The 72,089-nt window shown below is 32.8% G+C and overlaps 1 non-coding gene across 1 annotated transcript; it reads left to right on the forward strand.

The window, feature by feature from the left end:
• The first annotated feature begins 32,052 nt into the window (after positions 1 to 32,052).
• On the forward strand, positions 32,053 to 32,158 carry LOC121218028 (small nucleolar RNA R71). Its single transcript, XR_005914300.1, has one exon. It is a non-coding gene; the product is annotated as a small nucleolar RNA R71 (small nucleolar RNA).
• The last annotated feature ends 39,931 nt before the right edge of the window (positions 32,159 to 72,089 follow it).

A 72,089-nucleotide genomic window follows, 5' to 3' on the forward strand; every position in this document is an offset into this window, starting at 1 on the left:
ACTGTGCACCACCACAACACCCTACGATTACCCCTCCCGCAAGTACATATTACAGAGCACCTCCGTCCTTAGCATTCTACCCCCCATTATGACATTGGTGCTGACGTAAACACCGAGCCGGATGCCTACGCATGTATTGTCATTGATGGTGACACCGATGCTAATATCGATGCCCGGGTCAATACCTACATATTTGAGTTTCACAAAATCATACGATTATTCACTAATAGTGTTATAGACATTCGCTGTGTCATTATTTTATCGAGGTGGGTCATCAACGCAACCACCTTATCATGGAGTGGAGGACACACGATGGGAGGCTAAGACGGTATCGCACTCAAGCACGGAGGACAGCGATAGAGACGAAGACGAAGCCGAGGTAGAGATGAAGATAAGGACGATGATGGAGATGAACATGAGTACAAGGGTAAAGGTGACAACAAAGAAGATAACCACAATCAACAACCAGAGCCAGTACCACTAGTTTTGTGTAAAAATCCTACGCGCACCCATCATCCACCGCCCTGTGGCACACATTCGGCCCAACGACACCGATGATGTATTTTTTATTTACTTACTGTGATGTAACTATAAATGACATCAATAGAAAAGTGATCATTTTTTATATTTCTATTACAACTCATATTTGTCTTTATTAAATTTTAATGTAAATTATACGTAAATTTTCATATATAATATTTTACTTGAAATAGTGCTTAAAGTAGCAATTTTTACACAATGTAAATGTTAGTAGACTGTAACACATAGAATTGAAATGTAAGTAAAAAGATAGAACAAATTTTGTAAACAAAAAGGAATCATTGTAATCAATTTTATATCTCTAGAAAAAATTGAATGCTAGCAAAGTTGCGGACCCAATGTACCCCTAAATACAGAACATGTTGCTTTCATATGCCCTGGGTTTTTACAGTACACGCTGTTGGTTTTCCCTCTCTCAAAAATCCATATTGGTACATATTCGAGTGAAATTTGGGCGACCTTTCGGGATGTGACGCAAGTTGATGTTCAGGGCCAACTTGAACAGCGAGCTGGACACTGGCGGCCACATACTATCATCTAGAATAGGTGAGAATTCAGGTCTCCATACATTTTGCATGCATTTCAGTCTATACAGACTGTTGATATAAGGCGTGTACTCAATTCGTACATTCGAACATGCGGCAACTATGTATGTGCATGGGAATAAAAGTGCCTGGAATCTCCCACAATCACAAGTCCCTTCTGGTAGGTTGACATGATATGATTCCCCTGACATGTCTTGGTTAGGCCAAGTGTGCTTCATGACCTGGAATTGTAGGTTTCTATGCGAGTGACACACTATATACATAGTGTTTATTGTCACTGTATGTCGTTTAATTTCTTTCATGACATCCTTGCACCAAACGGGTCCACTCGTAATCTTCCCCGCATATATAGTCTCTTGCTTTAGGAATAAGACAACCAGGTGGACGTATGTTTCTTTGACAATCGAGGTTATCGACAAATGATACGTCCTCTTCGGTACAAAATTGATGCATTTAGCTAAGTTCGTTGTCATGTGCCCGTACTATAGACAACATCATACGATTGCATCCACTATTCGAAGGGTATGTTGGCATGGTACGCTGCACCAAGTTTTTAACGATACGCAAGTTATCCAACATTTCATGGAAACAATATTGGAAGAGCTTTTACCATGTCGAGAAAAGTATACCCATGAATGTAATGAGCCCTTAAATGGTATAGCTTGATTGTGGAAATAGTGGCAACTACATACCCATGTCAATGACTTGATCTCGCTCACTTTCCAAACGCCATACTGAGTGGTAGTTGGAGCTAACATGTCGTATACAACAACTATGGTGAGTGCAATCCCAAAGGCTACCTTGTTATTTAATAGTGGCCAAGATTCCCGGTCCCCTGTCAGAGGTGACATATATATCGGGCTAGGAGAAAATATGATGACACAATCGGCTAAGGTATAAATCCCAATCATCTACCTTTTGTCTTGGAGTTAATGCAAATGCTATTGGTAGAATCTTTCGATTACCTTCTTAGGTAACGACCATCAATAACCGATGCTTATACCTCCCATACAACCAGGTGCCATAATTTTGCACCAAAGGCTTGCAATTCTAGAAAGCTTCTTTACATTAATCGAAGGACCAAAAGAGTCGGTGGAATACTATTTTCCCAAGGACTAGACGATCATCGCAGTACGCCAGGTACATTTTTAGATCGGTTACGAAACTTGGAATGTACCATCCAGTACCTGACACCATTGCCATAAATCATTGTATGACTTGTCCCAGCTATGATGCAACTTATCCATAGCATTTTATTTTGCGACCCATGCTTTGTAGTACAATGGTGTGTAATCGTGCTGGCTACAGATGTTGGCAATCAACACTGGGATGGGAATCCTAGGACTCGCCTTCACCATAGGTAGAATAATGTCAGATATCATGTCAGAGTTTAGCCTCAGATGATCTTGACTTACACCTGTAAATTACGGCTTAAAGTTACGTTTTTGGTAAAAATAAAGATCTCAATCAGGACATATTTTGCAAGAAAATTGGGTGATCGTATTGGGCACCTGCTGCAACACAAGTATGTGGACTGGAATACTTTTTTATCATCCACAAGCTCATCTTCTTTTGATAAGATGCCATGATTTTCCATTTGTACCTCCCATCTCGAATGATGCACTTTTTCTCAAATTTCTCCGAATGAGATTTTGTGACGTGATAATTCATGCCATTGATAAAGCTGTATTGCTTCAATGCAACAAGAAAAACATGTTTGTTGGGTTTTTCCATGCCAACTTTTAATACCCTAACATTTGACGATGAGCTTGCATGACCATGTTTTCTGTACGGTAACCACTGGAACTCTAAACCACCCTTAGTAGAGAGGTCAATGCTGGTCATGTGGGGCGGAGGTTTATATGCTCTTAATCCTAAATCTAGACCTAGAGCATTGTCCGAATCATCATCGTTAGAACCACAAAGTTTTGGATCTATTAGAACATGCTTTGGTTCAGAAAAAGTGATTCTTTCGAACCTTTTGGACCAGACTACCGGATTGGATCGTGTTCTGACTCCATCCGTCAGCTACATCCGCTACCCCTTCTTCCTCAGCTGCATATTCTTCTAAATTTGCGCCTTCATTATTATGTTTCACCAAAGGGTTCAATGTATCCTTACCAGACCTGATCGTAGGGAGTAAGTCATCAGTTCTTCTGTACCCTAATTACCTGAAAAAATTTGCATTATATTATGAACTAGCGTAGGATGATGGTCCCCTAATATAAGTGCTTTCGCCCCAGGACATCGATCCACCGGAATTGAAATCGGAAGCATTGATTAAATGTCGTACCCAAGTTTCAAGGTTTGGGTTATACTTATACCCCAATTGATAGTTGCCGCCAAAGTTTAATTCAGTGCCAGAAATCGAAGAATTTCTACCCATAGATGTTTCGGGGACATCATAATAGGAGCTTTGTAACAAACTAGTGAACCCATCGCACAACCGTGTGTAGTAGAACTTTTTGTTTTAGCTTCAGTTCTAACATTAGTCGCAACAGTGGTTGAAGATGGACCAGCTCCATCAGCCTCAACAAACTCAACATATAACTCCATTATCGTATTTCCATTTAAGTAGTGGGATGATATGATTGTCTCCAGCTCGATCTCGCCTTTTACATCAAATAACTCATACTTAAAGGGGTCAATCGATGCCAAATATCAACATTGCAAGCTCGTAATTCTTCCCCAGCTTAAACCCCTAACTTTTCTCCTAATTCTAGTCTAGCTCACGCAATTGAATTGTAAGATTGAAAGCTAATTTCATGGATTGGGCTCCTATAAATACGACCCCGACTTTTGATTACAAATTTGACCGTCATAGTAAATGACTGATTTCACTCGTTGGCTCATTTCAATTTAAAATGACTTGAATATTTAAAATAAAAAAATCTTTCGTATCACAGATTAGCCCAAAGAAATCCAGAAAACTCTCGCAACTCAACTCTTTAATGGTTGATATGATTTTGTTCCATGCCTAGGTTCTAAACATTTTGATACTTTAATAGCAAAATAGAATCGATGGTTGAAAATGCATTTTGTAGATCACTAATTAAAATCAGACGCGTGCTTCAGAAGGCATTCAATGCTCAAATCTACTTTTGATTTTACTCGAGATTCTAGGGGTTTCAAGCTTTTTGAAAATGTTTGAGCAAACTCGTCCAGCTGAGCAAGCTTCTCTATTGACATGGTAGGAAATCACGGCTAACTAGACGAGTTTCTTTAACATTTTCAAAAAGCCCAAATAAAAGTACTTGACCCTAGTAATGTTTTTACAGATTTTCAGCACGTATAAGTGATATTCGATGAAAACGCTAGTCCTATAACGAGTTTTCAAATGCCATATTTTTTCATTTGCAATATGATCTTTCCCCTGCACCTATAAAAGGGGCTTCCCTCTCCATACTTCATCATCCCTAAGACATCATCTCTCCTTGCCTCTACCCCTCCACTTTACAATATTTCTCTGTCTTTGTTTTCTTTCCTGCTTCATTTTTAAAAATTTTTGTCGCTAATATAATTTTCGGTTTAAGGTATTCTTAAGTAACTAGTGATGCAATTGCTCCATGAATGGACACATTTCATATATCCTACAGAGATGGGACCATTACCTCTGAAACCTATCCCGTAGATGTTGGGATCCATGGTTATTTTACTTTGTATGGTCCAGGGTGGAAGTCTACGTAGAGGTCTTAATCGACGACTGTTATGCTATCATGGATTAGAGTATAACGGGGGAGCCAGTTGACGGTCATTACGTGACCATGTCCTCAAAAATTTCGGATACCCAAAAATGTTGCATTAAAAATACCATATAAAATTTTGAGGGCATAATCATAGGAAAAAACTACGGGGCTTCCCATGATAATTAGCATAATTTTTTTCTCTATTTCCATGTAGCCGATATCTGTAACCTTTCTTTTTATTCGAAAGCCGACACCGCCGTGGACATAAGAGGACTCTCAGACGGACAGTGGTTGCTGCGGTGCGCCTTTCGGGGTGACAATGGTTGCCATTATTAAACAACCCGTTAATAATTGCAACTGCTACTATGTTGACCCAAGTTTGACCTCTACTATGTCAGAAGATCCGCTCTCTGCCTAAGGGCCCTCTTGTGTCCACCTCGGTGTCAGGCTTCGGATAAAAATGAAAGGTTAAAGATACTAGCTACGTAGAAATAGAGAAAAAAATTACATTGATTGGCATGAAAAAAAAGTTGTATTTTATATTTAAAAATCTTTTAATTCATTTAACTTATGCTTATTTGATTTTAAATTTTAACAAGCAAATTGTATCATATCAGTGTGCTTATTTAGACCCCAAATTATCTAAAACCTTAATAGTTCAAAATTTAAATAACTCAAGATTAAGATGATCTAAATAGAAATTGATTCAAATTAAGGGTGTGTTTGATAAATCATTAAAAAATTTCATTTAATTGAAAATGAAACATGTAATTTTTTAATTGTGTTTGATAATTGTATTGACTTCTTACTTAATATAAAATTTTCAATAAAAAAATGTTGAATATGATAAGTAGATAGCTATTATCATTTACTGTGGAAAATATTAAGCTGATTTTGTTTTTCAAAATTTTATTTTTAAAATAAATTTCTTCTTAATTTCATTATAATATTATAATATTATTTTAACTTTTATCCAAAACTATTCAAAATAAAATAAATAATATAATACCAATAAGATTAAAGTTATGAAATAATAAATTTTGAAAATCAAAATTTAGTATTATCAAACACAATAATTATATCCGGTGCTTAATTTTGAGTAATATATCAAAAAAATTATAATATAAAATCAGTGCTGTAATAACCCTTTTTAGTAGTGTCAAAATAGTAGTTTTGAGACCACAATTTCGATGAGTGAATTATTATTTTATTATTTATTTAATGTCTACAAGATTATATTAAGGTTGTATTAAAGTTTCGTTAAGAAATTTTGAAGTTTAATTTGTTAATTAGGTAAAAAGTGCTAAATTGTAAAAGGTGAAAATTTGAGTTCCATTAGTTAAAGGGGTCAAATGGCTATGAAATTTTAAATGAATGGACTAAGATAGTAATTATACCATTTAAAGAGTTAGTGGATGTATATGGACAAGGTTTTATTGAAATATTTTATTATTAATAAGGGTAAAATGGTAATTTATTAAATAAACCTAAAATAAACTAAGTAAAAGTTATCATCATCTTCCATTTTCACTTGCTATTACCCAAAAATCACCATTTTTAGGTTGAGAACATTCATCCAAGCTTCCTTTGGTGCATGATCTGTGTTTTTCAACCCGTTTTTAGTGATTTTTATGTTTTTGAATTTATTTTAGCTTAATCTAACTAGTACGAGGGTTAATTTGCAAAATTGTGAAAGGTTGAGGGACTTGCCATAGATGTTTTTGAATAGTTTTGGAAGTTATATGATAGATTATTCATCTTGGTTGTGAAATAAACATGTTTTGTTAAGTGATTTTTGATGAAATTGCATTTAGGGATTTATTTGTGAAAATAGTAAAATTTCATGTTAAAATTATGAAATGTTGGTTTAAGTGAGTTGGTATAAGTCCCTATGAAATTTAGCTAGCTAGTATGGAGGATTAAAATGGTTAAATTTCAAGTTATGAGCTTAAGGACTAAATTGTGAAAAGTTAAAATGTCAGGGCAAATTTCATTATTTTGCATAAATATGAATTATGTATTAAATTGAATCCTAGAATTAATTAATTGAATGAAATTATTTATTTAGATCAAGATAAATCAGAATTGAACTTAAATCGAGGAAAAACTAAAGCTTCAGATTAGTTCGATTATATTACTATGACCTTAGTTATTAAGGTAAGTTCATATGAACTATAATCGCTTTAATGTTAGCTAAATAGACTATTTGCTATGTTGTTTTAATATCAATGAATTTGAATATAAGTGTATCAATGCTATGATGAATTGACGGATATCGAGTCCCGTTTGAACCTTAAGAATTCTTAGGATACAAATGACATGTCGTTAGGGATTTCATGTTTCGGGTGCTGGACTTGAATGTACTACTGATGGCTGAGATCCTGCATTTGTTGTGGATTCTCCACAACTCGTGTGAGCAGCATTGTGTAGCTTACATTCCGACCCACAACTTGTGTTTGCAGGCCAATTTCACAGCTTGTGTGAGCATTGATGTAAATGAAAGGTTACAGTTATATGGAAAGGCACACTATGTGTGAACATTCCTAAGTATCCGATGTAATTCTAGATGGTTCAATGGGTAAGAAAAGGCAATGAAATGGTAAGTATGCAAATGGAAAGAATCATGATCATATGAAAAGATTGATGAGTTAAATGATGTACTTATATATAGAAATTTACTTATTTTATGGTTGAACTCATTTGTATAATGGACAAGTGTACTAACTTGGAATTCATTTAGCAACCGATTTTTTTCTTCCATTTGAATTCATTTGAATAATTATTTTAGTTGCTTTGATAGGTGCAATTGTTGTGGCTTGTCAATAATAAATATTTCTAACTAGGAATAGCAAGCAATCAAAATTAAACCTTTTTCTGTTTTTTCTGCCTTATCACATCCATTTTCTTTGAATTCTATTTGAATATTGCTTGTGTATAAAATAGAAATTCTTTTATTCGATATATTTCCAATAGATTTTTTTATACTATAGTTAATCAAATCTGTTGAATTATTGTTCATATTAATAATGAATCGAAATTGATAAGGACTTGGTCAATGATTCTCAAACATATACTTGTTTTGAGTGCCTATTTATTTTCTATTGATATTTATGGATTGATCGTGAGTTTGATGATGATGTATAGGCTTATACTAAGCTTATGGAATTTGTAATGATTTATGCTTAATATATGAATTGTACAAATGAAATGGTAAGTTTTGTTTAAGTTTATATGATCTTACTAAGCACTCGTTGCTTACGTAGTTACTTTCCTTTGTTATATAGATAATTAGAATCTCGATTGATTGGAAGCTTGTAGGAGACCCATCACACTATCTAGCAACCATTTCGATAGTTTTAAGTACTTTGGCCAAGGCTAATAATGGCATGTATAAGATCTTTTGTAATGGTATTTTATGAATGTGTTAATGGTGATTTGGTATGTAAATACTTTGAAGTTATGTTTGGTTTGATGAACTTTAATACCTTGCCAAGTTATGTCATTTTGATCACTATTATGTGCTTGTGTATAAGTTCCTTGTTGGTATGTTTGTGGTGATCTGCAAATAGTCATATGGGATGTTATTTGGTAGTTATGGAACTAGTTTGGCATGCTTGGAATATGGCAATATTGACTTGTTTTGGTAAATGATGTTTTGATACAATTGTGGTGACCTTGAATATAATATTGGTTAGATTAATTAGAGTGTTTGAAATGGAATGATATGTGTGTTTGAATGATGTTTAAATCCCTTGAAAGTGTGCCCAAATGATATAAATGGTTAGGTATGAATTGGACTTGAAATGGCATCAATTTAAGGTCAAATTACGAATCACACAGGCTGTCACACGGTCGTGTGACAGACATGGCCTAGTGTCATTTTAAAATTTCTTAGTGTTTCAAGTCAGTGAGTTACATGGCCTAGCACATGAATGTGTGTGGAAACTTAGAGAGTTACACGACCTGCAACACGGCCATGTGAGACTACTCAGTGAGTTACACGAGTGAAGACTCAGGCTGGGACACGATTGTGTGTCCCTTTGTTCGAATGTTATAGAGATCGGGTTGTGTCACACAGCCTAGCCACACTATAATTTTTTTAACTTTTTATATATGCACTCCAAGCCATTTGTTTCTTATTTTTTGTTTTGCTCAACGACGGTGCCAGCCTTCGGGCTGGCTATCGCTCATCTTTTTCCTCTCCCATAAACCATTTCTTTCTTTCTTCTTCTCATTCACTATACATGTTTTCTCTCTTTTAGTTTACAAATATGTTTTATGGGTATCTTTGTTGTCTTCACAAGTTGTGATGGACAGATGATGGTGCTTGTCATTCTCTAAAACTCCACCGACCACCTGTAGTTTTTCTTGGAAAGTGGGTAGCTCTTCATCAACTTCTTAATTTGTTTCTTTTTTGAGAATATTTCAGAATAATAAATGATTTCACATGTCAATTTGGACCCATGTTGTCTTAATTTTTATTTATTTTTCTATTTGTTTTTCCATTGTTTAAAAAGGTTTCAGTTTTAGAAATTTTTATCTGCTATTGTAGCACATTTTTTATTCTTGCTTTTGCATGTAATATTAGTTTTACAAGTGATTTTAGGGATGATATTGTTGTCGTACTCTCTAGTTTGGTAAGTTCTCGATTCTTTTGTCAATTTTTGCTTGTCGCTTTGGACCATTTAGGGCTGATTTCCTTATCGTATTAAGTGCTTGCAATCACTCCAGATATTTCGTGTTTGAGTTGTGACAAAGCTAATTATTTAGAAACAATTCAGTGCTAATTTGAAAGAAATCAAATATTGTATGAAAAAGTTGTAAAAATATGATAACAGGGGTCACACGGCCGTGTAACAATCGAACAAGGGACACATAGTCGTGTCCTATCTCGTGTCCTTGCCCTTGTAATTCACTGAGTAGGGTCACACGGCTGTGTCGTAGGCCGTGCAACTCTATGCTAGGCTGTGTAACTCATTGACTTAAAACACTAAGAATTCACAAATAACACACAGCCGTGTTGCCAGGCCGTGTGTGTCACACAGTCGTGTGACAGCCTGTGTCCCAGGTCGTGTGCACCAAATTTGACCCAAAAATCATGCCATTTAAAGATCAAACCATACCTATTTCCTAAAATTCAATTATAACTAGCTTTTTCCATCTTTTTTGATTGAGTCATTTTTCTCAAATTAACTAAGTAAACATTAAAATTTCTTTAGCAAAATTTAATACGACCTAATGACTCTATAAATATTCTATAAATAACCTTTACGAGTTGACACGATAGAAATTTGTGGTCATGAAACCACAATTTCGTCACCACTGAAAAATGAGTTGTTACACACCCCACCTTAAAAAGAAGCAATGTCTTCATTGTGTAAGCAAAGTAATGAATGAGAACTGAACACCAGGTAGGATTGCAAGAAAAGATAGGTGAGCCATGAATACTGCTTAAGTACCAAGTCTTTCTTAACAATCCCATCCTAGACATGTTTATTCACATTACCACACTACTTTTCTTTTTCTTAGAGAAGAGGTATTGAGCTTAATTTATTCATGTTTGCAATTTCCTACTTATTATGCGAAAGTAAAATACTACCTAAAAATATAAATGCCTAAAAATAAATACTAAAGAAAATTAATTTCTCCCTTTTAATTCGTGTCCTCATCTATGTCTTTCTTCTTGCCCTTCCTGGTCACACTTGATCCCACAATCACTTCTTGCTAGGTCTCAAAGATATGATCTAGAAACTCAAGAACAAAACAATTAGAGATATTCTTAAAAGTATTTTGTATAGTATCATCTTTAACTTTTGCATGTCTTTAGTAAGCTTGTTGTTGGTTATGCATGAATTTCCACATATCAGTTCATGGATTCCATGAATGTTGATCTAAATATGGCTAAAATACCAAATTCATCAAGTCCATGAATATCGTAGAAGCATTAGTCAAACCAAATGGCATCACCAGAAATTCATGGTGACCATATCTAGTTCCAAATGCAGTTTTCGGTACATCTTTCTCTTTAACTCACAGCTGACATTATCCGGATTGTAAGTCGATCTTCAAAAACATTGTAGCTCCTTTTAATTGATCAAAAAAATAATCAATATGAGGTAACGGATATTTATTCTTAATGGTGGCTCTATTCAGCTGTTGATAATCTATACATAGTCTCATTGACCTATCTTTCTTTGTAACGAAAAAAACTGGAGCACCCCAAGGTGACACACTTGGTCGAATAAATTCGCGATCTAAAAACTCTTACAACTTTAATTTTAACTCTTTCAATTCTGTAGGGGCCATCCTATATGGTGTTATCAAAATTGGAGCTGTTCCTGGCACAAGTTCAATCACAAATTCTACTTCTCGAGTCACTAGCAACCCAGACAGTTCTTTAGGAAAAAAATCAACATATTCTTTGACTATCGGCACTTGCTCAATTTTTGATTCAGCCACTTTCGAATCAAGAACGTAGGCTAAATAAGTTTCACATCCCTTTTTATTCAATTTTTGAGCTGACAGTGCTAAAACTACATTTGTAGTACAATTGGCTTTCATCTGCCCTAACACAAATAAATTCACCATTTGAACACTTTAAACTAACTTGTTTCCTTCAGGAACTCACTATTGCATCATGCTTAGACAATCCATTCCCAAAATGAGATCAAAATTATCAAAAGGTAACAACATCAAACTAGCGAGAAAGTCACAACCCCTAACTTTCAATGGGCACATTTTATAGATCTGATTAACTAAACCACACTGACCTAGTGGATTTGTTACTTTGACAGTATATTTAGTGGACTTAACATGCAATTTCTTTTTGTCTGTTAATGCAGCGCATATATATGAGTGAGTTGATCCAGCATCAATCAGTACCGACAATAACATCTGGGGCAGTAGCTTTCTCACGAGCTCTGATTGCATAAGCTCTAGATGGTGTTCTCGCTTCAGATCGTTCATTCATATCACTATTCTTCTCTTGACCAGAAGTAGTATTCCTACCATTTTCAAATCGTTTACCTCTCTGTAAGGTTCCATCAGGCTTATTTGTTTGATTGCCAAAATCATTTTGCCTTTTTGGACACAAGCTCCCAACTTTGATCGACACTCACCAAATTGCCTTTTGTTACAATAATCACAAACAGGAAAAATTTTCTCAACATTTCTTACACTTTCGACACTAGCCGCTGGAGAATTAACAAACTTAAAATTGCTTTGCCTCAGTTTATCTCTGCCAATGAACTCTGAAGGGGCAATCGATCGACTTGTGTCATTTCTAAATTCTTCAATAGAGATGAATTGTGGACTTAAAAGACCTTATTTTGTTAAAATCTTAAAATTTCAAATCTGACTATCGTTTACTCTTGCAAATTTCTTCAATTTTCTGGGCTCGTTCAAAAAATTCTACAAATTCCGTAACTTTAATGGTGCCACAAACATATGGATATCATCATTCAACTCGTCCTCAAATCTAATACACATTCCTTCTTCATTTGATACTATATTATTAGAATACTTACTTAACTATACAAATTCCCGTTCATACTCAGCTACAGACCAATTCCCTTGTTTTAATTCAAGAATTTCTTTCTTTTTTTGTCAATAAACAATCGACTAACATACTTCTTCTTGAATTCAATCTGAAAGAAATCCCAATTAATGCGATCATTTGATGTCATCAAGCTTAAAGTGTCCCACGATAAGTACGCTTAATCTTTTAACGACATAACACATCTCAAACAAATTTCAAGAGTGCACATCAATTCCGAGAAGACTCTCTTCGTATTCATTAACTAGTATTCAACTTTGCAGGATCATCATCAACATTGCTTCTAAATTCTTCTCCACATTTCTGAATTTTATCTACAAATACTCGAGTAACTGTCACAGGTATAGGATTTTGAGGACTTAGCGGTGCCGGAGAAGGCACTGTAGGGGGTGGAGGTGGCAGATTTGTAGGATTTATTTGCTTAAATTCATTGAACCACTGGTTCATCATCCTGAGAAACACATTTTTCATTTCTTCACCAAAGGACTGTGGAATCAATGCACTATTACTTGCTTCAGGATTCAAACTGTGAACATTACTTTCAGCTTTGTTAACTATAGCCCGGTTCGACTTAGCTGACAACTTGAATCAATAAGAAAATATAATATTAGAGCGGATCAAAAGCATCACACTATCACAGGGTATAAGTGGCATGTGTATACTAAACTCTACTTGGCTATGTTAGTCCTAGAATTGACTAAACTGTAGCTCTGATACCACTAAATGTAACACCACTAACCCATCTCTGTCATCGAATTAGGGTTTCAGAGTATTTCCAAGAAATTATGAACAATTTATATCAAAATATGTCATTAATGTCATTTAATAATAAGTATCGAAAAATCATTAAGAACATACCAAAAATATGCAATTTGGGCCTTAAATCGGGCATTCGAAGCCTTAAAAATATTTTAGAAATAATTCGGGACTAATTTGAAATAAATAAGAGATTTTAGGAAAAAGTTGCAAAAATATGAAAACAGGGGTTACACGGCCGTGTAACAATCGAACAAGGGACACAAGGTCGTGTCCTAGCTCGTGTAACTCACTGAGTAGGGTCACACGGCCCTGTCGCAGGCTATGTGCCAGGCCGTGTAACTCTCTGACTTGCCACACAAGACCGTGTGCCAAGCCGTGTAACTCACTAACTTAAAACACTAGGAATTCACAAATAACACAAGGTCGTGTCGCCAACCCGTGTGACAACTAGTGTCCCAGGCCGTATGTACCAAAGTTGACCCAAAAATCATGCCATTTTAAGATCAAACCATTCCTATTTCCTATAATTCAATGATAACTAACTTTTTCATCTTTTACGATTTATTCTTTTTCTCAAATTAACTAAGTAAACATTAAAATTTCTTCACCAAATTTTAATACGACCCTAATGACTCCGTAAATATTCTATAAATAACTTTTACGAGTCGACATGATAGAAATTTGTGCTCCCAAAACTAGTATTCCATCACCACTAAAAAACGGGCTATTACATACCCCCACATTAAAAAGAAGCAATGTATTCATTGTGTAAGAAAAATAATGAATGAGAACTGAACACCAGGTAGGATTGTAGGGAAAGATAGGTGAGTCATGAATACTGCTTAAGTACCAAGTCCTTCTTAACAATCCAATCCTAGACATGCTCATTCACATTACCACACTACTTTTCTTTTTCTTAGAGAAGAAACATTGAGCTTAATTTATTCATGTTTATGATTTCCTACTTATTGTGCGAAAGTAAAACTAAAAATATAAATGCCTAAAAATAAATACTAAAGAAACTAAATTTCCCCATTTTAATTCATGTCCTCATCTATGTCTTTCTCCTTGCCTTTCTTGGATGCACTTGATCTCACATTCACTTCTTACCATGTCTCAAAGATATGATCTAGAAACTCAAGAACAAAACAGTTAGAGATATTCTTAAAAGTATTTCGTATAGTATCATCTCAAACTTTTGCATATCTTTAGTAAGCTTGCTGTTGGTTATGCATGAATTTCCACATATCTATCTATGAAAATTGAACGTCAATAATGACAATGAATCGCAAAGAAAGAGAGAAAATAGAACACACAAATTTTAATGTGGAAACCCTTTCGAGAAAAAACCACGGGTAGAGGAGAAGAAAATTGACTATGTGAAATTCGAATGATACAAAAGGAGTATAGGCTATGTCTATTTATAGGTTTGTAAAATCAGATTCTAATCAAAGTCTAATAAAAGTAATGTAGTATGGTTAAAACACCTTATTCTAATCAAATATCGAATGGAGGAAGTAAACTTCTAATCAAACACCTCGGCCTTCGCCCTCGCAGATCCCTCTATCTTGCCACCTGTATTTTATTTTAACAGGAATTTGGGTCACATAACTCTAACAATCTCCACCTTAACAGGAATTCTGAATGAACAAGTTCTTCATCATGAACTCTCAACGAATAAGTTCTCCACCTCTTCCATGAAACCCCTTTAGAGTTTATCTTCAATAATGAACACCAACCAAGTCTAAGCAATGCTCAAACTTGGTTATAAAATGTGACTTAGTCATCATATCTGCAAGATTATCATGAGTACTAATTTTTCTAACTACAATATCACCACGAGCAATAATATCACGAACAAAATGATACCGAACACCATTGTGCTTTGTTCTCTCATGAAATATTTGATACTTCATAAGAAAGATGTAACATCCCGATTTTGGGCCTAGTCAGAACTGTGGTTTCGGGACCACAAATCCTATGAGGAAAAATTTATTTTACTATATTTTTATGGCGTACAATTTCACGGAATGATTTCGTGAAAATTTCGTTCAAAAATTTCGACGTTTGGGCATTCAATTTAGTCAAAAGGACTAAATTATAAAAAGTGCAAAAGTTGAGTTCTACATCTTAGAGGTGTCCAATTGTTATGAAATTTTAAATTGGAGTTCTTTATATGGTAATTAAACCATTGGTTAAGTTATGGACAAAAATGGACATGAGATAAGTGAAATAGGAATTTTTAAGTTAGGGGCATTTTGGTAATTTGGTAATAAAATGAATTAAAAGGGAAAAAGATGGCAAATTGTGGTCATCTTCTTCATTTGGTCAAAATTAGCAAGGGGGAAGCCATAGTTAGGGTTTTCAAGCTTCAAAGCTACATAGTAAGTGATTCCAAGCCCCGTTTTTAATGATCTTTACGTTTTTGAAGCCCCGATAACTTGATTTAGCTTATTCTAGCATTAATGTAACCTAGGGTTCATATTTGGAAAAATACCCATATGTGAAATGTGTTTATTTTGATGTTTTATGGTAGAATATGAAGCTTGGAATTATGTTAAACAACTTTTGCTAAGTGAAAATGAGTAAAACGACATAACCGGTAAAAATACCTAATGTTCATAAGTAAGTGTTAGAGTGGGAATTTGATGTTTCCGTAGAAGGGAAAAATTTTCAGCATGTCATAAATCATAAGAATAAGGGATGAAGTTTAATTTCTGAGCTTTAGGGAAAAAGTGTAATTATGCAAAAGTTTAGGGGCAAAATCATAATTTTTCCAAAGTTTGAGTCAAGGATTGTTTTGATGAATGTGAGTATTAAATAAGATAAATTTTCTATCATAGATCAAGAAGAACGAAATTTAGAGTTAGACCGAGGAAAGAAAAAGGTTGAAGACTAAGTTGATAGATTTGACCATATTTTGTACCAAGGTAAGTTTTACGGTAAATAAATACAATATTTTGATAATATTATTAATGCTGTTATTTTTCAGCAATTATGTATTTATTTCATGAAAATATCTAATGTTGACTTAAGTAAGAGATGATAGAGAATCAATGATAAAAGCCCCGTTGAAACATTGGGAATGTATCGGATACAAATGTCATGACATTAAGGGAATGAGATCCTATGTAAGACCATGTCTAGGAAATTGCGTTGCCACCAAGATGAGAGGTCTCCCATAAGACCATGTCTGGGACATGGCGTTGGCACCGAGATGAGAGGTCCCATGTAAGACCCTGTCTGGGACATGGCGTTGGCACCGAGATGAGAGGTCCCCCATAAGACCATGTCTGGGACATTGCATGGGCACCGATATGAGAACTCCCATGTAAGACCATATCTGGGATATGACATTCGCAGTACAGAAAACATCCCATGTAAGACTATGTCTGGGACATAGCTTTGGCATGTATTATAAGACAAGAGGCCCGAGTATCCTTAGTATTCCAAGTGATTCAACGGGCTAATAAATAGACCATGTTACATGAAAGTTTAGATAAAAGCATAATAATAAATTCAAGTGAGTTATAAGGATTGAGAATATCTCAGTTATCAGTTGAGAGAGAAATTTCAGCAAGGGAGGGGTAAGTTATAATCATGAGTTATTTAAGTAAGCAAGCAAGTAAACAAGTAAGTGAGTAAGTAAAGAAGCGAGTAAAGATTCTAATGTTTGATGAAATTTATGAGTATGATTATTTATGATAATTGTTGTTATTTATTTACTTGTAAACTTACTAAGATTTATGCTTACTTTCTTTATTTTCCTTATTTTTATAGTATCGCCAAGTCAGATCGAGGATCATAAGGACGTCGGAGTTTGTCTCACACTATCTACAGACATATTGGTATTATGTGATTTCGAAACGTGTAAAGTTATGGCATGTAGAGAGACTTAGTCATTTTAAGTGTGTTTATATGATATGGCTAATGGTAGCTATTGAAATGGCTAATTAAGAACATGTGTGGTGTTATGAATGCCTAGGTGATAGTTTATACCTAGAAAATATGAAAGAGTAAAAATTTGCAATGAAACAGTTTTGGGACACCAGCAGTGATGTGACTTTGAAAAATCACCAAGGATAGTATAAAATGAATTAGAGTGTGAATGATATATATAATTAAAGCTTATCGAGTCTATTTTCATAGAAAAATAACGGTGTGGGTAAAGGAATTTTATATTCTGAGATATTTGAATTTTGGTTAGACAGGGTCAGAATGATTTTTGGAGTCCCCTGTTCTGAAATTAGAAAATCATTAAAAATTGTAAAAAAATAATTATGAGTTATAATTTATATGTCTAGATTCCTTAGTGAGTCTATTTTCTGTAGAAATAAGTGAGAAATCATACGATGAGAAAATTGATTTTCAGTGAATAAAGGTCAGAATCGTCAGGCAGTGAAACAGGGGAGAATTTAATGAATAAATTGTACTAATTGGCTAAACTAAAAATTCTTAAAATTTTATGGTAAGATAATATATGAGTCTAGTTTCAGGAAAAATTTACGTATCTAAATTTGGAGTTTTGTAACTTGAGTTATAGTTAAGTTAGTGACTGCTGCGCAGGTGCTCAGCATTATGGTGAACAGTGAAATAAATTTTTATGCCCCGAACTAATAAGTTAAGTTAGGTAACGCCCCATGCTCAACTCCGGCAATGGTCTCGGGTAAGGGGTGTTACAAAAGATGACACTTTGACTGTCAGAAAATATTGTACCAATTTAAACGTCTTCATTGTGTTCACTAAAGAGCCCCTTTAACCAAAAAACTTCTGTACAAGCCTTAGTAATCTCCATATACTGAGCTTCAATAGTAGAAAAAATGACAGTAGTTTGCAAAGTTTCTTTCCAACTGACTGCACAACCCCTAATTGTAAAGACATAACCTGTGAGAGATCTTCTTTTATCAAGGTCTCCAGTAAAATCAGCATTAACATACACAATAACTCTATCTCTATTTCTTCTAAACCGTAAGCAAACATCAATAGTATCTCGTAAGTATCTCAAAATCCATTGAACTATTTTCTAGTGTTCTTTACCGAGATTCGCCATGTATCTACTAACTGTATATGATAAAGCTGGACGTGAACAAACCATAGCATACATGAGAGATCCCACTACACTAGAATATGGAACATGTGACATGTAGTCAATCTCTTCATCTGATTGTGGAGACAAGGTCGATGAAAGTCCGAAGTGGGCTGCTAATGGAGTACTAATAGGCTTGACATTCTGCATATTGAACCTACAAAGAACTTTCTTAATGTACCCTTTCTGACTTAAGTACAATTTATATGTTTTTTTATCTATGAGGATCTCCATCCCAAGTATCTTTTTTGTTGCTCCCAAATCCTTCATCTCAAAGTCTTTACTGACTTGGGCTTTGACCTTTCTTATCTCTCATTTATCTTTCGCTGCTATCAACATCTTCAACATAGAGGAGTAGATACCTAAAAGAACCATCACTGTTTTTTCTTAAAATAAACACAACTATCAAAGTTGTTTCTTTTGAAACTATGAGTAGTCATACAAGAATCAAACCTCTTATACCACTGCCTTGGTGACTGTTTCAAGCCATAAAGGGACTTTTCAACAAGCAAACATAGTCCTCTTTTTCTATGACTGTAAATCCCTCAGGTTGTTACATGTAAAATATCCTCCTCAAGTTATAGATGCAAGAACACTATTTTTACATCTAACTATTTGAGCTCCAAATCATACACGGTCATAATACCAAACAAGGCTCGAATTGAACTATGCTTTACAATTGTAGAAAACACATGTGTGAAGTCTACACTTGGAATCTGACTGTAACCTTTTGCAACAAGCCTTACTTTATATTTGGGTTATTTAACTACTGAAGTCCCTTCTTTCCCTTTGAACACCCATTTAACACGAACAACCTTCCTACCTTTAGGAAGCTTCACAAGAATCCATGTTTTGTTCTTGTGGAGCGATTTTATCTCTTCGTGCTTGGTAAACATCCACTTTTCTGAGTCTTTACGGCTAGCTGCCTTGGAATAAGTAGATGACTCTTGATTTGATCTATATCTTTAGCCACATTTAAAGAATAAGTAACTAGATCAGCATTGGCATCCCTCTTTAAAGGTTTAATTTATCTTCTAGCTCTATTTTTCTCAATAGAATATTGTCGTGAAGAAGTGAATCTATTCTAAATTTCTATCCTATCCTTTAGGAGTCGACTCTATTGTAGATCCTGGATCAAGCTGAAGCTCCACCTACTTTTATTTTTCTTTATTGAAAGAGTCTTTAAGAGATAAGTTAGGTAGCATAGCAGTTTCATAAAAAATAACATCTCTGCTAATCACAACTTTTCTATTTTCAGGATAATATAATTTATACCCTTTGACACCAACCTTATAGCCAAGAAAAACACATTTAATGGATCTCGATTCCAATTTCCCATTATCAACATGAGCATACGCAAGACACCCAAAAATTTTCAAATCAGAATAATCAGTAGAATTACCAAACCATACCTCTTGTGGAGTTTTTTTCTCAATGGCAATAGACAGAGACCGGTTAGTTAACTAACATGCAGTAGATGCTGCTTCAACCCAAAATGAATTTGGCAAACTAGCATTCAGTAACATGCATCAGACCTTTTCTGAGATAGTTCTATTCATTTGTTCTGCAACGTTGTTTTGTTGTGGAGTATGATGAACTGTCAAGTGTCTCATGATCCCTTCTGATTTGTACAAGTCATTAAACTTATCAGAACAAAACTCCAAGTCATTATCTATGTAGAGGTGTTTTATCTGTTTTCCTATCTACTTCTTGATCATTTTTTTCCAAGCCTTAAATGCAGGAAACATATCACTTTTCTACTTCAGGAAGAACACCCAAAATTTTTTGGAAAAGTCATCAATAACTGTTAGCATATAATTAATACCACCCCTCGAAGAGACTCTTGATGGTCCCCAAGGATCAGAATGAATATAATCAAGCGCTCCCTTTGTGTTATGGATTTCTCTAGTGAATCGAACTCTCTTTTGTTTTCCCAAAACACAGTGCTCACAAAACTTTAGTTTAATAATGTCTTGCCCATCCAGAAATCCTCTTTTACTTAATTTTTCCATGCCGTTCTCACTCGTAAGCCCTAGACGCATATGCCTAAGTCTAGTAACATCATCATCTGACAAGGAAGAGGAAGCGATGGCTGCATCACCAGTAACTGTAGAACCCTGCAAAACATATAACTTGACAGTTTTTCTATACCCTTTCATCACAACGAAGGAACCTTTGGAAATCTTCAAAACTCCACTTTAACCTATGTATTTGTACCCTTTTGAATCAATAATACTTAACGAAATCAAAATTCTCTTCAATTTTGGGACATGTCGAACGTCACTAAGTGTTCCGACGACTCCACCAAACATCTGAACTTTAATCATTCCAACACGTGTGATTTTACACGAAGCATTATTTTCGATCAAAACAACACCTTCAGACACTGTTTCATATGTTGTAAACCAATCTCAATTGGTAATCATATAGAAAGTGCAACTACAGTCAAGGATCCACTTCTCGCTCACTTTAGAGTTGTTGACAGAAGCAACTAGGAGTTCATAACCGCTGTAGTCTTTTGCAACATTAGCTTCAACAAATTTTTCTGGTTGTTTTCTCTTTTGATCCATAGCCTCCCTTTTGATCTTGTTTTGCAATTTATAGCACTCAGATTTAATGTGTCATTTCTTCTTGTAGAAGTTACAGGTTTTACCTCTATTTGAAGATCTTGGTCTACCTTTAGATTTACTATGAGGATTCCATTCCTGTGTCCTTCCATGATCATCATCAGTTTATCATTCTTGTCTCCCACGAACAATGACACCCTATCCCTGAGAATCAAATCTAACCATAAGCTATTTCATCTTGTTATACAAAGTCAAAAAAGCATAAACTTCGTCAATTGTGTGAGATTTGCGGCTATACAAAATCGTGTCTCTAAAGGTTGAATAAGACAGGGGCAACAAGCAAAGTAGAATCAACCCTAAATCTTCTTTATCATACTAAACCTGCATGAACTCCAGGTTTGAGAAAATTTCTTTAAACATAGTTAAGTGTTCGTGCAAAGAAGCACGTTCCTCCAAATGATGAGCATAAAGACATTGCTTCATATCTAACTTACTAGTAAGGGTTTTCAACATGCATAGCTACTGCAGTTCCACCCATAATGCAGCGACGATCTTCTCCTTCATCACATCCTGCAAAATTTTGTTAGACAAATGCAGATGTAATTGCGTCAAAGCTATTCAATCTTCATACTTCTTTTCTTCCTCCATCAATGTCGAAGAAATCTTATTTATACTTACCAGGGCATCCTCCAAATCCATCTATGCAAGAACTGTCTGCATCTTTAACTGCCACAACGCGAATCTAGTGTTGCGATCTAACAACAAAATTTCATAGTTCAGTGATTCTAGTAACACGATCAAGATAAGAAACCCGAAAAGCTATGATAACAATTTGTGAAAATTGAATGTCGATAATGACAATGAATCACAAAAAAAGATAGAAAATAGAACACATAATTTTACGTGGAAAACCTTTACACGGGTAGAGGAGAAGAAAATTCACTATGTCGAATTCGAATGATACAATAGGAGTATAGACTATATATATTTATAAGTTTGTAAAACCATATTCTAATCAAAGTCTAATAGAAGTAATGCAGTAAGGTTAAAACACCTTATTCTAATCAAATATCAAATAGTAGAAGTAAACTTCTAATCAAACACTTCGGCCTTTGCCCTCGCAGATCCCTCTATCTTGCCACTTGTATTTTATTTTATCAGGAATTTGGGTTACACAACTCTAACACCACCATAACTAAAAATTATAATTTCTTCAAAGTGTTTGAAAAAGCAGGAACGGTCAATTCAGGATTAAAACCTAGCTCCACTGGATCAACAACATTTGGTTCCACCCTCAGTTTAGGGTTGTTTTGTCCTCTTCAGTCTATGCTTCTTCTGTTTCATTTACTGAGTCAGCGTTTGGTTTAGATTTGGTTGACACTCATCAGATTTTGGTTTATTTGGTTCATTTGGCTCAACCTGGGGCAACAGTTCAACATTCTCCACTAACCGTTCAAGATCATGCCACTTTATACAACCATGAGCATAATGACCCTTCAGGTTTGCTTTTGATCTTGCTTGGGCCCTCAAGCAAAGTGAAGTAATCAATGATTGAAAATAAGCACTTCTTGCCTTTTTTTCTAGCATAATCTTGAATTTCCTTGATAATAATTTTCCCAACATTGATAGATCTTTCTGTCATAATTGCATACAACAAAACATTCGTTCCATCAAGGTGGTGGAATTATGTGAGATAGGCAAGAAGCTATATCAAATAAAGTAAAACCATACCTTAGCCATTGGGTTTAAATACTTAATTTAGCAAGAATGACTTCCGTACTTCCTTATAAGTCATTAGGATCTCAGATTTGTAACATTAAGTTGTAACACCCCTAACTCGTATCAATCGCCGAAATAGGGTTACGGAGCATTACCCTAAAAATGTAACTTAAAATCTGTCATTTCAAAACATTTCATAAATCATATCATAGCTCATTCAAACACATACATATTGTCCCTTATTCGAGCCCTCGAGGCCTTAGAATCACTTTAGCAACAATTCGAGACTAAATAGGAAACATTTGAATCAATAGGGAAAAAGTTGAAAAAAATTAGACTGTAGGGGTCACATGGCCGTGTGGCTGAGACACACACTCATGTCTCAAGCCTTGTGACTCTCGAAATAGCCTCACAAACCCATGTGCTAGCCCATGTCCATGCCTTGTGTCTTTGCCCATGTAACTCTCTGACTTGGGTCACACGGCCAAGCCTCATGCCCATGTGCCAGGCCGTATAACTCTCAAAAAGTAACCTAAAGGGGACACACGACTGAGATACACGCCCGTGTCTTTGGCCATGTGGACAATAAATAGGCCAATTTCAAGCCATTTCCTTCACCCTAATCAAGCATGAACCCATGAACGAATTACACATGCATTCAAGCCTTGAAAACATACTTAAAACATGCATAATAATGACTAAATCATTACACCATTTATCCATACAACCAATATGCCAAAAGTCACCTCAATCACAAATCATCAAATCATCCTAAACATAATCTTATTTGGGCATAAACCAACCATACACAATTACTTATTTTTATACCAAGCCATAGCATAATTGACCATACACCAAACCATATCTAAACATACCAATTTGGTAATCCAAAACATACTTTCATTTAGCCACATCCACACCAACCATTAAGGCACCAAAGTCCCAAAAACACACCAACCATATTACCATATTTACAAGCCAAAAATAACTATATCATCAAACATAATTCACTTATACATGCCATTATAACCATGACCAAAACACCAAAAATATCGAAATTTATGCTGAATAGTGTGATAAATCTCCAGTGAGCTTCCAAACCAATCGAGCTTCTAATAATTAGAAAAGTAAAGGAAAGTAATTATGTAAGCAATGAATGCTTGGTAGGCTCGTAAAAACTTTAAACAATACATTCCATTTCAACAATGAACTTTATAGGTTAAATAAAAGAAAACTATACCAATGCCTCAAGATTTATCAACTACTTAACCACCAACTTACAAATGAGAAAGTCTATCAACATCACTTATCTTTCATTCCTAATATAATAGGATTTTATAAAACATATTACATAATCATTAACTATTTCATAAGACTATGAACCATTCCGTTTACTTACTTTACATTCCCTTTACTCAACATAAGCTTAAATAACATCATTGATTCATGAATTAGTGTATTTATTCGTGACATTGGCAAATTCATTCGTAGCATAAAAGAATTTCTCGTAGATAAGTACGTCATTCAACTCATCAATCCTTTTATCATCATATTACATCTCAATTATGAACTTACCATTTTATTACCTTTTCTTACCCGTTTCATTTGCATAATATAAGACATAAGCATAAACATCAACCATATCCACAAGCTTGACATAAGCCTAAACATTATCACCAATATACAAGTTGGTGCATTTGTTCACAACTCTTTTTGAATCAACCACATGATAAACCATTTCATTAGAAAACACATCTTTTTATTCATACCACCTTTTCATGAACATAAGCATATTTTCATTTGGACATTTACCATTTTAATGTATGATATTACCATTAAGTATGATATAATCCAACCATAAGCTTGGCACAAACCTAAGCATTACCAACTACACATGTTATTGCCTTTACACATAATTCACTTGAAATATAAATCATTGTGAATGAACAACTTCATTTTGAAATCATTAATTTCATGAACATAAGTATACTTTCATTGAACATTTCCTTTTCAGTTCATTTTATAGGTTCATGAAAAAATTCATTTGAACACTTATCATTCCTTTCCTTTTCATGCCCTTTGAACTAGTAACTTGACTCTGATACTTGGGTAACTACACCATACCAGGGGCATCATAGATGCATAATAGGGGTACCAAAGTGCAATCAGAAGCACAAATGTGCGATCAGGGGCATCGAAGTGCAGACAGGGGTACATATGTGCATTGAGGGGTACCCAAGTACAAATAAGGACACGTAGGTGCAATCAGGGGTACCGAAGTACAAACAGGGGCACGTAAGTGCAATCAGGGGTACCGAAGTACAAATAGGGGCACGTAAGTGCAATCATTCAATAATTAGCTATGAACATTTAATTAAAGAACTATATTATAAAAATGCAAGTATAAATTTATTTATGTATTGAAACACTATGAACTTACTTGGCTAAATTACAGAAATGACTAAGTCCAGGGACTATTTGGTAATTTTCTTTTCTCCTCGATTTTCCACTCGTTCTTGATCTAAAATAATAATTTTATTCAATTCATTAATTTAGATAGCAAAACAAATTAATTTTATGCAATTTAGTCCTTTTTGACATTTTTATAAAATTGCCCCCAATATTTTACTTTTATTCAATTTAGTCCCTGAGCCTAAAACATGCAAATTAACAATTTTTATTGAAAATTCCTACCATTTAAATGTTAATAGAATCCATTACAACCCACATTTGTAACAATTTCACACAAAGTCCTTGTATTTTTACTATTTTAACAATTTAATCCCTAATCCTTAAATTTATCAAAATCACTTAACAAAATACTTATAAATGATAACTAAAACCTCAAATTCATCATTTAACATCTAAAATCATAAAGATTCACCAATGGGAACATTCAATATCTTTAACAGTTTCAAAAACGATGATAGGGGTTAGTTGAACCTAGTTGTAATGATCTCAAAAACATAAAAATTACTAAAAACCGGCTTCAATTTCATACCATGCAAAGGAAAATGGCTTGATCGAAAGCTTGGTGTTCTTCAACTCTTGAGTTTCGATTCTAAAACCATGAAATGAATATGATGATATAACTTTTTTTTATTCCTTTATTATTAATTTAACATATAAAATATTTTAATTAAACATTTTAAATACATAATATTTTTTATTTCCACCCACTATCTGTACATCAATATAATTAAGGTATATTTTCATTTTAAAACCTTCATTTCATAATTATATAACTATTTAATATAAATAAACTTATAGTGATTAACTTTGGCATCCTTTTCAAATTTAGTCCTTTTTAATTAATCAACCAGTTAAACTGTAAAATTTCTTAAAAAAATTTTGATACGACCTTAATAACACTCTGTAAATATTTAATAGAATATTTATGACTCATTTATAGAAAACGAGGTCCCGATACCATATTTTCTAAAACCACTTGACTTTAAGGTCATACCACTTGAACCTAATTGTCTTCCATTTATCTAAAAATCATAAAATCAAATTTTATTATTACACCATATAATATTTGTAAATACTAAAAAATAATATTTACAGACTCAAACGTCAAATTAGTGGTCTTGAAATCACTATTCCAACACTTCAAAGAAATGGACTGTTACATAAGTACTTGTTAAAGGAAATTCCGATTGATATTCGTCATCATGGTAAAGCACTCATCTTCTTCAATATCAAGTAAGTTAAACACATAATTAATGGAGTTAGAAGTAAAGGGTACCTTCATTTTAAGAACAAGAACCTTATTAGCGTCGGGTGTGGTCAAATTAGAATACAACTCTTGCACTAATTCCTCTTTAAGCATTGAACATGCATCACAAAATTGATTCCAATTTGAAGCATCAATTGTTTTTCGAATTGACAACGGGATAATCATCTTGTCATTTCTCTCCAAATTGAAAACTTTTCTCCGGCATCATGGGTTGATTTTGAAGATGGAATCAAAATTTTCCCTCGCTTCCTCATCTTAAATCACAATTGTATTTTCGGTAGTAGTTTTGGAAGATCTAGTTCTTTTGCGAGACATGGTGACTTTTCTTAAAAGAAAAGAAGACTTTTAGCTTTTTGTGGTGGAGGTTGTAGCGAAAAATAAGTTGTGAGGGCGATTATGTTGCGGCGGCAAAAAGATTACGGTCGCGATGTCACGACAATGGGATTGCTCTAGCGAGAGGCTTGTGGTGGCAATAGTTTGGTTTTGTGACAAGGAGAGGAAATTTGGGGAGAACTTTAGGGATTTGAGACCGATGGAAAAAAGAAGGGGAATAGGTGGCTAGGGTTGAAGCTAATTGCTTGAATGGTGTGAAAAGTATGGTGGTAAATAGGGGTTTATATAATAGTAGATTAGGGTAAAATTTAACTAAAATTTAGCTAAAGGTAGTGACTTGGGTGGCAAGGTATGGAGGGAATAAAAGTGGCAGCAAAAATTAGGGTTTTGGGGGCTTTATGGATGGCACATATATGGGTAATTTTCCTCCTCTTCATTATTTTGGGCCTCGAGCCGAAACTGCAATTATTTCTTGAAAAATTGAATTGAACTAGAAAAAATAAACTGATTAGTACTTGGGCCAAATTGACCCTTTTATTAAACATAAACAATTAAAATTAAAAACTCCTTTTAGGCTACTTAGAAAATTTCTTCTCGGAAAATTACATTAAATTAATATACCAGGAAAGGTTGGATGGGTCACTAATGGTCCCACTTAAGTTCCAATCTCCTTAGAAAGAATTAGTTTAATGTACTAATTCAAGAAAAATAATTTCTAAATATGTCATTTAATAAAAATAAAAATATTAAAATCAAGGGTCTATTAAATAGAATGAGGTTTCAATTCACTCAATTTCACCATTCTAATAGTGCTTAAGACGTTGGCCATTAACTTTAGACGTACCTCTATTGTTGTCGCACAATTCTATGGCTCCATATGGATAAACTTTGTGAATGGTAAAAGGTCCAGTCTATCAGGATTTGAGCTTCCCAAGAAATAACCTTAGCTTTAAATTAAAAAACAACATTTTTTCACCTTTTTTGAATTCATGAGGTCGTATATGACTGTGATGCCATCTCTTAATCTTTTCTTTATACATCTTAGCATTCTCGTATGAAAAAAACCTCAACTCCTCCAACTTGTCAAGTTGTAACATTCTTCTCTCATTGACTTACTTTAGATCCAAATTTAATTATTTCAAGGCCCAGTGAGCTTTATTTTCCAACTCAAGCGACAAATGACATGCCTTCCCAAATACTAACTAATAAGGATTCATTCCTAACGGTGTCTTAAAATCTATTCGATAGGCCCATAGAGCATCATCGAGCCTTCAGGACTAATCTTTTCTGTTAGGTTAAACCACTTTCTCAAGAATTCTTTTGATCTCACGGTTCACTCGTTCAACTTGCCCATTTGATTGTGGATGATAGGCAATGGAAATTTTGTGTCTCACATCATACTTATCAAGCAACCACTTAAGCCATTTATTTACAAAATGAGATCCTTCATCGCTAATTACAACTCTCGGAGTCCCAAACTGTGCAAACACATGCTTATGTAGGAATCGCATGACAACCTTAGCATAATTCGTTGGGTATGCCTCGGCTTCCACCCACTTGGATACATAATCCATAGCTACTACGATATACATGTTTCCATAAGAAGAAGGAAATGAGCCTAGAAAATCAATAACCCATACGTCAAATAATTCTACCTTTAAAATGTTTGTTAAGGGCATCTCGTTCCTCCTTGATATGTTTCCGGTCTTTTGGCATCTATCACAATTTTTCACATATACATACGCATCCTTAAGCACTGTAGGCCAAAAGAATCCTGCTTGTAAAATCTTTACTACAGTGCGGAAACCACTAAAGTGTCCCCCACTTGGAGATTAATGGCAGTGATACAAGATCTCATCAATTTCACTTCCAGCTACGCACTTCTTAATTATGTTATCTGCACATTGTTTAAATAAAAACTGATTTTCCCAAAAATAATATCAACTATCATGAAGGAGTTTCTACTTTTGTTGGTATGTTATTTCTTGAGGTATTATTCCACATGCTAAATAATTTTCAAAATAAACAAGCAAAGGTGTTTCATGAATTCAACTTACCTTGAAGATATGCTCATTTGGAAAATTCTCATTGATAAGAACAAATGAATGAGTTACCTCATTTTGTTCCAATCTCAACAGATGATCAGCTACTTGATTTCAACACCTTTTCTGTCTTGGATCTCAAGGTCAAATTCTTGGAGTAAAAGTATCTATTGAATTATCATTGGTTTATCATCTTTCTTCATAAGTAAGTATTTAATAGCTGCATGATCAGTAAAAACTGTGACTTGTCAAAAGAAAGAACTATAGTAAAGAGTTCTTTTTTAGTTACCATATAATTAAGTTAGGCTCCTGTCAAAGGTTTGCTTGCATAGTAGATAGGATGAAACACTTTATTTCTTCTTTGACACATTATAGCTCTAACTGCAAAATCGCTTGCATCACACATTAACTCAAAAGGTGAGTTCCAATCAGGTGTAACAATTATTAGGGTTGAGATTAACTAATGTTTCAATTCTTCAAAGGCTTCCAATCATGCTTGATCAAACTCAAAATTGGTGTCTTTTTCTAATAGCATACACAAAGGCTTGGAAATTTTTGAAAAATCTTTCATAAACCTTTGGTAAAAATCGGCATGGCCTAAAAAACTCCGAACTCCTTTAACAATGATTAGTTGTGGTAATTTTTTTAATTACTTCCACTTTTTCTTTGTCAAATTCAATCTCTTTTTTGGATATTTTATGTCCTAAGACAATTCCCTCCTTAACCATAAAATGACATTTCTCCTAGTTAAGGACAAGATTTGTCTTATTGCATCTCTTCAGTACCTTAGCCAAATTATTCAAACAAACATCATAAGTGTTACCAAAAACAAAAAAATCATTCATGAATACCTCAACAAACTTTTCTACCATATCAGTAAATATTGCCATCATGCATTGTTGAAATGTGACAGGTGCATTACATAAATTGAAAGACATCCGCCTAAAAGCAAATGTACCTTACGAGAAAGTAAAAGTCACTTTGTGTTGGTCTTCTGGTGCTACAACTATTTGGTTATATCTAGAATTTTCATCTAATCAATAGTAATATTTGTTACCTACCATTCGGTCCAACATTTGATCCATAAAAGGTAGCATAAAATGGTCCTTTCGAGTGGTTTTGTTTAATTTTCTGTAGTCAATACAGATTCTCCAACCGTGGCTGTCCTTTTTGGGATTAATTCATTTTGTTCATTCTCAACAATTATGATTCTACCTTTTTTTGTTACACACTGTACCACACTTACCCACGAACTATCCAAGATGGGGTAGATAATACCCGTATATTAGCATTTGATAACTTCATTTTGAATTACCTCTTTCATGGTTGGATTAAGTTCCTTTACCCATCGATTCTACCTTTTTTGCCCTCCTCTAGGATAATCTTATGCATACAACAGGAAGGGTTTATTCCTCTGATATCAGCTATGGTCGAACCAATCGTCTTTTTAAATTTCTTTAATTCTTCGACTAGTTACTCTCTTGGTGTTCTATTAGTTCTGCTGAAATAATCACATGCACAGTAGAACTGTTACCTAAATAAATATATTTCAAATGAGAAGGAAGTACCTTAAGTTCAAGTTTGGGTGGTTCCTTGATTGACAACTTCGGTTGTGTAAATTCCCAAACTTCCAACATTAATAGTTCAAACCGTTCTGGTTGAATATAGTCCCTCAGATTGGCTTTCATCAAAGCCATACTTTCATTACCTTCTTCATCTGCCAATGGTTCAAACCTTAAAGTGTTTTCCAATGGGTCCTTTACAAAATTATTCTTAAACTCCATAGAAACTAATGTTTTTAGCTTCTCTATTATTGAATATTCCTCCGTCGTACCGGAATATTTCATTTCTTTAAGTACATTAAATGTTACCTAGTCGACTTGAACTCTCATCGTGAGTTCATATTTTTGCACGTCTATTAATGTTCTTCCTATGGCTAGGAAAGGTCTCCCCACAATGATTGACACTTTCTTATCTACTTCAAAATCTAGGACAATGAAATTATCAGGAAAAATAAACTTATATACACGTGCCAGAACATCCTCGATCTTTTCTTATGAGTATGCTAAAGATCGATTCACCAGTTTAAGTGTCACAGTCATAGGTCTTACTTCACCTATTCCCAATAGCTTGAAAATAGACTTCGGCATCAAGTTTATTCTAGCTCCAAGATCGCATATAGCTTTAACAGAGTAAGATTCTCTAATATTACAAGGTATAGTAAAGTTTCCAGGGTCCTTCATTTTCAGAGGTAGTTTGTTTTTTAAAAGCGTACTGCACTTCTTCGTTAGTGCTACAGACTTGTATTCATTAAGACTCTTCTTATTGGATAGGATGTCCTTCATGAACTTGAAATAGCTGGGCATTTGTTCTAAAGCCTCCTCAAACAGTATATTGATGTGAAGTTGTTTTAGAACATCCAAAAACTTCTTGAATTACACCTCTTGTTTATGCTTATGTTGTTGGAATCTTTGAGGATATGGAGGTGATGGAACTTTGGGTTGGACTGGACAACTTTTCTAAAGAGATAAATTTGTATCTAAAGAAGTTGTTAGCTTATTAGAATTCACTAGTTTAAATTTTACCTCATCAGACTTTATAAGTTTTGGATCTCTTGGTGCAGGAATTCCAACTATTGGTTGACTTTCCTCTTTCTCGATAAGTTCATCTTCAACCACAGCTTTCTTGGGTTTCAAAGTCTTGCCACTTTGTAAAGCAACTACCTTACAAAGTTCCTTACCCAAATTCCTTGGATTTTCTATATCACTCGACAAGGCTCGTTACAGTCTATTATGAAGCTTCGTAGCTAAGTAACCCATTTGGTTCTCCAAAATTTTTAGTTTTGTTGCTTGGCTTTGGATTAAGGCATCATTATTCGCCATGTACGCCTTCAAAAAATTCTCCAAACTGTTAGATGATTTAGCTTGTGGTGGTTTTGAAACTTGTTGATTTTGGGTTGATTTGGTCTATGTTGCCTATAGGTATTGTCCAGTCCGTTTCCTTGGTTACTCCAAGAAAAGTTTGGATGGCTTCGCCATGAAGGATTATAGAAGTTGGACTATGGTCTTTTTCCACTTCGATTTTGGTGTTGATTTCTTACATAATAAAAAGACTCGGGATTTGATGGAAAATTCTTAAAAAAATGGTCGTCCCGACAATATACACATAAAACAACACCAAATTGACTTGGTGACTGAGCTGCAACATGATTTAAACTGTTAGTAGTAAACTGTTTCAACATTGAAGAGATAGAAGATACCTGAGCTGAGAGTGAAGTATAGGCATCTACTTCATGCACTCTGGCTCCTCGTCTTCCTGAAGTTGCTCCGTTTTTCAGTCACTGGTAATTGTTACTGGCTATATCTTGTAAGCCTCATCATAAGACTTTGACAAGAGAGCACCATTCGCAGAAGCATCTACCACCAACCTTGTGTGTGCAATGAGACCATTATAAAATGTCTCCAACTAGATGCAATGTGGAATACCGTGGTGAGGGCATCTATGAAGTAACTCCTTGAATCTTCCCCATTGCTTGTATAGGGACTCATCATCCATTTGTTTGAAAGTGGTGATCTTATTCTGCAACTTAGCATTTTTTCTATTTGGGAAATACTTTACCAGAAAGGGTTCGACTAATTCTTGCCAAGTTGAAATTGAATGTGGTGGCAATGAATTAAGCCATGCTCGTGCTCGATCTTGCAATGATTACAGAAAAAACTTCAATCTTAATGCATCCTCAGTTACATCAACTATCTTAAAAGAATCACTCACCTCCAAAAATAGTCGAAGGTGAATGTATGGATCTTCTGTAGGCATTCCACTAAATTGGCTTATCATTTGAAGCATTTGAAACATCACAAGCTTCAATTCAAACTGCGGTGCCTTGATCTCTAGTCTCCTAATTCTCAGATTTAATTCATTAAAAAGTGTCGCAGCATGGTGCCTTATAGCTCGATCCTTATCATCAACAATAAGGATTGGATTCTAAACATTAATGGCTCTATTTCCTTGACCATCATTTTGATTTCCAATGTCCATTTCTGTGGCTTGTCTTTGGGCTAATCATTCTCGTCTTCTTTGTCTAAATGTCCACTAAATATCACGGTCTACAGGTGATAAATTGATGATTCAATCTATGCTTATAAACACCTAAAAACAAGTCACAAAAAATTAAAGAATAAAGAATAATATAAAAATTAATTAGTAAAGTTACAAATAAAATAGAATAAAATAAAAATCAAATAGCAACGAATAATTTCACAAAAATGATTAAGGCAACAGTCTCCGGCAATGGCGCCAAAAACTTGTAATGTTGGGGTTTGTGCAAGAATACACAGTCGTTAGTAGCTAATAAGTAAGTGTAAGAGTTATCTTCCCTACAGGGACTGTGTATGTTAATCAATTAATTGTAAAATTAAAGATTTACAAGTTGGTAGAAAAACACATTATTTTTAAGGTGATTGATGATTAAATTAAATTAAATGATCTAAATGTAATCTAACCTAAATGCAATGTATGCAATAAAATGTATTTGATGGATTTAATAGCAAAACTCATAAGCTTCAACAACATTAAGATGAATAAACTAGAATAATCACATCAATTGTCTTAATTCACTTTCATCATGTTTAATAATGTTTCAGAAAATATTTCATGGCAACTTGATCTTTCATGAACTTAAAACCAATATTAAGTCCTTTTGGAATCTTCTACTTATAAAAATATGCATACTACCACGATCATATTTAACTAAGGGTTTTTTAGAAATCATGTGAAGTAACAAGGACTAGGTCGGTTTGAAACAATTTAATCACATAAACCTAAAATTTATGCAAGTTAATAGAGCTCGTTCAAGTTATTATGAACCTTCAATTTATTCTAGGTCAGATATAAATTAAGCATGCACCTTTCAATTATTATGTCCATTAATCACCATCTAGTTTGAATTAAGTAACTAATTCTAATGCATTCAATCACATTTTAATGAATAAAATACATGCATGATTTTAATTGAAAGCATGAACAGTCGAGGCACAGAACACCATGAACATGAATCAAAAGAACTCCATCAAATTGATGTAATCATTCTAGCTAAACAACATTATTATTGATGAAAAAACAACCTAACAAATTGCGAACATGATTAATATTGAAAGTAAAAGAAATATAAGGAAGAATAAAATCTGACTGATTCAACTGCCCTCCAGAAATCGATCTTAGTGGCTTCCTCCAATCCTTGTGTTTGCTCCTTTGCAAGGTGCTCCTCAAGGTGGCCAGCCAAGAGAGAATCTTCTCAAAGAATTGCTAGCTAAGGGAAAGGGAAAATAGGGATGGCTATGCGTGAAAAGGAGAGAAAAATGAAATGAAAGAAGAGAATGTGAAGTGAAGAATGAGGGAATATGGAATGAGAAGTGAGGGTTGGTATTTATAGTAGAGGGTTGACATGAGTGTTTGTCAAAAATAGCTTGAGGTATCCCTTGACATTCTCCCTTGCTTGGCCTGCCATGAATTGTGGAGAGGGGAGTTTGTTGTTTGATTGATTCAAGCATGAAATCATGCTTGAATTCATGCTTGAATCAAGCAAGGTGGTGGACAGTTTCATTGGTGATTGTTAAGAGCTGATTTTTAATTATTTTTCAAGTATAAAGACCTCTCAAAGTTTCCTCCAAAATGTAACACCCCTTACCTGAGACTCTTCCTGGAGTCGAGCACTAAGCATTATCTGACTTAACTTACTAGTTCGGGGCATAAAAAATTGTTTTTAAAATTTATTTCACTATTCACAACAAAACTATCCACCTGTATGACTGTCACTAATTTAATTATAACTCGAGTTAAAAAGCTCAAAATTTAGATCCGTAAATTTTCCCTGAAACTAGACTCATATATCTTCTTAGCATCAAATTTCAAAAATTTTTGGTTTAGCAAAATAGTACAGTTTATTCGTTATAGCCTCCCCTGTTTCACTGCTCAACAGCACTAAAAATCAATTATCTCATTGTACAGACTTCATATGATGCTTCTGTTTGTTTCTAATAAAAATAGACTCACTAAGAAATCTAAACATATAAAGTATGACTCATAATTATTTCTGTACAATTTTTCATGATTTTATAAAGTTAGAACAGGGGACTTCAGAAACAACTCTGACCCTGTCTCACTAAAATTCAAATATCTCATAATATAAAATTTTTTTGCCTACACTGTTTCTTTCATGTGAAAATAGAATTGATAAGCTTTAATTATGTATCTTATTCACTCTCTAATTCCATTTCTAATATTTTTGGTGATTTTTTAAAATCACGTTATTGCTGCTGTCCAAAAACTGTTCCATTGCAAATTTTTACTCTTTTATAATTTCTTTGTATTAACTATCATTTAGGCACACATAACATCAAAACATGTTCTTAAATAGTCATTTCAATAGCTATTCATTAGCCATATCATAATAGCACACATACAAAATGACTAAGTCCCTATACATGCCATAACTTAAAACGTTTCCAATCACAAAATACCGAGTTAGTCTGTTGATAGTGTGAAACGAGCTCTGACTTCTTTACGATCCTTGAATTAGATTGACGATACTATAAAAAAGAAGAAAAATAACGGGAGTAAGCGTAAAGCTTAGTAAGTTTAGAAGTAAATAAATAACATCGTTTATCATAAATAATTATACTCATAAATCATCGTCAAGTATCATGGTCTTTGCTTCTTCTTTACTTACTCACTTGTTTACTTACTTGCTCACTTGAATAACTCATGATCTTAACTTACTTCTCCGTTGCTGAAATTTCTTTCTCAACTGATAACTGAAATATTCTTAACCCTTATAACTCACCTAAATCTATTACCTGAACTTTCATGTAACATAGTCTGTTTACTAGCCTGTTGAACCACTTGGAATACTAAGGATACTCGGGTCTCTTATCTGATAATAACATGCCAAAGCCATGTCCTAGACATGGTCTTACCTGGGATGTTTCCTGTACTTCCAATGTCATATCCTAGATGTGGTCTTACATGGGAGTTCTCATATCGGTGCCTATGCCATGTCCTAGACATGGTCTTACAGAGGACCTCTCATCTTGGTGCCAACGCCATGTCCTAGACATAGTCTTACATGGGACCTCTTATCTCAGTGCCAACGCCATGTCCCAAACATGGTCTTAAATGGGACCTCTCATAATCTCAATGATCCAAACGCCATATCCCAGATATGGTCTTACATGGGATCTCATTCCTTTAATGTCATGACATTTGTAACCAATACATTCCCAATGTTTTAACAGGAATTTTTAACTCTGATTCTCTGTCATCTCATACTTGAGTCAACATTAAATAATTTCATGAAATAAATACATAATTGTAGGAAAATAACAAAATTAATAATAATTATTGAAATATTGCATTTATTTACCATAAACTTACCTCGGTACAAAATACGATCAAATCTAGCAACTTAGTCCTCAAACTTTTTCTTTCCCCGGTCTAACTCTGGATTTCGTTCTTCTTGATTATGAAGCTTGGAAGCTTGAAAACCCTAGCCATGGTTTCTCTATGCAAATTTTGGCCATATGGAGAAGATGGACAAGAAATTTGGCTTTTATTTTGCCTTTTAGTCCATTTAATTACAAATTTACCAAAATGCCCCTAACTTAAAAATATCCTATTTCACTTTTCTCATGTCCATTTTTGTCCACAATTTGACCAATGGTCTAATTACCATTTAAGGACCTCCAATTTAAAATTTCATAACAATTGGAAACCTCTAGCTTCTAGAACTCAAGTTTTGCACTTTTTACAATTTAGTCCTTTTGACTAAATTGAGTGCCCAAACGTCGAAATTTTTGAACGAAATTTTCACGAAATCATTCCGTGAAATTGTGGACCATACAAAATATAATAAAATAATTTTTTCCGCATCAGATTTATGGTCCCGAAACCACTGTTCCGACTAGGCCCGAAATCGGGATGTTACACAAAAGCTAATTTTGGGCTGCTTAAATGCCCTTGCCGAATTGGGCTTCTTCCCCATTTGTTTGGACGGTTTTGTGACCCATTTAGTTGTCAGACTTATCCTTCCATTTAATCATCTTTAACTAGATCAAGGTGACCTCTTCATGACCCAAATTGCATGTCAGACCTCATGCCCATGCAAAATTAAGATAAGCTTCATAAATTATCAACTCCATGACCCCATTGCAACATTTAAATTGAGGAAAATAATATGTAACATGAATTAATTAAATTATGCACAAAATTAATACATAAAAGCATAAAATTGCATACTTTATTAAATCAAGGCCATTATCGTAATATGAACAAAATTTACCCATTTAACTATCAAATACTTAGGATTAACATTATTTTTAAGTGAAAATGTGCCATAAATTACTTTAAAAAATCTATATAATTTAGAGTTTATAGTAGTACCTAGATATTATTTTAATGCTTGAGATAATGCATTTTGGACCATTTGGTATGCTGGTCTTGAGACACAGTTGTAATCCCTCAAACTGGCTTGGACATTATGACCCAATCTAAGCGATTACATGGGCCATAGAGATGGCCAAAACACGACTTAAAACTAATTGATTAAATTTTTGAAAATACATACTAATATTTCCTTTAAATATGATATTTTAAAACATAACATGAGAAGAAATCTTATTTATTATTATTTGTAAATCATTATAATTAATTTTAAAGAAAATTCAATTTCGATCAAACGAGTTTGCGGAAATCGAATTTTATTAAGAAAACATTAAAAGAATTTATCCATACTAAAACCCATACAAAATGTTCAATTGTCTATAGTTTTTAAATTAAATCATCCATGCCACAGTTCAATAATAACCTCAAAATGTAATTCCCAAAATAAAAATTTAAAAGTCCATGAAAGTCCCAAAAATATAAAATAGTGCATAACCATGAAAATCATTTATTTTCGAGAGCCTCTCCGATGTCCAAATCCGAGTCTTAACCATGAGGATTATCTGAAACACATAAGTAATGTAGGTGAGCTTTAAAAGGCTCAGTGTGACATCAACACATAAAATATATACTTGCATACATATCAACATACATTTAACAATCACCATATATCAATTGGTTGTTTTATATTGTTTGCAAAGTAAAGCTACTAAACAAGTTAAGCATAAATTAAGTAATAAATATTGTACTAAAATACTTGAAAACGAGTGGGAATTTGGATGTAAACAAATATATCCTAATATTTATAAAAAATGTAAAAAAATATAAATTAAAAAAATGGAAACCAGGTAATAAAAAATTTTCTGGTAAAAGTCAAAAGGTTGTTAGGAGAAAAACTTCTAAACCAAAGAAACAAATTTGTAAATGTTTTATATGTGATGAAGAAGGTCACATAGCTAGTAATTGTCCTAACAGACTCTGATAATAACGATGAATATATATGTTTAATATGGGAAGTAGTTCTAATAATCAATTAGAAGAAATTCTTAATTATGAACAACAGGATATTAAACTAGGAAGTTTAATCGGAGAAGAAAAAGAATTTTCTAATGAAATTATAGAAAAGATTAATAAAAATCATATTTCTAAAGAAGAAATATATAAGATCCCTAAGTTCAAAATATGGACACAGAGACATAGAAAAAATTAGCGGTAACACAGTCGCTAAAGATACTAGATGAGGATTAACAGAAATCCCTCTATTTACTAAAGATAAAATCAAGAGGATTAAAAAGAATTATCCTCAGGTCAGATATATACGTTTAGGTATAATCATGACCACTATTAGAGCCTTATTTAGAAGAGGTCACGACATTCCAATAATAGCGGTTCTTTTAGATAAAAGATTTGAAAATCCAATAAGAGCACTTATTAGAGGAATTCTGTCTAATTTACATGTAGGCGTAATAGGATTTAAAGTTAAACCAAATTACTTTATTTCTATTACAGACCCTATAATAGAAGAGTGTCATTTCCTTAGGATTCAGACAAAAAATTCTGAAATAAATGACTTAGCAGAAGATCTGGTAATTAGTTGGACTTCTATTAATGAATATATGAATACGACAGAAGTAGAAATAAAAGAGATTAATAACGAAATTATTGAACTCTTTGAACTAAACAGGTTTACTACTGAAATACAATCGAAAATATTAGATTTAAGAGATCTGTCAATTCCAAGAAATTGGATGATAGAAAAAATTAATAGTGCTAGTATTTCTAAACCAGTAAGTACTATAGAGTATATGTCGTCTAGTAAGATATTGTATTTTAAAAATAATTGTATAACCAATACAAACGAAAATCTAGTTTTACCCTCTAGTTCTCAACCAGAAGAAGAAGAGGATAATATTAGTACAAATAGTACTCCAATAGGAATTAAAACAGTTCAAATTCCTATATTTCCTACTGAACCCAGTAGTAATTCTAGAAAAACTAGAATGAAAGAAATTCAAACTTCAACAATTGATAAAAAGTCAAAAGTTGGAATAATTATTAAAGTTACATTTCAGTTTAGAAAATATAAAAAATATTCTCTAAATGCTTTGATAGACAATCAGTAGTTGCAGAAAGAATGCAATTCCTGTAGAAAAATGGGAATTAATGAAAAAACCCATAAAAATAATGGGAATAGATAGTAATAAAACCATAATTAATTATAAAGCCAAAAATATACCAATCTACATAAACAATGTTAGATTTATAATTCCTAAAATGGTATGTTTTCTAACATGCATGGAGATATATTATTAGGAAATAATTTTATATGTAAGTATTTACCTTTTACTATTGATATACATTCTATTTGGTTATCAGTAGAAAAAGATTTTTTTAAAATTCCATTTGAAAAAAATAATAAAATTGTGTGTAATAAAAATTTTACACCAATAAAAATTAATCATTAGTTAATAAATACTTGTGATTTATTACTAAAATTTGTTGATTATTTGAGCAGGCCTCCTTATGGATAGGGGTAAAAAACCTCTACAACCAGGTGAATGGATTACCGTTCACAAAAAGCCCAACAAAGGGAATGCAGCAACAAACTCCAAAAAAGGATTTGTACCTGTACAAATATCATTTTATCCTAACCAGGGATATTATGTGTCTTATCTAATGGTAAACCAACCAGTTGGAAATATTTCTTCATTGACCCCAAAAAAGGAGAGTCAATCACAATGGTCCCAAGATCAAAATTTGGCATCACAAACCAATTATGCTGAAATTATTATGGGAGCAGAAAATTTGTTGAAACAACAAAAAATTCAAGAAACAAAAGATCTTTCAAAAATAAAAGATTTTTATAATCCTAGTATACCACCAGAAACTTATAGTTTTATAAACGAAATATGGAAACCCATGTTTCAGAATAAAGAGCCAATTTCAGAAGAGCTCTTACCAGATTTTCACAAATTTTAGTTGAAAAAACAACTAAGGAATGTGAATATGAGGATTTATCATTAAAATCTATTTTATATAGAGATTGGGATGAATTCCAACTCTTTATAATGGATATTAAGGAGATAAACAATCTTCTTGATACCTTTCAATACTTTATTCGTAAAGGGAAAAATAATCCTGGTATGAATAAAATGTTTATAATATGTATTTACAATAAAGCTAGGAAAACTTTACCAGTAGAAATATTCACAAAAATAGATAAAGTAATTTGCAAACAACAAATTCAATTTCAAAAAGCTTTTTCAGAATATTTTCTATAAGCATATGTTTTTATTGATTACTTAGATAAAAAGTTTCCTACTTTAAAATATAGATTAGATCATGAACCATTTGATATAACTAATATTGAATGGGGTTTTACTAAGGAAGTAGCTGTACAAAACTTCTCTTTTAATCTTTTAAAAGATTTCCCTGTTATAGTAAAATCAGTTTTACAAAACATCATAAACAATGATGATTTCTTTTACTAATTTCATATTGAAATATGTAGTTTAATTGGTATAACTGAAAAAGAAAGATTTTATCAACCATATCAAATTTGGGCCATTAAAAAGATGATTAGAACTCCCCAATTATTTGCTGTCAATGAAAACAAAGAACATTTGGCAAAAACCATTAACGAATGTTATAATAATTTTGATCAATATCAAATCCAACCATGAATTAATTTATTATCACAAGCCCGTTATCTTCTCCATGATGAAGTTTATAAATTATGGACGGGTGCAAGAAGGATACTGGCATATCCTAAAGGAAACATCCGGAAGGATAGAGATGAGGAATCTTTGAAGCTGTTAAAAAAGATAGTTAACAAGAAGCTAGAAGAATTTCCGTATCATATTATAGAAAATATTAAAAATGCATGGGAGACTTGGAATTTACCACCAAGACTTTCATTGGATTCTTTACATCTAGACGAGATTGAAGAAATGAATCTCAACAATATGCAAGAAGGTTGAAGTCAACAAAGATGGCAACCTGAAAGAAAGGAAATCCATATACCAACAACAAAGTTTATGGAAATTATCATGATGCAAGCTATAATGGAACTAACCATGAAGTAAGCAGTGATGTAACAAGATATCCAGATGAAACCAATAAAGATTGCAACGTGGATTGATAATGACTCAAGCAGTGATGAAAGCAACCATTTATGCTAGTCAAAAGCATCCAAATGCAGACAAAAAAGTCTTGCAACATGGATCAACCATCAAATCAATGATGGAACAAGACTATGAAACGTCAAAGCAACCATGACCACAGAAGCAAAACAACACATGTGACATGGAAGCAACCACGACCATGAAGAATTGGATCCTTAATAGAACTACTGTTCGGGATTCAAAATACAATTGTATAGAATTTTTAATCTCCTCTATAAATAGAGAGGAAAGATCAATTGTATAGACATCTTCTACATTACCCAATATCTTTCTTTTAGATAGTTTTCTTTTATCTTCTGTAAAAACCTTTTTCTTTTAAAGATTCTATAAATCCTTCCGCTTGTATACCGCACTCTACCCTACATATCGATGCATATTTATAATCAATGCATATTTTATAAAATTCCTACCCATCTTCGCTACACACCAATATTGAGTTCCCCAGAACTCGTCCATCCAAAACACCATTTGTGGACAAGCCACCACTAATTTGTAGTTAAATTGCCTCTAATTTAGCAATAAACTGCCACTGGTTTGTAGATAAACTACCACTAATAACACTGATGTCGACAAGCCACCACTAATTTGCAGATATACTGTCACTACTTCCACCTTTTACAAAATCCCACCCCATGCATGTGATATGGCAATTTTCACTTATAACACATGTAGATCACTTATATACTTATGCATGTAAACATGCTTTCATAATCACTTAACACATAATAATCACTTTTAACATATTCAACATGCTTTCCACATTAGATTATAGATCTTGATTTATCATACACATATACATAAATCGCACATGTTTAAAGCATCACATATAACACATAAGCCATATATCAAATATCATGAGCATGAGATCTACAAATACATCATAATGACAAACATAAACATATCGATTGTCATGCATTTCATAGAACCACTTGGTTAGAATCACTTGGTATCCATCTCGATAAGTTATACAACTATTCACGAATATTTGGAGTATACATATTTTTAATATAATTAAATTATTAATAATAAAATATCGATGTCACACAAATAAATGGCATCATTCCCACACCTTAGATTGTATATCTAATTTGCCTCAACCCTTACTAGCAGTTTCACTCTATCTATCTTGTAAGACGATCTATCACATAAGTAACATGTATTAGTGTGGATCTTTGAAAATATTTTGTCATTTAAGAGATCTATCACATATAGTCTCAACATCACTTACCCCAGATCTAAGACTCTCGAAAGAAGAATAAATTATGATGCAAAGTTAGGGGTCTCCTCTACAATTATTGTTCGACCCTTCAAAGTGATACGAAGTAGTATTAGTACCGTAGTACATAAATAAATAATAAAATACCACTATGACTCATGGAACTATACCATTTGGCCATGTTAAGGAAACACTAGGAGAAGGGTTTTTACGACCCAAAATGATCTTTACAATGAATCGAGAAGGAGTATTATCAGAAAATCGAGCGATCTTGAAAGGATCATTACAATGAAAGAAAGAGTTTGATTAAATTAAAAAGATAAACAGCACAAGAAAAGGGAAAGGAAAAGAAAAAAAGGATTTTTGGCTGTCGGCGGCGACAGTGGTTCGACAACGAAAACGACAGTGGCAGCTTGGTAACAGTCTGATAGTGGATGAGCTATGGTTGACGGGTGGCTAAGCGGCGGTCCAACAGTGGTGAGTTATGTAGTTCGGCTGGAGAGGGGAAGAACGGAGTAGGTGAAGAAAAATAAATAAAAGTGGAAGAGGGCTTACGGTGGCATACAAGGGTGACCACGACGGTGGTGGGATGAGGGAGATAAGAAGAGTGGAGGTGTGACGACCACATGAGGTGGTGATCAGTGGAAGAAGGTTTGGGTCATGGTGGAGGAAGAAAAAGATGATTAAATGAGTGGTGGTGGTGGTTGGCCAAAATGGAGAGAAAAATGTAAGAAAAGAATTAAAAATTGGTAGAAAATGAGAGAGAGTATGGGCGGCAATGGAAGGGTGGAATGCTTGGTCAACCTTGGCCAGGTTCAATGTATCTTGCAAATAGGTAAGATGTGAGGTTATGGCAAGTGAGGGCGACATGGAATAAAAAGGGGATCATGTACCCACTAACTATGACAAGTTTGACCTTCAATGGAGGAAACAAATACTCTTAATTATGGTGATAGAGGTGTATGACAATGCTCATTAAACATGAGGAAAAATTATCAAAAAAATTAATTAAAGAGTGTGAACGATGAGGCTTGAACCTTGGATCACTAGGATAGATAAGTAGCTACTAAACCACTAGGCCATTATTTCCATTGTTCTCATTCTTGCGCACAAAAATAATAAAAATTATATGGGATGTGACAACAGTAGTCATGTCTTGAGACACTATGAAGAAAAAAGACCATTTCATTCATTTTTGGGTGATAGTTTTGAGGCATATTGAACACTTCTCGAGACAAATGATCTTTTGTCTAGATATAAGCAATACATCAAAGATAAGCTAGTTTTGCCACATTCTAACTCTTGAAACAAGAACCCCTTGTCTCGAGACACCTAAACATCAAAGCTAGAGATTTGAAATAAAGTAGCTAAGTAATGAGACTTGTCTCAAGACGTATGAGGTAAAGTCTTAAGAAATGTGTTCAACGTAGCAAGACATCAGATCATCAAATTAAAAATAGGAAATCAAGGGAAGCATGTATCGAGAAAGAGCCTTCCATGTTTTGATACACATTGTTGAAATTGACATATTGAGTTCATATTTGAATCTAACTTTATTTTTGACCCTACTTAACTTTGAAACACTGTTTGAGAGATCAATTAACATTTATTCATCATATTTGTGCATATAATTATTGTAACGACCTGATTTGGTGTAAAAAAATATGATTTCTGAACCTCATTTTCGTAAATCGAGTCGATTAGGAGAAAATAAATAGATCAATTAAGCTAGCATGAAAGTATTTTGAAAATTAGTTAAGTAATTTAACCGATAAAATAGTTAATTGAATATTGGGGACTAAATTGTAAAAGTACAATCGCTATTGAGTTCTAATTTAGAAATTTCTTAAGGACCTAGTTAGCAATTATCCTAAGGGCTTAAATGGTTATTAATCTATTGTTCTTTATGTTAATAGTGGGTAATGATGATGATGGCCATTAAATGGTAAAAGTTAATATTAATTAATAAACATAATTTGTTAGCTTAAGTAAATGTTAATCATAATATATATAGTTAAATAAGTGGGATGAAAGATAGAAAGCACCCATCATCTTCCACCGTCCACCAGAAAGAAAATAAGAAAGGGGAAAAGCTCCCTTGTTGAAGGCTTCATTCAGCCATACAAAATATTAAGGTCACTAAGCTAGTTTTATTTAATTTTTATAGATTTATGATCATGAGAGTTTGATTTAGCTAACCCATGTATTAATTTCTTCAATTGATAAGTTTTTAGCAAGTTTCCATTAAAGAGAAACTGATGAATTAGACTTGAATTTGATATTTAATAACCTTAGATTATGATAAGGACTAAATTGGAAATCTAATTAAGCTTGCTAGATAACTTTGTAACATTAAGGACTAAATTTAATAAATTAAAAACTTTCATGAAATTATGTTATAAATAGAGAGTATAATGTCCCTAATGAAAGAATGTGAAATCAAATTTTGATAGGATGTTAGATATTGAAAAGTATGTGTATCCCGAGTATAAGGACTAAATTGAATAAAATGTAAAATATACTACTTATGTATTTGGATGGGAATTGGATGTAATTTGATATGTTTTTATTATTAAATTATCGAACGTAGAGCCATCACGAGAGAAGGGAAATGCAAGAGTCTTAGAGGGGTAATAAAACTTTCAGTTTATACTTTTATGATTTGAGTTCAATACGTTAATATATATACATAAGCATATATACATGTATGTGAATGTTGCAAATCTATCTATTGAGGTAATTATATTACAATCGTATGACTCAGTTTATACATGATGATATCGACTGATTGGACTGAATTGAATATAGTAGAAGTAGTATGTTATAAATTGATAAATTATTCATAATATGAATTGATGATGAAAATTGTCTGGAATTGTGATATTCTTTATGTAATGATATGTAAATGGACATTGCATACCCTATTAATTGTTCGGACAGAGTTGAATATAGCTAGTATGCCATAGGATTAGATTGTGTAGGAGTTTATACTTTGGTTTGTCTGATGATGCACTATGTGTGCCAGTATATTTGCTTCGGTTAATCCGATGATGTACAATGTATGCCAATATGTTTGCTACGGTTTGTCCAATTATACATTGTGTGTGCCAATATATTTGTTTCGGTTTATCTGATGATGCACTGAGGTGCTAGATTGGTGTGTTGGTTGAATGATCTGTGTATTCGTCTTAAGTCCAAGTTCGGTTAATAAGAGTTATAAAGTATGAACTTGATAAATGATATTGAATTGAAATGATATTATGAAATGTTACCAAATGTACTTATATGTGAAATATGATTAAAGATAGTATGTGAAAGATCATGGGAACCGATTATTACGAGCCCGTGGGACGATATGAAAACAGAACAAATCAATAGATTCAATAATAAAATGAGATAAAGAAATGAATAATTGGTATGTTATAAAATGAAAGTGTATGTACCTTATTGTTAGATAGCTTTATATGATATGTTTAATTGCAAATGTCAAATGAATTGGTATATAAAGTAGGTGTATGCATAAGTGATTTGTTAATTGAAGTATTTGGCATGAATGATATATGAATTAGTTGAATTTAGAGCTTGAATTGATTGTGTTCATATAACTAATGCTATTGTTATATTTATTTGAATCATGAAAGTACCACTAAGCTTTATAGCTTAGCACACAATTTGTTTATTTTCGTGCGCAAGTATTGATAGATCCCAAAGTCCTGAGAAGTTATCCAACATCCAATCCCTAGCCCTTAACTTAGCAGAGTTTGTAAAGTTTCCCTTATGTTTTCAATAAATGGCATGTACCTAAGTTTTGTGTCGATTTTGTACTGTAAGTGGTCAACTTGGAAAATTGGTAGCTAATTTCAACTTGAATTGAGCATATGGTTGTATATTGTGTTGGTGAATGGTATAAAATGGTAAGAATGGTTGAAATGTTGTATTTGGTAATTTGTTTAAGTGTTATGAATTTGGCATCATATGGGCCTTATGAAAACATCCAATCATGTCGCGACTTCGAGTCCTTAATGTCATGACAAGAAATCAACAGTGAGTGGCATCATGACCTGGAACCCCCAAATTCATGACACCAACCCGATAATTTGAAATATTTATATTTTAGTCCTCATTTGACCTTAGGTTACCAAAAGACCTTTGAGAAGCTCATTTTAACCCCAAAAATGACTATATATTACATGTTAATAATGATTTAAACTTAATAGTATGTATAAACTGTGATATTGAATTGTAATTGATCGTAGTTACCTGGACAATGAATGTGGCATCTTATAGTTCGAACCCGACAATTGGGTCGGGTATAGGTGCTACAATTACAATTGTATGGTGATTAATATCATTTAATGTCTATTTGGTTGAATTAATTATTGGAGTTAGTCGGAGTTACTTTGGCAACGTAATGTGATGTCACACATTCGGATCTAATGACTAAGTCGGGTGTGGGGTGTCACATAAAATATATTAATAGATTATATATATGGATTAATGATTAAACATTATAATATCATGTAATACTATATATTTTATTATTATCTATAATATCATAATAGTTATATGTAATTTTTTATTATTATACTAGTTGAAATACATTCAAAGAAATTTTCCATTATGTCTACTCAAACAAAAAGTATTTTTTTTGAAATTTTAAGTTTTTCCTAAAAATTAAAATCTTTCTTTAAATTCCTGTAGTTGATGCAACGATGGCTAAGAAGGTTCGAACAATCACCATTTTTGCCACCGGAGCAAAAGTTTCATTATAGCCGATTCTTTCAATTTGATGATTGGCGAGGACAACTAAATAGGCCTTCAAACTTTCAAAGGTACCATTGGAGTTGTATATTATCTTGTACACCCATTTGCTACCTAGAGCTTTCTTTCAAGGAGGATGAGACTCCATAGTCTATATGTCATTAGCCTCCAAAGCCTTAACATCCTTTTGCATAGCACTACACCACCACACATCTTTCACAGCCTCCTTAAAATACTGTGGCTCCACCTCGACAATTACTATTCCAAAAAAAAATCTATGTTTCATGGTAAATTTGTCACAATTAACATAATGTGCTATAGGAAAAGGTGCACCTAACATAGGAGAGGAAACGAGTGATACGAGAGATGAATTTTTTCCTAATCATTGTATGTGTAAAAAAATCCTTCAATTTGGATGAAGAGATTTTTGTTCTCATACCTCGACCCATGGAGGAATCAAGAGAAGCATTTGAACTTGAAGTTGAGCCTTGCGAACCATTACCCGACTGGGCAACCACCTCTTTTGGCACATCCTTCACTGAGACAGAAGGAGATTGCAATTGTGGTGACAAAGAGGGACGAGGCTCGCAACTAGCCTCTATTGTTCCCTCTAGCACCCCACCCTCATCTTCAAAATAAAACTCATCCACAAAAATATCCACATCCAAGTTATGTATAGTATTGACATTAATAGTGTCAATATCAAGGATGGGAAAATGTCTTCATAAAATCGAACATCCCTAAATGTGAAAAGAACCTTTCTCTCAAAATCATATAACATCCAACCTTTTTTTTCCAAAAGGATACCCAAAAAATACACTTTTCGAGTTCCACTTACAAATTTGTCACCTTTTGCTTGTTGACTATGAGTAAAACACAAACAACCAAAAACACACAAGTCATTATATGAGGGTGAAGAGCCAAACAGAATGTCGTAGGGAGTTTTATTATGAAGTACACTACAGGGAGTTCTATTAATCAGATGTGTCATAGCTAAAACACACTCCCCTCAAAACATAATCGGCAAGTTCCCTTGAAATAAGATGCCATTAGCCAAAAAGTAGTCCTTCATGCAATTAAACTCAGTATTATTATCACTTTGAACTATCTAGATTTTCTTGGAAAATTGTGTTCAATTATGGCAATAAAAGACATAAAAACTTGAAAAAACCTATGTTTTATCAACCAATAAATATTCCATATAGCACGTGGAAAATCATCAACTAATGTAAAAAATATCTTGCTCCACAGAAAGACGAGGGATTATAAGGACCCCATAAATCACAATGTATTAATTAAAAAAATTCATGATGTTTTGTTATTACTTAAAAGAAAAGACTCTCTCGGTTGCTTAGCACGATGACATACTTCACATGCTTTATTTAAATATTCCCTAAACCTACTAACAAAAAGAAGTAATTTGACTACTTTTTCGGAAGGATGTCTTAGACTTTTATACCATAGCTCCATTGAAGATGAACCCACAACTGAAGTCACTTTAACACTTGACATGTGTTGGAAGTAATAAAGTCCATCCTGTTTGTCACCCATTCCAATAAGCTTCCCCGAATGTCAATCTTGTATAACACACATGTTAGACGAAAAATGGACAAAACAACTCATATCATTATCAAGTTGAGAAACCGAAATTAAATTGCAATGTAATTTTGGAACATAAAAAACATTATTAAAAGAAATTTTGTTCATTAGTTTCACAGTCCCTTGCTTAGTTGCTACAACACTTTGTCCATCTGGTAGACCGATAGGGAAAGCATTTACGTCACAAATATCAGTCAAAAAGGAAATATTTCCCGTTACGTGATTAGAAGCACCAATGCCAATTATCCAAGAAGTATTATCAAACTCACCATTCAAGTGATTTATTTGAGTTTGAGGATTACAAAATACTCCAACCAACACTTGCCACTACGCAACATTAAAATCAGGTAACGTCGTAGTCGTCGCTGGGGTAGGAGATGCACCTTTCAAACCATCAACCCCATTACAGTAGTAGCATTTGCACGAACCTCCTTCGACCTCGACGAATAGCAGGTGAAGAGCGAGAGGTAGACGTCTTTGCATGAGCACTACTTACGCCCTTTGATTCTGACTTTGGTGACGGACCATACCACTCCTCCCACCAATCCAGGTAATCGATCACCATAAAATAGTTTTCAGCATCATGACTTGAACATTGGCAATTTAAACAGACCAAGCTTGACTTGTGAACCTTATCAATTTGTCCACATCCGTGGCCCTCTGTACGAATTACAAAGCCCATAATATTTAGTTTCTCATCCTTAATACGAACAACTCACCACACTTTTTCACCTTGAACAACTTGTTGAAACGCTTGATTAAGACTAGGCAAAGACTCTTGAGATAGAAAACTTGATAGAATCTAGACATAATATTCCGAGTATAAACCCATTAAGAATTGATTAAGTTGTTGCTCTTCTCTACGTTTCTCGTACGCCTTGACAAGATCACAGGTACACTTGCCACAATTACAACGTAGTAATTTTGTGTTGTTGTAATTTAAAAGCATAGATCTGACCTCCTAAGCGATGGTATTCATAAGCCATGAAACAAGCATACATTGTATACAAACCTAATCCTCTTTCGAGCATGGTGGCATCAAGTCGGTTATTGTACCATCAAGGAAGCCGAACTTACACCGAAAGGACAAAGCCACATGAATAGTTTGTGCCCAATCATCAATATTATCAAGATGGAGACACACTAGAGTGAGGAAATCTTCTGGACGATCCTGCTGACCAAGAAAAACTGGAAAATTTGCGTAAATCTTGTTTGATGCCTATAGTGGTGGCATGGTCATCTTAATTTGGTTTGTGGTATTTTAGGGTTTGGCTTTGTGATACCATGACAATAGTAAGGTCAAGTCTCAAATATCATTCATCAACATAAGAGAATATATATACATGTCATATTGCACATAGAATCGAAATAGTAAACCTACTCTTATTGACCCTCTACTTCCTATAATATAGAAAACTACTCCTAAAATAAATTATCTCACAATATTTATATCTTTCTGTAATAAGTTCTTTGAGTTTTCTATTACTTTTTTTTAATTATATTTAAAGTGAATCTCACTTTTAGAATTATGTTTTAAATATAATTTTCTTACCGTTAGTAATAATGATGCATTGTTACATTAATTCCAAATTCTAAATTATTAAACATTCTAATAATTTCTCAATAAACTTCTTTGTATTTGCATTATTGATTCCTTAATACTCAATTTTGAATTGTAATTTACTCTTAACAAAATTTATAACTAAGCCGATGAATTACCATAACAATGGATAGGGAATATATTTACTAATTATAATATCAACAATTCATTTTATATTAAATCTTATTTACTATCTTTGTCTTTAAAAGTAATCGAGTATTCATATTTTAAGCAAATTAATGTCATATATAACAATATATACATTAAAGAGAACATATTTACTTTTTAATATCAATATAAAAGGTAATAAAAATACTTAATATTGATTGTAAAAATAAATGTGAAATTATTGGAAATAAGACCACTACAATTAAGGAATTATTTATATAAAATAAATCAGTATTCAAAGTCCATCCTTCTTCTATGTTCTGCATGTACGAAGACATTGTGGAATTCCTGCAAAGATGATGAAACGAAACAAAGAATTATAAATAAAATCACTGGCAATTTAAGGTTTTTTTTACATTATTTTCCTATTTTATAATTTTTTCTTACTTTTGGTTTATATATTTTAATTCTATTTTGCATAATTTCTTTTAACATTATTTAATCTCTAATTTTTGACATTATGATCATGAAAGGGAATATCCACTAAGGAACTAAAGAATGAATTCGATGAGAGAGTGATTGAACAATTGTAGTGCAAAGCTAAGATGCACGATACAATGAGCAACTTAAAATTAATGAAAAATTTCTCCAAGCAATTGATGGGTTTAACAATATACAATATTTTATACAATATTTAGGTTATATTATTTTATATTATTTGTGAAATTGTACATTTAAAAAAATTAAATTAGAATTTTATAACTAAGGGTAAACTACCTAGTTGGTCACTTAACTTTTTAGGTGCTTTCATTTTGGTCACGCAAATAAAAAAAATTTGTAATTTGATCACTGCCGTCAAGGAAATTTTTCATTTTAATCTCCAAAATGTTAAATCCTTGACAGCGACTGACTATGCACGCCATATCATCACCTTTTTATCTTTTTTTTTACTCCCATTATGATTCATCATCTTCCCCTCCACACCACCCCTACTTCTACCATTTTTTCTTCTTCCTTTGCTCATTGCTTCCACCATTCCTAGTCGTGATTGAGCTACACCAATATCCCTTGAGCGTGTGAAAATTCCCAATATCTACCATCTCTGCAACCTTACAAAGTTGGTCCAAAAATTAATATGGCTTGTTGCTATTATCGAGCCATCAATGGCTTTAGCTATGGAAACAACAAGCTTTCGCTTTCTCATAAAAAAGTCATGGTAAGAAAATGGTAGCTTTGGGATCTGAGAACTAAGTTCAAAGTTACCATGATTGAGCCTCTTCGATAATGGTTTTTCTTGAGGGAATGGCAACAAAAAATTGGGATTTGGGGGATTTTGAATCTGGGGTTTAATTTCCTAGGTTTCAAGGTATTGGATTTATTGTTTTTGTTGATAAAGCATAGGAAAAGAAACATGAAGAGCAACACTTTCAGCTAGTGAAGTAAAAATCTAATTTTGAATACCATTTCCAGCAAAATAACCTATATTACCAGGATCTAAACTGTTAAAGCTACCAATCAGGTGATATAGTCAAAAATCTAAAAGAGAAAAGAGAGAAGAATCGATAGAGAAAAAGAAGGAAATTCACTAAAATTATGTTTAACAAATTGGATAACTCATTCTGGTTACAATAGTGTGCTTTTAAGAGGGAAGAAAATAGCTATTGGAAAATCGGTTAACCCTTAATAGTTGAATTCGTTAATTCCCTACGCACAATTTTCTCGCTTCACCAAATATGCCATAAATGCATCATTTCTCACCCTTGCATTATTTTTCTTAATTCAAATTCTGCCCCATAACAAATATTGCCTCCAGAAAGGATCCTTGTCCTTAAGGATCAAAATGAGGGAAAGTGGCCTATAACTGTTGTAATGGTTCCTAAGTAGCATCTTCAAGGAATGTGTCTGCCTATTCTACCAGAATTTTGGTAATTGCTTAGTTACCTTTCTTAACCATTCTCGTTTCTAAAATTCTAACTAGATCCTTAAGTAAAGCCCCATGAGCATCCACCAATGGAAGTTGTGCTTGGGTTGGTGTTGCTCCCACATGTTTCTTCAACTAAGATACATAAAAAGTAGAATGAATGCGTGAGCCTGGAGGTAATTGCAATCTATATGATACCTGTCCAACCTTGTCCACTATAGGAAATGGACCAAAATACTTAAGGGCTAACTTTTGATTAAGGATTCTCCTAACTATTTGTTGTTTATATGCTTGCAAACTTAAGTAAACCAAATCCCCTATCTAAAATTCTCTGTTAGTTTTATGTTTGTTAGCCAGTTGCTTCATACGATTTTGATTATGTTTGAGATGAAATTGTAACATTTTCTTAGCAACCTCTCGAGCCTGTAAGCTTCTATCTACATCAGCTATAGGTAACATCCCTGTCAAGTAAGGAATGTGTAGTGGTTGAGCTTACCCATAGAGGGTCTCATATAGAGTGACCTTGATGGATGTGTGGAACAATGAGTTGTACCACCATTCAATTAGTGATATCCAGCTCGACCAGTCAATTGGCCTTTCACCTGTCATACATCGCAAATAGTTTTCCATACAATAGTTCAACACTTTAGTTTGACCATCCATTTGGGGATAATATGTTGCAGATTAGAGAAGCTTAGTGCTTGCCCTCCTAAATAGCTCTTGTCGGTCAGCATTTACAAATATTTTATCTTTGTTTGATACAATTGAGTCAAGCATCCTATGGAGTTTTACACTTGAGTCAGGTACTCATGAGCTACTATCTTGGATGTAAAAGGATGAGATAAAGCTAGAAAGTGTCCATCTTTGGTTAAATGGTCTACCACAACCAAAATTGAGTCATTCCCTTTGGAATGTGGAAGTCCTTCAATAAACTCTAAACTGATGACAGACCAAGCCCTTCTTAGAATTGGCAGTGGCTATAGTAGCCGAGGTGAGGCCACATTTTCACTTTTGCACCTCTAATAGACAAGGCATTCCCTAATTCACCCTTTGACATCCTTTGACATACCCTTCTAGTATATCTAGCTAGCCATACGCTTTCTAGAAACATGTATTCCTGAGTGACCCCTTACTGCACTAGCATGAAAACATTGAAATAATTTCTTCCTTAGACTTTCATCCTTTCCCACCACAATCTTACCTTTCATTATCAAAAAAACATACATCCCATGAGTATTTAGGATGTTAGAAACCCTATTGTTGAACCTCCTGAAGAATTTTGCTCACCTTCTCATCAACATGATAGAACTGTTGTGCCCTTAACAATGGCCTGAAATAGGAGAGCTTCTAGACAATTATAGTAGTTCACCTTGTATGAGATGTTGTTTCTTAGAAAGAGCATCAGCTACCCTATTATTTATCCCATTCCTATAAATTACTTTATAGTTATTTCTAAGCATCTTAGCCACCCATCTTTATTGGAAGGAACTTATGGCCACTTGATCAGAAATAAATCTTAAACTCTGGTGGTCAGTTTTGATCTTGAAGTGTCTCTCCACAAGGTAAGCATGTGACTTCCTGACTGGTAGAAGGGCAACCAATATTTATTTCCCATAAATAGAAAGTGTTTGGTGTCTAACTCCTAAACCTTTGCTGAAAAAGGCTATTGTCCTACCTTGTTGTTGAAGGACTGCCCCAATGCCACAGCCACTGTAATACCTTAAAGAAGTTTTGACAACACCAACATTGGAGCTCAACACAGGGCTTCTTCTAAGGCTTGAAATGTTATAGTAGCCTGATCATTCCATCCCTAAGTGTCCTTTCTCAACAAACCAATCAATGTTTTAGCTAAGGACTCATAGTGCCTGATAAATCTTCTGCAATATCCTAAGAGCCCAAGAAAACTCCTTATTTCTTTGACAAAACTTAGAATGGGCCATTGAGCTACACAATCGACCTTGGTCTTATCTATAGACACTTGTCCTATTGGATATGATATACCCTACATACTTAATTTAGGATATAAAAAAGCTACACTTGCCATACTTGGCTTATAGTTGTTGATCCTTCAAAACTTGAAGGACTTCTTTAAGGTATTGCAAATGTTCTAGCCATATGCTAGAATACACAAGAATATAAAAAAAAAATCAATATTGACCTCCTTAAAAAGGGCTTGAAACCAAAATTCATAAGGGCCTGAAAACTTGATGAGGCATTGGTGAGGCCAAAGGGTATAACCAATAATTCATACCCTTCACGGGTCTTGAAAGTTGCCTTGTGAACATCTGGCTCCAACATCCTGATCTGGTGGTAACCAAACCTCAAATCTAATTTAGAAAACACCTTGGCTTGCCCTAATTCATCCAAAAACTCATTAATCATAGGTATGGTGAACTTATCTTTGATGGTAAGTTGGTTGAGTTGTCTATAGGCAACACATAACCTCTAACTTCCATCTTTCTTCTTTAGCATCATTATTAGGGAAGCAAATGAGCTATTGCTATCCTTGATGATACCAACTTGGAGCATCTCATGAATTAATCTCTCCATTTCATCCTTCTAGATAGTAGGATACGTATAGGGCTGGATTTTAACCACAACTCCCTTATCTTTCAAAGAAATTTTATGATCCTAGACCCTAGGAGGTGGCAAACCTTTTGGAGTTTGAAAGACATCAGAAAACTCCTTCAAAAGACCTTGGAGCTTATCATTATAAATAAGCAAATCTGTTGTGAGGGTAACCTAATTAGAAGAACTCATGACCAAAGTACAAGGACCAAGTTCTTGCCCTACTACAGCAAAGCACTTGGAAGGATGACTGACATCTTTAACTGTTATTAATCTAGGAACAATCCCATGAATGGTACATGGTTCACCTTTAACCAAGAATTTCATAGTTAGGGAACCAAAATTCCAAATTATGTCTCCTAAAGCCAACAACCATTGAACTTCTAGAACCATGCCATAACCCCTTAGTGGTATAACCATGAAGTTATCACTAAACTGAGATCTTTGAACTTCCCCGCTGACTCTCTTACATATTCCTTTGGTGAATAGGCAACTTTCATTGGCCACTATTACTTCCAATTGATCCTGTTGCAACACAAGAAGGGACAATCTATGCACCAGCTTCACATCAATGAAGTTGTGAGTATTACCCAAGTCACTAAAATAATGACCCAAACTGAACCAACTCGAGTTGCCACTCTCATTATGTTATGACCCTATGACCCACTAATGGCAAATAGGGAGAGAATAGAGGACTAAGGTGCACTCTCCTCCAAGGCAGCATCCTTTAATTGCTCAGAGCATTCTTGAAAATCTTCACCCTCACCATCAGAGTGTGGCTCTAATAAGAACTAATACAACTGAGATTTTACACATTTATGGCCCATATTGTACTTTGCTGCACACTAGAAACAAAGGCTCTTCTGCTTGCGTTCAACCATAACAAAAGGTGATATGCCCTTGGAAGAAGGCTCAGAACTAGAGACACTAGGTACTGAAGGAGCATGGGATGGAGTAACAGATCTACCAATCACTGAATAATGTCCAGATATGACAGAAGGAGTAGAGAAAAGTCTATTCTGATTGTCAACATTAGGGAATAAGGTCATCTTTTTTTAGTGCAAGAGAATGCCTTCAACTTGTCTAGCAATCAGAAACCCTTCTAGTAATGAAAAGGGTTTGAATAGTTTAAGGTACTAGCCAAGTTTTACCTTCAAATTGCTAGCAAAAATGTTGAGTGCATATGGCTCAAAAAGATGCAACTGATTTAAAAGGCTAGCAAACACATCATGGTATTGTTGAATCATACCTTGTTACTTCAAATAAACTATGTCTGCCATTGGATCACATAAAATATTGGGACCAAACCGCTTCTATAGGCTCCTCGCATAGCATGGCCAATTTAACATGTGCAAGCCACCATTCCTTTGGAAATAAAAATGGTGTCAATCTAACAATCTTCCCTCTAAGTGGAGCATCACCGTGTAGATCTTGGTAGCATCTGGAGTCCTTTGTACCTCAAAGAACTATTCAAGCTTAACCCACCAGCCACGAAAATCTGTCCTATCGAATTTGGGGCAGTCAAGCCTATGAAAACTGCTAGATCCATCCAAAACCTAATAATAAGATTGGAAATGGATACTATCCAACTTTGAAAGTGAGTGAGTACTTACTATAATTGGCACTTAACCACTGGTAGGGATCTCAACCGAATCTTTGAGAGTAAAGCCAGGAGTGGATCCTACAAGAACGCTTTTGCCCTTGGCTGTGGCACCAGTAATAGGATTGGGTTGCCCAAGATATTGCCCAAATAAAGAATGAAGTTCCCCTTTAAATTCCACTTTGAACTTTTGCAATATGGTTTCCATTTTGGTGTCCAACCATGCCAGTTCCTCTTAAATCTTAGAAACCTCCTATTGCAACACATTGAGTTCTTTCTGTAAATGAGTGGTCACACCATCACTTTTCATGGGAGATTATAGAGGCTCTAATACCTTTGATGCAACCAAAAGTTTGAAAGAGAAAACTGAACGGAGAAAAAAGAGAAAAAGGGAGAATAATTGATAGAAAAAAATAATGAAATTCATTAAAATTATACTTAACAAATTGGATAACTAATTCTAGTTACAATAGTGTGCTTTTAAGAGAGAATAAAATAACTGTTGGAAATGTTAACCTTTAATAGTTGAATTCGTTAATTCCCTAGGCACCGTTTCATTAAACTCACCCAATACGCACTGTATAACTAACATGGAACACACCGTTTTCTTGCTTCACCAAACATCCCATAAATGCACCGGTTCTCATCCTTGTATTATTTTTCTTAATTCAAATTCCACCCCGTAATATCAGGTCAAACCCAAGACCAAAATTAGGACCTGTTTGAAGCAGTTTTTTAAGGCCAAAAGAATGGTCATCAACATCATCAGCAATCCAACGAAAGAGTGAGTTTTGTTCTTGACTCGATGGCATAACTGACTCAAAAAATATAGTTTCCTAGTCTTATAATCCAAGATTGCATCTTTGAATATCAACACACTTGTTGTAACAAGGTTTAGTTCACTCTGGATCCATGAAAACTCAAGTGGGGTACTCCCCTGGTGGTGCAATATGGTGGAAGCAGTGAGCAAAATAGTAAAAGCAGGGGTGGCGTAGAGGGGAAGATGAACAGTAATGGGGTAAAAAAAGGGTCAAAAATGATAATGTGGCTAGGAATTTAATATTTGGGTGGCCGAAATAAAAATGTCCAAAAAATTGGGTGACCGACTAAGTAGTTTACTTGGGTGTGCAAAAAAAAAACCAAATTGAAAAAATCGAAATATTCGAATTGAAAAAACCCTTTTTTTTTGTTTAATTGATTTTTATGTTCAACTTAATTCATTTATTTGGTTTGTGTTTAGTTTTGACATTTTAAACTGATTAAGGCCGTAACCTATTTACATACTAGACCCAATTTTAAACGTTAAACTCAAATACCCATTAAAATTTAATACTCTTAAACCCATACCCATTAAACACAAGACGAGTTAATATTTAAAACATAATTTGATAATTTAATTTTTTATGATATCCACTTATATATATAATGGTAGCAATAGCATATATCAAAGTAAGGATATGATGGCCATATAAGAAAATAATATTTTTTGAACTCATTAAAAATTATTTGATGTAATTTTTAATATTTTTGTAATGAATTTGAAATAAAATTAAAATTAAAAGTGACACAATGTAGTGATAATCATATGAAAAAATTAAAGGAAATAAAATTGTATCTCAATTAGAATTTTTTTTCAACTAAATAAATATAAAAAATCGAAAAACTAAATCGAACTGATTTTTTTATTTGATTTATTCGGTTTTGTTCCCTAGGTTAGTTTGATTTACTCGGTTGAAGTGATTAATTCGGTTTATTTAATTTTCGGTATAAAAAAATTGAACCAACCGAATAGACAACCTTAATTTACTTTATAATTAACATATATAATTAACTTGAACATCACAAAGAGATAAAAAAAATTTTACTTCTTTTTAAAAAACATCATTGTTTTTCTTAAGGCAAGTATTAAAATTCGTTTATTGATTAAAATTGTTGAAATGGAATAGCAAGTGGTAAAAATATAGTATTTTACAACCTGATGGAATTAGTTTAAAAAAATAATAAAATCCAAATTGCATTATAAAAGAGAAACATTTACACCTATTCTGTGTTCCTCCTATTTCGACGCAAACTCTCCACAGTTGCGTAACGAAATTGTGGAGCACGATGTTTTCTTGTTCATATACTACATAGTGTGGAGGAATGTTAATATGATACGAAATGTAACATACATATATGAATACCTCAAACTTTTATATATTTTAATAAAAAATAAACAAATGAAGGAGCTTCATGTTTGACCTTGCCTGCCTGCCTTTAATTTCAAGGAAACAGCAGCAGTACCTTTTATTTGATTTGCTTACTTATATCGATTAATAATTTCCATTGACAAATCTGGATTTGAATTCACCACTGCGTATCTCAGAAGAAGTTGAATAGGGAGATAGAAAAATCAGCTCCAGAAACGTTTTATCTATTTAACGTTGGTCAGCGAAAATGGCGACCAATAGGTTTTTCAGTTGCCTGGAAATGGCGCCAACCCTAACTCTATTCATATCCATCCTCGGAAGTTTCTTCTGTCCAACTCCATCTGTCTGATGCCGAATTTTCTTTATTCAAGCCCAAGTCAGTTGAGCATTCTCACAGCTCCAACAACCATAGAATCATAGTATATATAATATAAAATAATAAATTCATTCGTGGTGCGATAAAATCTAATTTTAATAAAAAGAATTACGAAGTTTGATGGAAATGAGATTGGAGCACAATAAAAATTTTCGATACTAGTTAATAATAAAAACTCAATTAGCTCCCAAGTTGAGGCCGCTTCAGGAAAGCCCTTCCATACTTTTTGTAACAGCCTGAAATTGGGCCTAGTCGGAACAGTGGTTTTGGGACCACAAATGTAATATTTTGAAAATTTTTACAATAAGATATTATCCTTGGTATAGTAAAATAAGGAAATAAAGTGTTAAAAAGGGTAATATTGAGTTATGTCAACATTGGGAAGTATATTATGACATATTAATTCAAGAAAGAATTAAATCGTAAAAATGAGAAAAGTTTTGTGGGTCAAGAGCAAATATTCAAAATTTGAGGGGTTAAAGTGTAAATACAAAAAAGTTGAAGGAGCAAAGGTGTAAATATTTTAAGGGTGGAATGATCTAGAAACTAAGAAAAATGGATGGATTAGGACCAAAATGAAAAAGGTGAAGAATTTTGAGGGACTAAATCGTAATTTTACCAAATTAAGTGATGACTTAAGGATGGAATTTTAAAAGATCATAAAGGGCAAAATGGTCATTTAGAAGAGAGAAATCTAGAAGATAATGATGATGTTGGAGATATTTTAGATTAAATAAATAAATAAATAAATATTAGTTTATTAATATTTTAATTTGATTTTTAAATAATATTTTATTATTTTATTATTTTATTATTTTATTATTTTATTGTTTAGTATATATATGTGGAAAGAAAGATGAAAAAAAAACCAACTGACCCATCATCTTCCATGCATCCAACGTGAGGAGAAGAGAGAAAGAAAGAAAATTTTGCTTTCTTTACAATTTGGTCCCTCCTTCAAAAAAAATTACCATTTTCACCTAAAAATCAAAAGAATTTCCATATCCATCAAGAGAGAAAGATAACAAGGAGACTGGGGAGCTAGAATATCAAATTAGATTCAAGAAATAGAGGCTGGAGGAGAGAGAAAATCAAGTTAAAGATTGAAATCAATTGAGCAAGATAAGAGCATCAAGATTTTAATATATTTTTGAGTTTGATATTATTGAAAAAGTATGAAATTGATGTTAATGTAAGGTTTTATTATATAAGGTTTTATGTTCTTGATATGTTAGTGAAGAGAAAATAAGAGAAAGTGATGAGAAATAGTGTAGAGAAGAAAAATAAGAGTGTTATAAACTTAGTAATCAATATTTTGCACTAAAACAGTTTTGGACAGTAGCAGTAGGTTAACTTTGAAAAATCACCATAAATTGTGGAAATATAATTAGAAGATGAATAAAATATTAAATTAAATCTTATTGAGTCTAGTTTCTTATAGAAGAAACGGTGTAAGCAATAGAATTGTAAATCATGAGATATAATAAATTTTGTGAGATAAGGTCAGAATGATTTCGGGTTCCCCTGTACTGACTTTGGAAAATCATCAAAAATTGGAAAAAAATAATTAGAGGATTAAACTTATATTTTTAAATAATTAATGAGTATATTTTCAATAGAAACAAACGACAATATCATTAGAATTCTGTACAAGGAGATAATTATTTTTTAGTGAAGAAGGGTCGGAACTGTTAGACAGCAGAATAGAGATGACTTTAAAGAATAAATTGTACTTATTGGCTAAGCCAAAAATTCTGAAAATTTTATGGTAATAACATGTCTGAGTCTAGTTTCAGATAAAATTTACGGATCTTAATTTGGAGTTCTGTATCTCAAGATATAAATAATTTAGTGACTACAACCCAAGTAGACAGATTTGAATGAATTTATATAAGTAAATGGTGAAATTATAGATAATGTTACCTATAAGCATGTTATATACATTAAGGATGTGGAATGGAGAGGAGGAGGAGGAAAATATATGATTATTTAACTAGCATGAGTTTTCATTAAAAATGACCAATTTACATGTTTTAGGTCCAGGGACTAAATTGAATAAATGTGAAACTTTAAAGGTAAATTTGTAAAAATGTCAAAAAGTGACCAAATTGCATGAAATGGATTGGTTGTTTATGTAAATTACAAAATTGAATGAAATTTAGAACAATATTGGGTGGAAATATGAGAAAAATAGAAAATTTTCAAAATGTCACTGAATTTTGGTATTTCTGCAATTTAGTCCGGTGAGCTCGTATGAGCTATATTCTATATAATTTTAATTGAAGTGAATGCTATTTGGTAATTAATATTATATATATGTGTATTTTATTATTGGAATCAAATTATTATTGGTAATATGTATAATTACTTGATGCATTTAAATGATTATCGGAAGCTCAATTGGGTTGGAAGCTTGTTGGAGATATATCACATTATCCATTGGTTCTATTGGTAATTTTGGATGATTTGATTCTGGTTATAATGACTTGTATAAGTTAAATTGGTTAATGTTAGCTCATAAATGTTTTGATTTTAATTGGTCATAAATATGAATGCTTGATGAAATGAAATGTCTGAAAATTAATTTGTAAACTCCGGTAATGCTCTATAACCCTATTTTGGAGAAGGATACGGGTTAGGGGTGTTAAACTTTTAGTCTACTAAAATTTTATAAATCAATCTACATCTTTTCATATAAATTTTATTCCTTTCGCCTATCCATAACTTTTTTATTTTATTTTGCCACTCCTAACATTAAATCGTTGTTCATCCTTACCATAAGGTACTTTCAATCTAGCATCAACGATTTCGCATTCAGCTCACAATAACTCAAACTTAATAAATTAAGTTCAAATAATTTACAAATATAATTGACTTACGGTTACATATTATTTCAATCTTAAACTCATACTAAATAGTTTATGTTATCTTTTAGTCAAAATTTTGGTGGCAGCAATACGTACCGGTTGACACAAATTTTGATATTTTAAACTAATTTTAAAATTTCTATCTTAACCATTTTAAATTTTTCTATAATATATTTAAAGTTAAAGCTATTAAATTAAATTATTGAACCTAATTAATAATTTAAAAACTTATATTTATGTATAAATATATTTATATGGATGTAATTGAGATATATTTGCATATATATATATAATATAATTTATTTTTTTATCAAATTTATATATTATTTATATAAAAAAACTAAAATGAAACTTGTGAAAAATATTTTAAAACATCAAAAAAACCTAAAATAATCCGCCAAACATATCAATACGAATATGTATACTAATCAATACTACTTTCAATTTTGTAGTAAACTTTACGTCCGAAATTATAATAAAGGAAAGTCTACAGAGATTTAAATGTTAGTCCGGAGTCAAGTCTAGGCATCTCATGATTAATAAATGGGAAAAAAAAATTTCTTATCGTGACTGTAATTTAGAAAGAAGAAAAATAACTTGTAAGTGATGTAATACGAGAAAAGTATTATACCTATATATTAGTTTTTTTTTTAACTCCTACAATGAACAGATTAATTGTATGAATTAATTTAAATATATTATATTTATTTATTAAGAATTTTATACAAATTTATATATTTTTGTATATTATATTTTGTGTTAAAATTTTTGAATATGTAATTAAAATTACAACAGTATTTGTATTTTTAAAATTTTAAAAATATATAAAAATTGAATGAATATTTTTTAAAAAATATATTTTTTATTTATCAAAATATTTTTAATTAATTTTTTACTTTTTAAATTCAACGTAAAAAACATTTTTTCAATATTTTTAAAATAAATCTAATTATTTATTTTTGAATATTCAACGTTAAATATTAACAATTTTAAAATTGAAATTTTATTATTTTTTTCAATATTTATCAATTAATTTAACTATTTGATTTTTTAATATTCAAATTTATAAATTTAAATTTAATTTATATGTTTAAACATATGATAATTATTTGATACATTTTCTTTTAAATTCCAGAAGCAGGTTAAGTGCAGGACAAGTGTCACATTTAATTATGGATTTAATTTTTTATTTTTTACTATACAAGACATGTGTCATATCTTAAACCCACTCGTGGAGCCTAAAATACTTCACAAGCAATGTATAAGATAATTTTCCTAAAAATATATTTGAAAATATTTGATGCGTTGTTAGTGAAGTTTTTATACTTCATAAGTAGGGTCAAGGGGTTAGCAAGAATTCTATAAGGGTATGATAAAATATAAATTTTTAGAAAAGGGAGACAACATTTTTTTTAAAGTATACGGCTAGTGTACCAAATATTATATATTACAATTTTTATAAGGGTTATTATTAGATACACTAGCGGTGTAATTTTTTAACTTCACAAGACTTAAGAATCTGTCAAGTGTCCTTAATTGATATTTTAAAAACTTCACGTATGTGACACTTTAGCAATTAATTAAATTTTATACTTTTTTAACAAATTTTATATCTTTTAAATTTTTAAATTTTAAAAAATTAATTAATTGTTGATGTGACATCTACATGTATATCAAATCAGTAAAGTTTTTCATCTATTTTGGATGATTTGAAAAATAATGCAAATTTAAAGACTAAAAGAGACAAAAAAAATTAAATGAATGGCTAAAATTATTATTATTTTAAAGTTAGAGACACTATGCCTAGAATTTATATGTTTTATCTATTGAAAATAAATGACAATTATTAAAAGTTTTGCATTAAATTATTATATAGGTTCTGATCATATTTTGGTTTTTTTTACACAATATATAGAATAATCTATAGTCCCCAATCCATAAATAAAAAGATAATGTATTTTCCTGCATTGACAATAACACCCAAAACAGTCGAGACTCAACCAACAATTATTAAGTTTTTTTAAAAAAATTTTAAAAGCCTTCCATTATGATATTGGAACCAATGTTTTTGGTTAGTTTATGATTAATGTGGTAGAAAATGGATTAATTTATTAATGAATTTAATTTCTTTCCATAGTAAGATAGAGTTTACTTTCTTAATAAATGATAGTGTATTTAACAAAGAAAAATGTTTTGATATTATTGTTAAATATGAAATTTTAATGTTAAATGATATCGCGGTTAAAAATTTATAAATATTGGTAAATTAATGATAGGGTCTATTAATTATTTTAGTATTATAATTAAATTTTTTATCTCGTACGATTGATTGTATATATTAATGTTAAATAATGTATTCTAAATACTATATAATGTATTATTTAAATACAATAAAAATACAATATTACCTTGCTCCAGAACTTAATATTTCCAAAAATACAAGAAATTCTTGATTTATTATATATAATTTGAGGTTATTAAAATTGAATTCTCAATTATAATTTGATATTACTTTTGAATTATAGAATTAATTTCCGGTTTGTCTAACATCAAGGTAATATTATTTAAATTTTGATTATTACATTTATTCTTTTATTTTAGAAAACTCAGTATTTCTTACTTAAAGGTAATTTCAAAAGATATAATTTTATTGCATAAATAATCGACGTTTATTTTTTATAATTTTATTTGAATAATTTTAAAATCATAAATTAATTTTTATTTGAAAAATACACTATCATACAGTATAGCAATTATGATGGATTAGTTTTTTTAATAAAAAATTTAGAAGAGCTTAATTACATTTTGGATATTAATTAAGTTTAAAATAATTATGTAAAAATATGAAAACTTTATATTGAAGTAGATTTTATGGGGACCATTTAACTATGGCAACAAAGATTACTTTCCAAATTTGTATCTCTATATTAATTTAGTGTGTGTATATATATATATATTAAATTGTTAAGTTATCATATTTAAATACATCTTTTCATTTGTAGTAAAAAGAATGTACCTTGTAAAATATACTAATTTTTTAATCCATGCAGTGTATATATCAATATTTAGAATATATTGTATGCATAAATATTATGAGTATAAAGTTGATGCAGTTATTTTTGGTTCATGGTCAAAATTTTGTATTTGACTACGTAAGAATGATATTTTAATTATGAGGAGGGATTCACTTGCACAATGTAAAAATTAAAATAGTTTTACACATTTTCCTAACGATTAATATTTTAATGATTCAACCATTATATTTCATAGTCTATTCACATAGATCATGCATGTCAAATTTGATATAAATTTAAAATTTCTAACTATTTGCTTTATATAAAAAAAATCCAATCGTTGAATATATATTAATATATAGAGTATTTTAGATCAATAAGATAGAAATATTAGATCGATTCAAAAATTTACATGCATGAAAAGTATAATTATATTGATAAATTCAATGGTTAAATCATTAAAATATTATTAATATAAATAATTATGAAAGTGTGTAAAATCACATTTCTTTTTACAGTATGTAAATATGTCCCTCCCTTTTAATTTTTATTTTGCAAAAGAATTCAAAGATGAAATTTGAAATTGCGTAAATATTGGAATAATAAGAATGCAACTTGGAATTATCATATTGCAAATTTGCCGGCTAAAAAATCAAAACATGTGATATTTAGCCAAGTTAATATCAAATAAAATTATTAATTATTATCTATCACCCAATTCTAACGTAGGGTCTCATTTTAAAGGAGAATTCAATAATGAGTGAGACTTTGCCAACGGTGGAGTTTGCGGTGGGAGCAAGTCATGCAGGGTCAAACAGTGGTGTTGTCTAGGCAACGAAGAAGGTAAGAAAGCAGCTAGATTATCCTCCAAACACAGAGGACTCGACGGTCGACGAGACTGGGTGGAAGGTTCTGATATCAGGTGTTACTAAAGCGTCGTATAAGTCTACATTGATGGGACTTACAACAGAGCCAATGCAAACAATAGAATAGAAAAGGACTGGGGATGTAATCATGGAAGTTTTCCTTTGGATGTCGTGTAACACCTTCAACTCGACCCGATTCACAGGGTCCAGATCCCAGGTGTTACTAAATGATATAAAACATTTAATAAAAACATTTTACAATTCATCATTATGTTTTAAAATTGTTATTTGTAGCTCCAAAAGAAAAACTTAACATATGAATTTCAAATAAAATATATGATAAATAAATTATTACATCAAATTTGATACAGATCTTTACAAGATAGAAAATTATTTTAAGAAAGACTCATTCAAGACTGCGTCACGAATCCACTGTATGCATAATAGCCCACTCCTCTACCATCTTGACGTACTCCTAGCGTTTTCCCTCTAAGCGAAACCTCATCAACAACAACCTTGAAAAGAAATAACAAACATTGTAAGTACGCAAGTACTTAATTAGCTCATGAACCATACCTTGATGGATGCTTTGTAATCTTATAGGAATTTCTTGAGTCAACAATTACTTAGCATCATTTAATAGGGCTGATACCATATGATCTTATCACTCCCATACACCTCAATTATCATACCTTTAGTATACATAATCTTCCATACCTAATTAACTAAATAATCCTTCCCATCGTTTCATAATTCTCTTGTCCTCTAATACTTTCTTAACAAAATATACCCTTAGAAACCACATCCAACAATTCATAACTTAACTCATACTCTTCTTTCAAACAATTGCTCACTGGAATTATCTTAAGTGGATACATACATATGTCAAATGCTTAAGCAGAATTTCATACTAGTGGTTCACACTCTAACATACCCTGATCCAATTCTATATACATATCCACACTGATATCATTGTGTATATCATTCAGATGAACTCCATATCTTGTTATATCGGAATCTCATATTTCAAAATAACATTTACTTAGGTTCAGAATAATTTTAGAAGAAGATGTAATACTTCTCACTTTCCATATTTACATTTCATTATGGCGAATACCCTTCTCAACAAACAAATATATATTTCTTTTTCACGGAACCTGTAGTACTTTATTCAACTCTTATTCCAGAGCCTCTCAATACCTTGTCTTGGTCATACTCATTACAGATTCAAACTTCCATCATGAAACAGCAGTAACCACTGGTTACAAAACATAGGAACATCATTACTACTCCTATACATACCAGCTGTTTATCATTTCAATCGTCGTCAATCCCATGCAGAAACCTTATACTTACAGTCTCACTGTTCAGCTACCAAATATAGGTTACTCATTCAGAACTTAACATGCAGAGCTGAAGTACTTACCCTGATGCAAAGTAATTACTAATCGTTAAAAGACTTTAGCCTTTACATCATTGAGGTAAGATGTATTTAGATCTGAAGAAGGCTTTTATTTTTGAAAATTCCACTTAAGGAAGAGGAAGAAGAACCCCTTTTCATAACACACTTTCATATATAAATACGACTTCTCTTGCTTAGTGGAATTTAACAAGTGTCATACATATCAGAACTTACCTTCTTTTTGGCCTACAATTTCTGAGAATAATGTAAATAAGTTCCCTTCACCAAACTTATCAGGCTACACTATACAGTTGGTTTCTAACCAGATTACTTAAAGTCTAACTAGCATAGTATTCCATACAAACCAGGCATATCTTTGGCAAATACCCATCCCATATTTCCCTTTTACTCTTAACACGAACATCTCTTTAATATAACAAAATACCATGAAATCAAATTCTTATTAACTCAAGTGGCGGTTACTATATTCCAAGGCTAAAATGATCATTTGGGCGGATAACACCATGCCAGACAACCTTTTTACTGCTATACGCCCAAAAATTTAGATCAGCTAAAACTAGGGTGTTACATGTCGTCTTTCTCGACATTTTAGAATGAGATTGATGTTCAAGTTGTTTAGTTACGTCTTCTTAGTCTACACGAGGGATATTATTCAGGGTGCTTACTTCGTACAATAGGAAAAATTATTGGGCTGGTGATTAAGCTTTACAAACATACTGATAATGCTTATAAATGGTGGGACTTTGAGTCCAGGCCATTAACGTGGAGTCCAATTTGGACAAAAAGAAGCCATAGAGTTGTCAAAATTTTGGATGTTAGGAATGCTAATGCGGATTTTGGGGAAAGGAAACATATTTTTCAATTTGGAGAGAAAGACAATACAGGGGCTAATTTAAGCCCATATTTCACGACTGATGGGGATTTACACCCGAAAAAACTGCCTGATAGTAGCGTGGTTTGTTCTGGGAGTCAAACGATCAACTTGATGGTAGCAATAGAGGGGATTGTCGGGGAGATTGCAAAGGATGCCGATGAAACTTGTCACTCCTCAAAAATCAGGTTAAAAGAATTAGGTTTGTGAAAATCGAAAGTGGTCACACCCCGATTTATATGGCTATCGTTGAGCATTTATAAATCGAGGGTTTGAAACAGATACATATATTAGGGTCATAAATAATTAATTAAAGTATTAAAATAATATAATAATATATTGTTATATTAATTAATCTAAAATAAAACTTGATTACGAGGTTTAATTTGAAAGTATTGCATTTTAATTGAATTAGGACCTAATTAGAAAAAGGGTAAAATGAATTAAAATAGTAATAATGAGACTTGGCTATGAATATTAATTAATGTATATAAACTAAAATAGGAATGTGTTAAAAACCATAAAGTTAAATAAGTTAATAAAAATATTAAGTAATTTTATAAGCTAATAAAGAATATGTAAGTTGAGCCTGGAATAAATATATACAATTAAGTGACTAAAAAAAGCAAGAAATAGGTCTTAGGCTTAATGGTTAAGTGTTAGCTTCCCTCTCTAGAGAGCCTAGGTTTAAACCCCACTCCACTCCACTCCTCCCATTTCCTTTCCTTTTAATTTTCAGCAACCAAGGATAACAACCACATTAAAACGTATACTATTGAGGATAGAACTTAACACGAAATGGGCAGTAGCCCAACGATTACCTAAGCTTGAGCCCTCATTTTTCTTATAATTTTGAAATTTTGACAAGTCTCCCAAACATTAAAATATGTAAAATTAAGTGTAAAAATTAAGCAAGAATGAGTAATAGGCTTACTGGTAAGGCGTTGGTACTCCTTGAAACTAGGATTCGAGTTGTTGCCTCCTTTCCCCCTTTCATTTTAATTTCAGATTTGACAAAAATTTTGGGAAATTACAAGTGACGCCCGAATTGACCAAAATTTTACAGTTTTTTCCAAAATTTTTTGATATGTTAGTTTAGTCCCTGATTGATTCCCAAACTATTTTAGTATATTATATTATTCAATTAAGTCCCTGATACTATGAATTATGTCAAAATCCATAAATTGACTGACCGCGCTAATATGATTATTATATAATTGCATGAATTGTGAACAACACGTATGACTGTTACTTCGGTGTTTGCGATTGTATGTGTAGTATGCTTTATGACACTGTTAAACCAGAAACTTAATAAGAATGACTTTTGCTACTGAGTTGAACTATTATAAGCATATTATTTGCTACTGTATTGAACTGTTATAAGCATATCGATTTTTACCGTATTGTTCTGTTAAAAGCATGATAAATACTATCGTATTAATCTATTTAAGCTTGCCTTATTGCATTATATAGGGTGGGACTATATGTACGGAGGAAGTGTTAACAGTTCGTCTGCACCATTTAGTGGTTTATCCACACCATATTAGCATATTTTATGTACATTGTCCCAGGTAACACGCCATAAAGACTTTTCATAAGATTAGCCACAAAGACTTCCCAAGTAATACGCTACATAGGCTTTTCACAAGATTAGCCACAAAGGCTTCCCAAGTAACCTATTGTGTTAGACGATATGGATTTGCCTAAACTCAACACCACCTCAAGTTTACCCATCATCTCCCCAGGAACACTCAACAACTTTATAAGACAAATGCGACCCATTTGCCATTTCCAATATATGTCATGGCCACATAATTGCCACGGTCTTTCCACATTATTGGCACATTGGTCTTCATGTTTATTTCCCTAGCAGACCACATTACGCCATTCTAGGCATCATGTTTACTATCTTGACGGATGTCATCAAAGCACCACCACGGGGTCTATTATCGTATTGCACATTTTCTCAACATTCTGCTTGAAACCCCCTTATTGCCAACGTACATTGTCATGTAGCACTCAAATGACATAATGAACATGTTTACACAAATTTCATTCATTCTCTCAGTCAGACCTTATTTCTTAACACATATATTCCCACATATGCTTACCACACATTGTCATTACCATGCAACATAACATACACATTAATACATACATACAAATGTTTCATAGATAATCATACGAATAAGCATACATACTACATTTTATGAGGAAGGAGATGGCTCAGAAACTCACCTTAACCTTGGCCTGGAGCTTTTGTTCAAATGTTCATCCCAAACTAGCAGCAACAACTGCTTAAAAGATTATAAGGTTCCCACCAGAATCCCTATTATAAACATTTTACTAACATTTCAACTACGTGTGATCCCCATACAAGGCCTTTTTGTAACACCCTTCCCTTCTATAATCATAACACGCAAAGTTGTAAGACTTACTAGAAGGTTGATTCATCCACTGATTAAACTAGATCGTAGTTTGATCTTAACAAAAAAGTAAATAATGAGGTTAGAAAGAAGAACTTGAGCATTAAGCAGAAAGAAAAAAACATTTGAAATGGTCTCCTCCTATAAATATACTCTTGCCCCCCTTAATTTCCCTACCAAATCCAGGGTAGGTAAAAGAAAATTCGATGAAGGTTAACCTCACTGTTAACCAGTTATGGGGAGGGTCAAATCAATCCAATTGACTCTTATTGAGGAGTGGATAGCCATGCTGCTTGTGATGATTTGTTTAGTTGGTTTATTTTAGTGTACAAGTAATATGTCGTACTTCTTGTTACTCTATTCTTTACTCTGATCTCTAATTTTGTTGTTGCAAAATCCCAACAACATCACCATACCCGAAACAATATACAATTAAACAATACTCATGCAAATCGAGCGTACCATATCTTAGGAAAGACTGACGTTTGGCGTGGTCTTAAAGACAATTAAGTCTCCTACTGCTTTCTCATACACTTGATAAGCTCTTAGTGCTCAAACAAAACTCTAGGGTGCACTCCTTCATAGGCGCACAATTTCATGAGCGTCATCACTCTTCAATTGTACGATTAATTCCTTAGATATCGCCAATGGGCGGATGCTTTAATGCTAGTCTGTCCCAATACTCTATCTCGTCATTAGGCTAACAGGGTGGCATATTATGTTACCACAGTGTCCCCAACAATTTACCTACCTACCTTACTCCTCTTCTCAAATCTGCTGATTTTTTAGGTGTGGTAGAACGAATTTAACTCAAAGGAATCAATGATACCATATGAGGGTAACACACATATGATGAGATTATTAGACAAAACAGTTGGATGAATTACTTTCGTAAAGAGTATACAATAATGAGTTTTCATTCATGGTACTTCTTATGGGCTGACTCTATAACGATCCGATAGTCAGGGATGCCAGAAAATGTATTTTTGGGACTCTATTTTTGTAAACCAAACTCGTAAACATTTTTATTAAATATTTACGAGGCTACCTTAGTAGCTAATTAATTTTTGGAATAGTGAATTTTGTAAAATTAGGAGTTATTAAGGTATAGGGACTAAATCGCATAAGGGTTAAAAGTTGAATTATAAATTGAAATAAACTAAAGGGGCTAAAGTAGCAATTGTGCCACTTAATTATTGTTTGTGTATAGGTGACCGGCCATGGGCTAAGTAACATGCATGTGTATATACTATATGTTATAATATAAAGTTAATAATAATAGTAATAATAATAGTTATAATAAAAGAAAAAATAAGAATGATAGTGGATGCATGCAAATTAAAGAAAGAAAGAAAGAAAATGAGAAGAAGCGCATGGCCTAAGGGGGTTTGAAGTTCAAATCTAAATTGTTTAGTGCAATTTAGCCCCTATACTTATAATTTTTACATTTTCGAAATCCCGATACTTAAGGCTACTCGACCCATATTGTAATT

The sequence above is a fragment of the Gossypium hirsutum genome, chromosome D05 (genome assembly GCF_007990345.1).
Source record: "Gossypium hirsutum isolate 1008001.06 chromosome D05, Gossypium_hirsutum_v2.1, whole genome shotgun sequence".
NCBI lineage: Eukaryota > Viridiplantae > Streptophyta > Magnoliopsida > Malvales > Malvaceae > Gossypium > Gossypium hirsutum.